This window comes from Miscanthus floridulus, chromosome 19, assembly GCF_019320115.1.
Source record: "Miscanthus floridulus cultivar M001 chromosome 19, ASM1932011v1, whole genome shotgun sequence".
Lineage (NCBI taxonomy): Eukaryota > Viridiplantae > Streptophyta > Magnoliopsida > Poales > Poaceae > Miscanthus > Miscanthus floridulus.
In genome coordinates, this window is record NC_089598.1 from 42,227,260 (window position 1) to 42,299,348 (window position 72,089).

Below are 72,089 nucleotides of genomic sequence, written 5' to 3' on the forward strand. Positions count from 1 at the left end.
CATTGCCTAGTTTTGTGTCCCTACAGCAAATATGGAAACAGGAGGAGGGTAAACAAGGTAGAAATGGGTAAACATCTTGTGAAGAATGGATTTACGTCGGACTACACCTGGTGGGTCCACCATGGTGAAGCCCATCGTATGAGAGAGGAGGTGGTGAGACTATGGGTGAAGGCTTTTGATGCTGATGCCAGGGTACCAAGGACAGTTCGATGAGGGACGTGAGAAGGAGGAGATGGAGGCAGCCGCACAGGCGTTCTATGACATGATGGACTCAGCACAGAAACCCCTTCACGATCGGTCAACGGTGTCTCAATTGGATGCCATTGGATGCTTAATGGGGTTGAAGTCCGAGTTAAACTTGAGTCGACCTGGCTTCGATAAGATGTTGGCCGTGATTGGCACCCTGCTTCTAGAGGGCCACATTCTGCCAAAGAGCATGTACGAGTCACAGAAACTCCTTCGAGCACTTAAGATGTCGTATGAGCATATACATGCTTGTCCGAAGGGGTGCGTCCTATTTAGGAAAGAACACAAGCATGCAAAGTTCTGTCCAAAGTGTAAATCCTCCAGGTACCTAGAGGTATACTCTGATGATGGCCAGAAGAGGCAACTTACGATCCCCGTGAAAATCCTACGGTACCTTCCGTTCCTACCGAGGATCCAACGGCTATACATGACCGAGGAATCCGCGAAACAGATGACATGGCACAAAAATGGCAAACGGTACAATCCTGACAAGATGGTACATCCATCCGATGGTGAAGCTTGGATCCGCTTTAATGACAAACATCATGACAAAGCAGATGAGGCTCGTAATGTACGTGTCGCGCTAGCAACAGATGGCTTTAATCCTTATGGAATGATGGCTACCCCATACACATGTTGGCCCATCTTCGTTATCCCCCTTAATCTCCCCCCGGTGTCTCCTTTCAACGACATAACGTATTTTTATCGTTGATAATTCTTGGACACCTAGGGAGTAATATGGGTGTGTTCATGGAGCCCATGTTTGATGAATTGGTCCGTGCTTGGGACAAAGGGGTATGGACATACGATCGAGCTACAAAGACAACCTTCAAAATGCACGTTTGGTACCACTACTCCCTGCATGACTTCCTGGCGTATGGGATATTCTACGCCTGGTGTGTTCACAGGAAGTTCCCATGCCCAATATGCAAGAAAGGTGTGAGGTTCATTTGGTTGCAGAAGGGTGGTAAGTATTCGTCGTTCGACAGACATCATCAATTCCTACCTCTTGACCATCCATTCAGACAAGACATCAAGAACTTTACGAAAGGTGTCAAAGTGACAAACCCTGCACCGCGGATGATGACTGGTGCCGAGGTTCATGCTCAAATAGATGCTCTCGTGCCTAATGAAGGTGGTTTTGTGGGATATGGTGAGCAACATATGTGGACTCATATCTCAGGCATGACGAGGCTCCCCTATTTCGATGACCTTCTTCTGCCACATAACATTGATGTAATGCACACTAAAAAGAATGTCGTCGAGGCACTTTGGGCAACACTCATGGACACTAAAAAGTCTAAGGACAACCCTAAGGCTAGAGTGGACCTGGCAACATTGTGCGATAGACCAAATCAAGAGATGCAGACTCCTAGTCGTGGTAAGACCTGGAGAAGGCCTAAGGCTGATTTCGTCTTGAAAAAGGACCAAAGGAGGGAAGTACTTGAATGGATCAAGACGCTAATGTTCCCTGATGGGTATGCAACGAATCTAAAGAGGGGAGTGAACTTAGGCACTCTACGAGTAAACGGGATGAAGAGTCATGACTACCACATATGGATTGAGCAGCTTCTTTCGATGATGGTTCGAGGCTATGTCCCGGAGCATGTCTGCCAAGTGCTGGTAGAGTTGAGCTACTTATTCCACCAGCTTTGTGCCAAGGAGCTCTGTCGGACTATCATTGATGACTTGGAAAAAGCGGCACCCGTGTTGCTTTGTAAGTTGGAGAAGATCTTTCCACCTGGCTTCTTCTTGTCGATGCAGCATTTGATTGTGCACCTCCCATATGAGGCACGGATGGGGGGCCTGTGCAGAACTATTGGTGCTATCCAATCGAGAGATGTCTAAAGACTCTTCGCAAAAAATGTAGAAATAAAGCCAAAATTGAGGCTTCCATTGCAGAGGCATACATTCTAGAGGAGGTGTCGAACTTCACAAAGAAATACTACACTAAGAAACTTCCTAGCGTTTATAATCCAGCCCCTCGTTACAATGCTGGCAAAAATGAATCGAACCTCAGCCTTTTCCAAGGGCAACTCGGAAGCGCAAGTGCATCGACCACTAAGCAATTGAAAAATGAAGAGTGGTGTAGTATCATGCTATATGTGTTGACCAACCTTGTCGAGGTGCAACCGTTCATTGGGTAAGTTCTGAACGAGCTTGTTTCATTTCGCCGTATGTCCTTGTTTCTTCGTCCAACCCCCTTGTTTCTCATTGGTACAGGGAATTTCTTAGTCAATCTTGGCATGGATCAAGGCAACCTACCCAGCAAGAAAATGATACCCTTCTTTCACGGGGTGCGGGACCAGGGAGCCCTGATTTCATTTGCTGGTTCAAACAGAAAGCCCAAACTAATGCGTCTATAAGTGATGAGCTGAGACAGGTTGCAAACGGCTGTGCCGTTAGGGTCAAGTCATTTACCGGTTATGATGTGAATGGATATCGTTTTCACACATCAAGCTATGAGCAGAGTCGGTCCAATCGAAAAACCACAAACAGCGGAGTTGTTACGTCAGGCACTGATGGACTCGACTATTATGGAAGAATTGAAGAAAGCTACAAACTATCATTCTATGGTTCCAAACCTCTTACTCCTGTCATATTCAAATGTCACTGGTTTCATCCTGGAGTAACGAGACGGACCCATAAGCTTGGGCTAGTCGAGATTCGACAGGATTCCGTTTATCTAGGAAAATATGTCTACATTGTGGCTCAACAGGCTGTCCAGGTTTATTATACGTCATATGCGTGCAAAGATGCCGAGCATCTTAAGGGTTGGTCTATTGTGCACAAGGTATCGCCACACGGTAAACTACCTGTCCCAAACGATGAAGATTACAACTTCATCCCAAACACATATGATGGAGAGTTCTATCAAGAAGAGGGACTACAAGGAAGGTTTGACATAGACTTAACCAAAGAGATAGGAATGGAAGTAGACAATGACAGGGATGATGATGAGGACGCTGGAGACGAGGTGCGAAATCTGAAGGACATACAAATGCTTGAGCGATTACGTTTAGGCAATGACAATGAAGACAACATTCCTCCTTCAGATAGTGTTGATGAGTTGGACAATGTTGATAGTGATGACGAGACCTATGATCCAGCTAATCTCAATCATGAAGATTATTTCTAATACATGTAATACTAAGATTTTTGTAATTATGTTTTGTTCATTTTTGCACCTATTTCTAATTACGTCTTGTTTTTCTTTTTTGTTACAAGTGATTGAACAAAGATGGCGGGCGACCGTCATAGGTCCATGAACTCGATATACCAAAGACCACGCCGGCTGCAGGAGGAGGCAGAGGGGGCGGCAGAGGGATCGGACAGGAGGAGGAGGAGGAGGACTGCCAGACGCAGGAGGGGGCCGTCTCTTCCCACGCCACGTGAGGAGGAGCCAGAGGAGGAGGTGGCGCCCGTGGATGAGTCGGACGATGAGCTGGTTCGACAGACGGACGAGGAGGAGGGGCCACACCCATGCCACATGAGGAGGAGCCGGAGGAGGAGGTGGCACCCATGGATGAGTCGGACAATGAGCTAGTTCGACAGACGGACGAGGAGGAGGGGCCGCACGACGACGACGAGTTGGAGGCGGAAGGCACAGGTTCCGCTTCCTCCGACTCCTCTTCGAGTGTCTACTTGCGAGGTCCCATGAGCCTTCCACATGTTCCGCTTCCTCACCAACGTCCTGTGATTCGCCCCGAAGGGCAAAAGTAAGTAACTTTATATGTTATCACCACTACTTCATATGATATGATGAAAAAAACTAATATTTTTTCTTAATCACTTGTGCAGGAACTGGGTGGTTGTGTTGGGTGGAAACACACGGCTAGTCAACGGCATCCTAGGTCTTCTATGCAGGCAACACTTCCCTGGCATTGTCACATATGCATCGAAGACAGAGCTGGCCTACTCGTTTGACCACTACGCCGTCGCCACCGATGCGGAGTACCCCAACAAGGCGGCGCAGGTGAAGGCAGAGCTTTGGGTAAGTCTCCCTCGCACAACATTGCTCAATACGTCGCATTCATTGGACTTTTCTTGAAATAATAAATGGATACATCGCTTTTGTATGCAGACTTATTACAGATGCGAGGAGGGATTTGAGGCCAGGGCGGAGCAGGTGACTACCAAAGCCTGTAAAAAACTCGTCTCCGACATGCATCATGAGGTGCGCATCCAGGCCATCGTAACCTACTACGGGTCGAAGCTTGGAGAGAGGAAAACCAAGAAAGACGCAAGAGAGATGCAGCTGACCCGGGAGCAGTACCTTGAGGTAAATGAAGAACAACAATATTGATTCGTTTTGAGATTAAGTTGGTTTAATTTGATCTTCTTATATGTCCAATACTTGATGACGTGTAGATGATTCCCTGGTGGTGCCAAGCGTATCCCGAGTGTTGGGCGATGATTGTGGACAGGTGGTTCACGAAGGACTACCTCAAGATGCACAGAGATGCCCGAGACCATCGTTTGCAGATGCAAGGTCCAGCACACCATCAAGGCAGCCGCAACCTCGCCGGATACAAACAAGCATGGGTACGCGAATTCATTTATCTATTATGACGCTCAGTTCTGCCTGATTTCTAATCATCGTGCTATCTTTCTTCCAGTCGACGTCACATAGTGGTCAGGCTTGCTCGGACTTCCAGGCATGGTGTATGGCCCACAAGGGCAAGGCGACGTCCGACGTCTCCTTCAACCTGGAGGACCCGCCCGAGGCATACACGAACCCGAGCATGCACTTCCGCATCAGTGAGTACACTGAGGTGGCGAGGTCGCTCCATGGGCCAGACCACGATCCGAGCACCCAGGACTTCGATGGAGAGGCCGTCATGAGGGCGGGGCAAGGCAAGAAGCATGGGCGGTTCTGGCTTGGCGACGGCGTCATCGACACGGCCTCTACTCCCTCTCTCTCCCAGATCCGAGCACGGAGCACGAGCGAGAGCCTGGCCATTCGCACACAGCCGACCGCTGCACAACACCGGGTCGACGCACTCGAGGTTATTCATGTTTTACTCGTCACACATTGATCTTTACACACATTAATTAGCTTTGCATTACTGAAACATTGGAGTGAAATATTGCAGGTCCGGCTGGAACAAGAAATGAGGCAACGTCTAGAGCTGGAGGCCGGGCACCAGAGGATGGTGGCCCAGCTGGAGGTCTAGCGGGCCGAGCGGCAGGCCCAGGCGCAGATTCTGACGAACATTACGGAGTTCCTACAAGGACTTGGGCAACGTGTGGGCTTCTCTCTGCCACTTGGGCTGTTGGTTCCACCTCCGCCTCCGCGTCCTGCAGCTACAGCTACTCGTGTGAGTATGAAAGTTTTTTACTTTCGCTTGTGCTTTGCTTGTATGGCCTCTACCTTCCTAGATTAGCTATCCAAATAATCTTGTCTCACATGCAATCTTTTCTCCTTTGTGCAGTCTCCATCTGACGGTGGCTCGAATAATCCACCTCATGCACCTCCGAATGATGGAGCTGGGCCTTCACCATAGTCGCCTTGGCCGAGATGAGTGCATGTTGTATTTTTTTCATTTGTTGTTCACTTTGTGATATACTTGTGATGCACTTGTGGACTTTGATGGACTTGTGAATTTATTTGGATGGACTTGAGCACTTATTATTATATATGTGATATATATTGTGATGGATGTGATATGTGCGGATGGATGTGTGGATGGATGAGATATATATGTGATGGATGAGATATATATATGTGATAGATGTTTGTATGAATTTATTTGTCATGATAGAATGTAAAAAAAATTAAAAATTACAGTTTTGGGTCACTTTGCCGAGTGCAATGGTCACAGCACTCGGCAAAGCTGGAAAAATGGGTGTCCAGAAACCTATTTTTCCAGCTTTGCTGAGTGTTGTGACCATGGCACTCGACAAAGAAATTTAAAAAAAAAAATCAAACTTTGCCGAGTGCCGGACAAAGGGCACTTGGCAAAGAAATTTTTTTAAAAAAAAATTCAAACTTTGCCGAGTGCTGGACAGATGGCACTTGGCAAAGAAATTTAAAAATAAAATAAAATTCTTTGCCAAGTGCTGTACAGAGGGCACTCGGCAAAGAAATTTTAAAAAAATAAATAAAAAACTTTGCCGAGTGCCGTACAGAGGGCACTCGTCAAAGAAATTTAAAAAAAATAAAAACTTTGCCGAGTGCCGTACAGAGGGCACTCGGCAAAGAAATTTTAAAAATAAAAAATAAAAATCTTTGCCGAGTGCCGTACAGAGGGCACTCGGCAAAGAATTTTTTTTTAAAAAAATAAAAATCTTTGCCGAGTGCCGTAAAGAGGGCACTCGGCAAAGAAATTTTGTAAAAAAAAATTAAAAATATTTGCCGAGTGCCCGAAGGGTGGGCACTCGGCAAAGAAATTAAAAAAATAAAAAATCTTTGCCGAGTGCCTGCAGGGTTGGCACTCGGCAAAGTGACCGTCAACGGGACCGGCGCCGTGACGGTCGCTTTTCTTTGCCGAGTGTCCCCAGGGCACTCGGCAAAGCCTTTGCCGAGTGCCCGATAAAAGACACTCGGCAAAGAGTGTTTTGTCGATCAATTTTTTGCCGTGTGTTCTTTGTCGAGTGCCGCACTAGGCAAAGGCTTTGCCGAGTGCAATCTGGCCTTTGCCGAGTGCCTCAGGCACTCGGCAAAGAACATGAATCCAGTAGTGGTGCCTCACGGGAAGGAGCACCGCGGGAAGGGCCGGCCACGCGGGATAGACGCCAGAGCAGATGCTTCATGCTAGGGGAGCGGGGAAGAGAGAGCGCCCCACTACGGGATCTTACGGCGGCGGGTCGGCCGGAGGTGCGGTGCGGTGAGGGGTTTGGAGCAGCTGAGGAGGATACCACAGCCCGAGCAAGGATTTTTTTTTTTTCTTTTAGGGGCTAGTCCACTCGCAGCGTAGAAGGGAGGCAGGACTGTGGCTGAGCTTTTCCGTACCTCAAAGCAGTCTACGCGAAAATAGTAGACAATTTCCTCCTGAGAATGCAGTGCCATTCGCCACGGCAGCTATCATCGTGGGAGTAAGCAGATCTGATGAGTTCACCACTATGCTTCATTCCGTCGGGAACACAGACGTGCTCTCTCAATTGGGTTCCTCTTGGGCACAGCAGTGATCGTACTCACCATGCGGCGGCCACGGGCGGTGTATCTCGTTGACTACGCTTTGCTTCCGTCCCCCAAATACCTACCGTGTTCCTTCCGCAGCCATCGAGCACGTCCACCACGTCAGCCAGTGGACTGAACGCAGTGTACGTTTCGTGACACGTCTTTACGAGCGTTCAGGCCTTGGTGAGGAAACATGCGTGCCTCTAGTAGGCCACTACTACATTGACCCGTACAAATACAGCAAGTTTGAGGACGGCCGCGAGGAGGCAGAGATGGCTGTTTTCTCGGCCATTGATGAACTGTTCTCGAAGACAAGCATTGCACCGCAAGCCGTCGATATTCTTGTCACAAACTGCAGCGAGTTCAATCCAACACCAAGAAGTTGCCAATGGGTGCTACACAGAATACTACTGTGGAACAGGGAGACGAAAGAGGGAAAACTACAGTGTTTTCTTCATTTAAAAAACTGAAGAATTCCCGGTAATGGCAGGATGCTAAAGATTATGACTTTCGCATGTTCGTTTCGGCTTATACGATCGTATATGATCGTGGATTATAAGCTGGAACAATGTTTTTCTCTCACACCAAACCAGCCAGCAGTATTTCTGGCTTATAATCCACGATCGTTTCAGCCGAAACGAACAGGCTGCATACCAGTTGCAAAATGTTTCCATCATTTCAAATGCTGTGCTCTCCAATCAACAGAAAAATCTGTGCTGTCATCGTCTTCGTCGCTCGATGAGTCAGTGCTGGACTCCATGTCCATACCGGTAGGTTTGCTATTTAATTTAGCACTACGGGCGGCTTTCGACTCTATAGCTGTTTCTTCAACATATCAACTTGCTGCCTGTACTCCCTGTGTAGAAATAAAAGGATGCCCACGGTAAAAACCTGCACTCTGGTACATATGTTTTTCAAAGTCTAACAGGATGTGGAGAAGTATCTTACTGTTGCTCTAGAGTCAAGTACTCCTCCCTCTCAGCAGCAGCATCAATCTACAGCAAAAAGGAAAAGCTTGCTCGTATCAGCAGTCTGGAACTAACATTGGCAATGGGTAGGTATATATCTTTTTCACTGTTAGCATATAATGTACAATATAAATTAACCTAACCTCCTCTTCTTCAAGGCGGTCATCAACTTCCTGCAAATCCTCGTGAATTTCCTTCTCGAATTCTTTGTACGCATCACTGCACAAGATTTTAATGAATTGACATGATAGTGTCAGTGTACAGGGAACAGATAACATTTTACTAACTGTAGATTACTGCAGATTTTGAACTTGACAGATGCACAAACACAAAATGGGCGTGGAAATGACAATAAAATGACCAGTTTAGAAATCAAACTCATTTATGCTGTTAAACTATGCTGACCAGCTGCTGCGAAGAGACATGATCATAATACACGAGTCATGACAACAGAATGTAAAATTGCCAAATGAACAGGACAATGCATGACAAATGGGTAGGTCTGGTAAAAATGGTTATGCATGAATGCTGAACATAATCCTGGCAAGAGATGGCCACTAAAACTTACTTCATGTCAACTTTTTGAGGTTGGATACCACGTGCACGGAGATCTGCATCTTTGTTATCAAAGAAACCTTCAGGCAACGATCCTTTTGCTTGAGCAGTTTCTGAACTCGGTTCATTGGGTTGCATGCCACTGCCAGTTTTGTTGTGATCAAAGAAGCCATCAGGGACACCTTTCACCTTTGTGTGAATGGAACTGGCAACATTTTGAGATGTACTAAGATCTTTTGGAACTGGAGTTGGAGCTTCATCTTCTTCTCCATAGTCAAAAAAATTCCCTGGAAGGATTCCTTTGACACTGGTATTGCTCTGACTCCCTTTCTTTGACACTTGATCCATCCTAACAGATGATTTATCAATGCTTGCTCCTATGGTCTTCGGTTGAATAACAGCAACTTCACGGCGCATAGACCTTCCCTTAGAACTAGTATCTAGAAATCAAAGATGTTATATCAGGGCATTGATATTCACAAAACTTTTGAGTTTACTAAGGGCCCTAACAAATAGCCATTTTACAGGTAGAAAGCTATACAGGAAACACATCTGCATAAGACATTGACATGACAAATGTATAGAAAAAAACAGAATAACTAACATTATACTTGTAGGTAAACATTCTAAACAACTTCATGGTGTATTAAAATCCTACACCATGTTTCATTTAACAGTTAACACAGTGGCAGACTGATAGGTTTAATGATTTATCAGGTACAGCTAGGAAGGACAATAGGACATTAGAGTTTATTGGTAGTGGTAGATTTAAATAAGAGAAGATGAAAATGAGAATTTAATACAGATGATTCATTTGAAAATACAATTGAAATAGTCTAGAATGCACAACTCTACAGAAATATGGTATCTGAGAGCAATGCCGTGGGGGCAATCTTTCCCCCCGCAAGCCGAGTTTTTTTTACATGGTATCTGAGCAAGTGTACATAGAGGTGACAAAAAAATAATGGAAGGCAAACACTGGACGAGTGGCAGAACAAAAGGAGGAATGAAATGTAATCTCAAAAGTAAAATAAGAAATGTTTATTTCCATGATAATGATAATCCATCAGATATACACAACAGCAACATGACATGTAAAATAATATACGCAAATGCCTCTAGAGCAATACTACAGACCCAGTTGATTTTACACTATTTGGAGCAAGGGAGGTCATTAGATATTCTCACAATCACTTTGCCTTTTAGTTCCCTGATTATCAAAAAAAATGGTAGGTAGTGTGGAAGATTTTTGTTTCTGAGACTCCAATGGTTGCTCTTGCTTGGCAATGCTGCCTCTAGATCCTGCACCTGTTGCAGCCTTAGCAGCGGCGGCTTTTGCCTGTAATCAGAATACAAGCTCAGTTCAGAAGTAATACAAAAAAGGCACCTTCAACTTCAAGAGCAAATATACTTTGAATGTATATCAATGTGATTTCATAAACCATAAGCCTATCCTTGGAGCAATTAAAGTATATTTACCTAATTATGTCAACATAGAAATCATGTGCATGCAGTTCTGATCAAATGTACGCTACCTGATAATAAACAGAAACTAAATGGTAGAAGTGTTTCAGATCGGACAAACAAAAATAATCATAACAACAAAAGCATCATATATGTTGTTACATAGTGCTTTGTCTAATCTTTTTAAAAATGAAGTAGTGGAGAAGACTTAGTTTTATATAGGATAAGATTGCACAGTTATGTATTGTGTATTGCTGCAGCAAAATATTCAGTTGGGTGGGTTTTTTAACAAGTAGCCAAAAACATCAACTCACAAGCGTAAATCAATTAACACAGGCGAAGCTTTGTTACCTCATGATGTTTCCGTGACACTTGGTGTGCAGGCCAAAGTGCTTCAGACTTTAGCGTAATATTGCATACTCTGCATATGGGCTGGTCAAATTCGTTATACCTGCACAAGATTATGAAGCTTTAAGATGTCAATTTGATGTCTCGTAGTTCATAGTAGTATTTCTTAACTAAGATCCTGATTCTCTCAGCAGTCCGAGTGCAATTTGAAACACATTTACTGTTTGTAGTTAAAACTAAGGGTGACTACTTGTGGTCTTTACATCTATGCTCTCAAGATCTATGACAGACTATGCAGAATAACTAAATGATGCACAGATGCAGGATACTGGTCACTGGAATCCACTCAAACTAAAATTTCGATATCACGTTGGGGAGAAAAACAATAGGGATAGCTACGTAATATGTAAGAGTCCAAACCTATGATAATGCTAAGCATTAATTCAGCGAACCAAGGGTCATACTGTAATTCAGGGGTAGTGTGTATTGGTTAGAGAAAAACAACAAAAAGAAAGGCTAGTTCTTGCACATGACTATCCAGAATTCGCACCGGCTGTTCGTCCAAATGCCTTATGGTTACACCTTGTACAGGTGCGGCAGGCATCTCAGACACTGAATGATCTTAGCGGCAGGACACCGAAAGATAATCGAGAACCAAATCGAAGACACAGATCGAGAGTGAGAGTCGGTGAAGGACCTAACGAGCGCGGGGTCAATGCACCGCTGCTGCTTCTCCTTGGTCTCGCGGAGCTTCGCGCGGAAGATGGCCTTCCTCTGGTCCATACCGGGCCAGCAAGGCCGCCCCTAGAACCCGAGCCTGCCTACTTCTCCTTCGCCAACGGATGCTGCGGCTGGCGGCCGGGTCCTTCGGTCCGCGTCTAGAAGGTTCTGAGGAAGGGAAGCTGTCGCCACAGGAGGAGGCGAGGGCGGGGGAAGAAACGAGCGGGTGGGAAGCGAGATGGGCAACTGACAATATAGCAAATAAAGCAGCAACAACCAACCAGATCACAGTGAGAAACCTGTTACAAATTTAAAGATAACACAAACTGCTCCAGTCAAACAAAATAAAAATTCCAATACAGCTAGTAATATAACACTAAAAGACATAATAACAAATTTCCTATACAGCTAGCACACCATAACCAGCGAATCACAGTGCAAAATAGAGCAGCTATAGCAAAATTAGTCACTGGAAATTTCTGTTGCCTAAATTTGTGCAAAATAGAGCAGCAAAATTCATTGACGGAATTATATGACAGGTGAATTAATCTGTATATATAGAGCAGCAAAAATGAAGGGCGGGCCTGGTGCAAGCGGTAGAGTCTTACCGCCTGTGACCGGAAGGTCCCGGGTTCGAGTCGCGGTCTCCTCGCATTGCACAAGCGAGGGTAAGGCTTGCCACTGACACCCTTCCCCAGACCCCGCACAGAGTGGAAGCTCTCTGCCCCTTTTATATAGAGCAGCAAAAATAGCCACTGGAAATCAATCAAAAGCACATCTAGATGCAAGCTTTGAAAGAATTGGAAGAGAAGTCCTCAGGTCACTACTATAACCAAGCTTCGATAGTGCAATATTGGTGCAGGGATCACAATAGCGAGCAGTTAATTCACTACAGAAAGTCTAGCACAGATCAAGAACATATATGCTACATACTGATTCGTGTAGGGGAAAAGGAAACCAGGACGGAGGGACGAGGCAATTTGAGGTCATGGTCTGACCTTGCTGACCGACTGTGGGAGCCCAATTGTTCTTCCAGACAGGGGCGCCAGAGTTGGTGGTCCAGAAACTAGAGTTGCTCCCGCTAGACGTCCGGTGCTGCAACAACAAAGAAGCCCCCAACCGCAGTTCAAATGCAACGGCGAATGAAATCAAGTCAGATGAGAGCATCAATCAACAAGGGCGGAAAGAGAAAATATAAGATGCAAAATTGATTGAGGATCTGAATAGGGCAAATCCATGGAAAAATAAATCGAAATCGTAAAAGAAAAAGAAAAGAAAAGAGGCAGCACCGTACGGCGGCGGAGGGGGGCTGCTGCCTGAAGGACGGCGCGCGACAGTGCTGTTGGCTGTTGCCTGGGGGATGGCCGGCGGCGGCGTAGTGGCGTTGTGTCTCGGGGTGGCGCTGCTGGCGGCTGGTGGCTGGTGGCTGGGTGCAGCAGTCGGCGATGTCAAAGTTGCTGGCGTGTGGTGGCTCGGGCCTCGGGGCGGTGCGGGTGGCGGCTGGTGGCTGATGGCTGCCGGCTCCGCGGCAGGCGGCGCGGCTTCCGGCTCCGCGCGGGCGGCGCTGGTGCCTGGACGCAGTGACGCGGCGGGATGGGCAACGCGAATCTGGTGGGTGTCGAGAACCAGGTGGGTGTCGGCTTTGAAAGTTTTTTTTTTTTTAATCGCAATTCCATTTAACATTCACCGTCAGGCAAATCGCCCAATACCAGAATTCTTACAAAGTCCGGTGGATGATCTAGCCATAAACTAGTGTCATCAACACCTAAAGATACACCAAGGAGTGATACAGTCGGCCACAAGATTACAAGACCTATGACATTTAGAGATGTTACAACAATTAAAATCAAAAGCTACTCTTGACTTATCTCTCTGAAGATGACTCCTAGCTTGGCCCGATCAAAGCCATTGGATTTTAGTGCCAATGGGCCTGTTCGCTGGTTGGTTTCTGGGCTGGTTTGGGCTGGTTGGTGCTGGTTTGTTGTGAGAGAAAAATACTGTTGGCTGGCTGGTTTGGGCTGGCTGAAACCAACAAGCGAACATGCTCATAGACTAAAATTTGGTCCATGTCATGCTAATTAGGAAGACTAAACGTGAGCTAATTATAAAACTAATTACACAAATAGAGACTAACTTACGAGATGAATTTATTAAGCCTAATTAATCCATCATTAGCACATTTTTACTATAGCACCATATTGTCAAATCATAGACTAATTAGGTTTAATAGATTAGTCTCACAAATTAGTCTCCATCTGTGTAATTAGTTTTATAATTAGTCTATTTTTAATATTTCTAATTAGTATTCAATATCCGATGTGACAGGGACTAAAATTTAGTCCAGGAAAACAAATTAACTGTTAGATCTTCTTCCAAATAAATTGCCTACACTAATCAGTATGACGCGTCCACATAAACATCCTGATTTTATTAGTGACAGCTAGCTGCCAGATCTTCTTCCATATCTAGTTGCCTTGCTGACTAGCTGAAGAGGAGGCATCAGATTTGTTGAGGGAGTCACGGCGTTTGATGGCCAGAGCATGGGCGCTCTTGACCGAGAACATACCTTTGGGATCAGGATGCCATGCCACCAGATCCTCCATATCTTCATGCAACGGAGTAGATAGAATATTATATGCATATGCATCTTCTTGGAAGAAAAGATCATCATTAATCAACTGTGCATTCCAAATTCCAGTAATTGGATTAATCAGATCGGCCACTTTCTGTATGATGGAACCATTCCTACGTGTGATTATTCCATATTTCACTAGTTCCACCCCCTTCAAATTGCTGCGCCACATGTATGATAGCCCCCTTCTGGATAGATATATATATATATATATATATATATATATATATATATATATATATATATATATATATATATATATATATATATATATATATGAAGAATGCTACCAGAGGGAAGCTTCTAATACTTGAGAGCACAGTGTATCAGGTTGTGTCCGAATACGCCACTCTGCATGGTCATGTTGAAAGCATGAATGTCTCTTAAGCCTAACCCACCCAAGGACTTAAATCTTGTCACTTTCTGCCATCCAATCCAATGGATTTGGTTAGTTTTGTCTTACCTCCCAATCATTGAGCTTACTTCATCACATAAGGGTTTCGTTAGATCAAAGCATGACATTGCAAAGGTAGGTGTAAGGAAAATGGACCTCTTGGGCTATTTAGTTTGGATTTTAGTGTTTGATGATCAACAAGACCATTTGAACTAACATTATTTGCTAGTGTTTTTTAATATATATAAATATATATATATATATATATATATATATATATATAGAGAGAGAGAGAGAGTATATTCAGTAGCCAGCTATAAAATAAGTTATTCTGTAGTCACCTCCATTTATGATAATTTTATATACTAATTTACGATAATGTCAATACATATATTACGATAGTTGGGTTACTATAACACATGGGGATATTTACTATAAAGTTATAGTAAACCACTTAGTAAGGAGTTACTATAATCTCGTAAATTAACATAGTAATTATCGTAACTCAAAGTGGCTACAGAATAAGTTATTTTGTAGCCAGCTACAAGGTAGTAATTCTATATATATATATATATATATATATATATATATATATATATATATTCAAAGGATCCAAAATTGGACTTGGACTTAGGCAACGTGGTAATCCGGGTGATCAACACCTCAATCAACACATTAGAAGCAATGTTGAAGACCTACAAGACATGCAAAAGTCCAAGACACAAGATGAAACCATGCAAGCTGGACGTGGAGATTACGAAGAAACAAATTGAAAGAGGAGCAGCAGGGCGTCGCACCGAGCAAGGGTGTTGGACCCCAAGGGCACCGAACCAAACGCCACAGCAAAACCTAGCCAGGGTGTCAACGGAAGCATCGGGCCGAGTGAGTAGGCAGGTGTCGGACCATACGCCACCATTGTTCAGAAATAAGCAGTCGCATCGAACAAAGGGAACAATGTTGCATCGAACCAAAGCATCACGGTCCGACGGCACCCAAAGAGGTTCAAGAGGGGGTTTCTGGGTATCAGACCATACGCCACAGATCCCAACAGTCGGTAACAATGGCTAGTTTTAACGGCTAGCTGAGGATAGGGCATCGAACTGGTCTGACGACCCAAACGGTCCGGTGACTGCACGTCAACATGTGCAGGGTCCAACGGCTATAATTGGAGTTGGGAGCTATGTATACCCCTTTGGCTGCATGCGTGCAGTTGCGCCTTGTTTCCCGCGTCAGCGTGCGGTAGTGGTGGGCCATGCCTAGGCCACATCTCGTCTAACCAGGCGCCATCTCTTCGGGCAGGGCACATCCCATCGGTCAGGACGCGTCCCACCGCATCCCATCTGCATTGAATGGGGGAAGGGAGAGGGGTTTTCACCCTAATCCTTTGCCTTTCCCCAACTACTGTGCCTCCTCCTTAAATAGGGGAAGGGAGAGGGTTTTCGTCCTGTTCCTTCGCCTATTCCCGAACCGCCGCCTCTCCTCCTTCTTCCTTCTCACCAAGAGCGTTCGTGTGCCGCGGCGGTTCCTAGGAGAAAAAGGGGAGAGCGAGGGAAAGGAGAACTCACAGATATGTTTGCGAGTCCAAAGCACAATGTCGAGCTAGAGGCAATCTAATGTTGATGAGACGGTGCTGCCCGCCTTCGCCGAGAAGGGGCTGCTTCCGCCAAAGGAGGTGGCGCACTAGGAGGGCTCCTACGTGGGAGGCTTTCCCACGACCTCGGGCCGGCGAGGTCGTCTCCTTCCTCACCTTCCACGAGCGTGGGCTAGGATACCCCGCGCACTTGTTCCTACGCGAGCTCCTCAATGAGTGGGGCCTAGAGCTGCAGCACCTCAATTTGACTGGGGTGCTGCACGTCGCCGGCTTCGTGACTGTCTGCGAGGCCTTCCTCGGGATGGAGCCTCACGTGGACTTCTTCCGGTGGATCTTCACCGAGTGGGCTTTGTCGGAGGGGAAGCCACCTAGGACCGCGCTGGTTGGGGGCTTCGCCCTGCCAAAGAAGCCTAGTGTGTCAGGCTCCTACCCCACGTACCCCCCCTATGACTCCAATCGGGGGTGGCATGGGGAATGGTTCTACATCAGGAACCCGACGGAGGCGCCATTCCCACCGTTCACTGGTAGAAGGCCAGAGTGGCTGGACAACTGGTCATGGGGCCCTTCTAGCCGGTAGAACAAGCTGGAGATCATCGGGGCGGAGCTCTAAAAGCTGTTGCAGCACGGCCTCAATTGGGTGCGGGTGTTCCATACCTTCTTCCACCATCGGGTCGCCTCGCTGGCAGAAAGGACACGGGCGATGTGGCTGTACTCTAGCCCGATAGACCCCGACCGCGTGTCATCGGTGGAGCTAGCAAAGGACAAAGTCTAGAGCTGACTCGACCGGGTGTTGCAACTGAAGGCCTAGGAGACCCTTGAAGGAAAGCCCGAACCTCTCCATGCTGGGAAGCTGCCCAATCTGGTATGTTCCCCTTTCCTTATTCCATGTCCCTTTCGATCTCGTTCTCCTGTAATTTGACTTCAACTCGTTCATTTTATAGGGACTCACCGGTTATAAATCCCGGCCACACCTTCCGAAGGGGCCGGAGGGCGTGGCTCGACAAGCCACCCTAAAGGAGGCGCCAGATGGCAGGAAGAAGAAGAGAGCTAAGAAGGCTCAGAGGAGGCACCAGAAGGAGCAAGAGGTCACCTGGCGCATGTGGGCCAGCGAGAATTAGAGCGACATCGAGGCAGAGCTCGAGTTGGAGGACCCCACAGAGGTGGGTGGCGACACGAGCTCTTCCAAGGATGGTGGAGGCCAGGACGTCGTTGCGACATCAGCGGAGCGTCACGAGCCTATGGCTGCGTTCGCCAACGGTGGGTGGGACGTAGAGAGGTGTGGCGATGTTCCTGTGCCAAGGAAGCGTACCGTGAGCTTGTACACCGTCGGCGAGCGGGAGGTGAAGCGAACGCGGTCGCCACGCCCTTTGGAGGCATCGCCGGCCTTGTCCCCACCTGCTCTGGGTGCGGCGGGGCAGGCCAGGCGGTCGGAGGAGCAGGGTCACACTCCCGCATCATTAGGGCCGCCGCTAGCACGTGACCCAGGGGATGCCCCGCCAGCTACTCCGGTCGGCGCCCCCCGAGCCAGATGTCGCGGTGACTCACGGGCCACTCAGGAGCTGGCCGGGTCGACTCCCCCCCAATCGAAGTGAGGGGGCATGGCTCGTGACCTATGAGTGGCCCTCATGTGGCAGGCCTGTAGCCAGCGGGTTAGGAGTTTAGAGCCATGTCGCTTACGACCCGGTATGTATTCTTTGTTTCTTTTCGATCTCATAGTTTGAGTTTTTTTAGCGTGACTTACCTATACTTGTTTGACAGTGGCCAGATATTGATGGGGTTGAGAATCGCCCTGCCTCCCATGTGGGAGGAGTGGAGGCCCACCTTGCAGCGCGTCGCGATGAGCGGTGGGTAGAGCAGGGTGGTGGAGGTGCGACCTTCCCATTCGGGGGTTGTGCCCTCTCGATCGGTCACTAGTATGGTGGCAACGATGATGCTGTTGGTGGTGATCCCAGTGGTGACGGCAGAGGCTTGGTCATAGGTGACCCTTGTGATCCCTCCTGCACTGGCTATGGTGGAAGAGGGGAGGGAGATCGGGCTCCCTGCCTCTCCCAGTGGAGGGACACACGGCTTGCCCTCCTGGTCGGAGCTGTTGGGGTCAGGAGGAGACACGGCCAGACCAGAGGCAGAACAACCGTCGGTGGGCCATGAGGTCGAGGTGGTGGAGATCCCCTGCCCCAGCGAGGTAGGCACCAGAGTGGAGCCACCGGCCATCACACCATCGTAGGAGCTGGCAATGGTCAGGTCATCGGCGGGGCCTTCCAGCGGGTTGGGGGTGACCACCGACCTTGTGTGGCCCTACCCCGGTGACCTGAGGAAGGTGAGGTTCATCCTTCAAGATGAGGAGGTGCAGCTCTAGGACGTTCTTGGGGGCAGAGGACTCACCATGGAGTCTGATCTCACCCAAACCAGGGTGATGCTTGAGGAGGCCTTGGAGCGGGTCAAGGTCATCCATCAGGCAGTTATGGTCGACCTGCCCCGCGTTGTAGAGGTAAGTTTTCTATGTTCGTCCTTGACTCCTTGGTCTCTCGCTAGTTGTTTCAGCACATTGGCTTCTTGCTTTGTAGGGCTTGGAGGAGATGTTGAGCCGCAAGTCCCATTTTCTCTAGGAGGTGCATGCTCGGGTGGAGTGGGAGGCCGCGGTGTCATGGTGGGTCGCCAAGCTCAAGCGCCATGAGTTTCAAGACTGAGCAGTCGAGGCGACGGAGGTGTGGGTGGCGAAACTACTCGTGGTAGAGCGAGCGACCGCTGCTGAGCTGGGACTTGATGCGGTGAAGGTCCGCCAGGTGGAGACTGAGGTGATGCTCTAGAATTCCCTAGAGGAGACCGATGCGGCACTCTAGAGTTCCCTGGAGGCCCTAGAGTCAGAGCGGAAGGCCCGGTCGGAGGTCAACCAGGAAGTGCTCATGCCTAGGGCTAGGTGCTTGGGACAGAGGAGGCGAACGCTCGGCTGCACGAGCAGGTGACTTGGCAGGAGGAGGGACTCTCCATCCTCGAGAACACCCGCCTTAGTATGTACCTGTTCCACTTTTGGTTGATGTTTTGTTTCTTCCTTTAACTTGCTTCTAAGCTTGTTATCCTTCTTCCAGAACTAGGCAGAAAGGTTGGTTCTCTAGAGCAGGACCTGGAGACGGCTAAGACGATGATCGGTCGGAGCGCGGAGGCACTGGCCAAGTCCCTTGAGGAGCGACATGCTCTCGAGGGGGAGCTTGATCAGCTCCGCAATATCGCCTAGGTCATCGTCTCGAAGGTGTTCGGGTCAGCGCCGAGCACCAGCACGCTCGCTATCTGACTGGCGGAGGTCCTAGATAAAGTTTGGGTGTTTATCTCTGATGGGATGTTCTATGGGACGTCAGGGGTGCTAACTTCGATGGCGATGCACCACCCAGACCTAGACTTTGCCGCCATCTATAGCGGGTACGCCGATGACTGGAGCCCAGATGCCATCCATGCGCTCGGGGAGAGCTTGTTGCCACATGCACAGTTGGTGGCAGAGCTAGTCTCCACGCAATGGGTGATGGAGGCTTGCCGTGCGAGCATGGCCGAAGGCACACGTCAAGAAGACATCGTCTAGCCTACGGATGGAGTGGAGCCTGAGTCGGAAGTGAACGTCATCCCGCCTCCGACTGAGCCGAACGTCGTCCAGCTGGAGAGCGAGAAGCCCCTACCTTCGCCGGTTGTGCCGTCAGCCGATGCCGCCAGGCAGCCACAGTAGGAATTAGAGTAGAAGTACTTATCATATGTAAAGGATAAGTTCATGGGGAAGCCCCCGTGTGAACAATGTATTGATGAATCCATCAATTTTCATTTTTGATGAATTACTTCATTCGGGGAAGCTTGTCCCATCTGTTCCTTACTTTTACCCTAGCATAGCTTTGTTTCTTATTCTTTCTTTTTCGCACCTGCCCATTTGAACCATAGGCTACAACCTTAAGAACCTAGGCATGGCCCATGAGGCTCAGCTGCTCGTAACCGTAGGTTGTGGCGGGGTGTGATCGGTCAGAATGTTTAAAGCAAAGTTACGTAAGGTAATCAAAGGAACGGACTACCCTTTCATTCGGGTAAAAAGGTATTTACCATATGATAGTAAAAAAGAGAGGTGGTATTGCACCCCCATGGAGCCCCCGAGTGACCCAGGCTGAAAGTGTTTGGGCCAGGGTGCTTGTAGGAGCAAGCATCGAATGAAAGAAAACGATAAGACCAAATTTTTTAGGGGAAGAAACGACGTAACTGTTCGATGTTCCAAGTGTTGGTGAGAACGTTGCCGTTGTCATCCTTCAGTCGGTAGGTGCCTGGTCAGATGACCTTGGTCACTGTATAGGGTCCTTCTCATGGCGGAGAGAGTTTGTGTTTCTCCATGGTTGATTGAGTCCTTTGAAGCACGAGGTCTCCAAACTCGAGGATTCTCCCTCAGATTTTTCTTTCGTGGTACCTATGGAGAGTTTGCTGGTAGCGAGTGGAGCGGATGACGGTCATTTCATGGGCCTCCTCGAGCAGGTCGACTACGTCTTACTGAGCCTCCATGGCTCGATCATGGTCAAAGGCCTTCACTCTTGGGGCACCGTGGTCAAGGTCAGTGGGCAGCACTGCTTCAGCTCTGTAGGCCAGGAAGAAGGGTGTGAACCCTATGGATTGGTTTGGGGTCGTTCTCAGGCTCTAGAGGATTGCTGGGACCTCTACACCCATCGCCCGGTGTACTTGTTGAACCGGTCGAAGATGCGTGGCTTGACTCCTTGGAGGACCATGCCATTGGCTCGCTCGAACTGACCGTTAGTACATGGATGTTCGACCGAGGCCCAGTCAATCCTGATGCCGTATCCATCATTGAAGTCCAGGAATTTCTTCCTAGTGAAGTTAGTTCTGTGGTTAGTGATGATACAATTAGGAACACCGAACCGATAGATGACGTCGAGGAAGAACTTGACTGCCTCTTCTGAGCGGATGTTGGTGATGGGCTTCACCTCTATCCACTTGATGAATTTGTCAACTGCTATGAGTAGGTGAGTGAAGTCGCCCGGGCCCTTTTTGAGGGGTTATACCATGTTGAGGCCCCAGACCGCCAATGGCCAGGTGATAGTGATGGTTTGGAGCTCCTGCACTGGCAAATGAGTTTGCTGAGCATAGAACTGGCATCCTTCACACCAGCAGACGACCTCCTCTGCATCTCATAGCGTGGTGGGCTAGTAAAAACCTTAGAAAAAGGCTTTTCTGACTAGCGACCTTAGTGCCACGTGATGTCTGTAGATTCCAACATGGACCTCGAGGAGGAGCTGCTTGCCTTGGTCAGTAGGGACGCACTTCATGAGTACTCCCGACCGTTTGTAGAGTTCGTTACCGATCATGATGAATGTCTTGGTGCATTGAGCGATCCATCGCGCTTTAGTCCTTTCTGGTGGGAGAACCTCCTCGAGGAGGTAGGCAAGTAGCAGCGCTCGCCAGTCAGCTTGATCGAGTGCTACCACAGCGACGTCAGCGGGCAACATCATCACGGAGGCAGTAGGGTCAGAGCCCCTGAGCACTGGGTCGGCATCAGGGTGTGTCTAGATTAGACCTTCTAGGATGCTGGCAGATGTTTCATGAAGGTCGTTGATGAAGAGCCCATCCGGAGACGGAACCCGCCCAGCAGCCAATTTTGTGAGAAAATCAGCGGCATCGTTGTCCTTTCAAGGGACATGGTGTAGCTCGATCCCTTGGAATTTGTCCTCGAGCTTACGCACCTCCTGGCAGTATGCTGCCATGAGGGGGGTTTTGTAAGAGGACTCCTTCATGACCTGGTCGACGACCAGCTCTGAGTCGCCGCGGACGTAGAGCCACGTAGTGCCAAGCTCGATGGCGATGCATAGTCCATTGATGAGGGCCTCATATTCCGCGACATTGTTTGAGGCTAAAAAGTGGAGGCGGATTGCTTAGCAGAGCCTACTCCCATCCGGGGAGATCAGAACCACCCCAGCCCCTGAGCCAGGCACCATTACAGACCCATCAAAGTACATCATCTAGTACTCGTGGGTGACATCTGAGGTCGGGAGCTGGACCTCCGTCCATTCAGCGACAAAGTCCACGAGAGTCTGAGACTTAATAGTGGTATTGAGGATATACCTGATGTCATGCCCATTGCTCGAGTGCCCACTTGTAGATTCATCCTGCGGCGTCACAGTTGCGGATGATGTCTCCGAGTGGGTATGAAGTAGATGAAGTAGTGCAAAAGCTTCCGGGTCGCCATCAACATGGCGTATAGGAGATTTTGCACTTGGGGGTACCAGACCTTAGGGTCAGTGAGTACCTCTCCAATGAAGTATATGGGTCATTGGACCTTAAGGTGGTGTCCTGGCTCCTCACTTTCGATGACTAGGGTGGCACTCACCACATGGTTGCTTGCCACGACATAGAGGAGGAGGGGTTCTCCCCATTCAGGAGCAACAAGGATTGGGGCCGACGTCAGTGACGCTTTGAGACTCTCCAAAGCCTGCTATGCTTCCTCAGTCCAAACGAAAGCATTCATCTTTCTGAGAAGCTTGTAGAGAGGCATCCCCCATTTGTCGAGCTAGGAGATGAATTGGCTTAGGGCGGCCAAACAACCAGTGAGCCTCTGTATGCCCTTGAAGTTGTGTATACGGCCCATGTTGGAGATGGCCATGATTTTTTTGGGGTTGGCCTCGATGCCGCTTTTGGACACGATGTATCCAAGCAGCTTCCCCTTCGGAACCTCAAAAACACATGTTTTGGGATTTAATTTGATGTTAAACCTTCAGAGGTTCGTGAATGTTGCGGCCAAGTTTGCGATCAGGTCGCAAGCTTGAGCCATTTTGACCACTATGTCATCAACATAGACGGTGATTGTTGGTTTTAGCCGCTTGACTTGATCAGGCTGATCGAGCGGGTCGATTTGATCGATGAAGCATTGCTGCATGCACCGTTGATTGGTGGCACCAGCGTTCTTTAGACCGAAAGGCATGGTTACATAACAGTACAAATCATATGAAGTGATGAATGAAGTTGCGAGCTGGTCAGACTCTTTCATCATGATCTGGTGATAGCCTGAGTAGGCATCCAGAAAGGAGAGGATTTCACATCCTGAGGTGGAGTCGACTATCTGGTCTATGCGTGGCAAAGGAAATGGTCCTTCAGACACACCTTGTTGAGGCCAGTATAATCAACGCACATTCTCCATTTCCTGGTCTTCTTTTGAACAAGAACAGGATTGGTGAGCCAGTCGGAGTGGTATACCTCTTTGATGAATCCGGCTGCCAGGAGTTTGGCAACCTCCTCACCGATGGCCCTGTGCCTCTCATCATTAAAGCAACGCAGGCATTGCTTGGTGGGCTTCAAGCCCGGGATGAGGTGTAGTGCGTGCTCGGTGACCTCTCATGGTATGCCTACATGTCAAAAGGTTTCCATGCAAAGACATCGTGATTGGCATGTAGAAAGTCGACAAGCTCACATTCCTATTTGGCTAGGAGCTGGGTCTTGACCCACACCGTCTTGGTAGGGTCAGTGGGGTCGATCCCCACCACCTTAGTTTCCTCGAGTAGGCAGAAGGCAGTCGTGGAGGTTGGCTTGTTGCAGTCTAGGACTGCTGGGGTCGACAGCTCCCTGAGCCGTGGGAGCTTGGACGAGTTGATGACGGTAGTGGTGAGCTTGTAATGCTCATGATCACACATGTAGGCTTGTGAAAAGGTGCTACCCATAGTGATGATGTCGTTCGGTCCCGGCATCTTTAACTTCTGGTAGGTGTAGTTGGGGACTACCATGAACTTGGCATAGCATGGCCGCCCTAAGATGGCATGGTAAGACCCCGGGAAGTCCACCACCTCGAAGGTAAGTACCTTCGAGAGGAAGTTGGCTCGGTCGCCAAACATGACAGGCAGGTCGATCTGCCCGAGCAGGTACTCCTACGTCCCCGGGATCACACCATGGAAGGGAGAGCTTGCCGGACAAAGCTCCGACCGGAGGATGCGCATGGCGTCTGAAGGGTTATGAGGATGCTACGCTAGCCGGAAAACAAAAATTTTGACCTCATAAACCAGGATCTACTGCTAGTTATAGATCACGGGATTACCACTAGACGCGCAGGTGCAACGAAAATGACTCAATGTAGTCGAACACGTTGTAGCAGTGCCGTGCAGTTGCTAGGTCGTCCGTCCGTCCGTCCCCTTCGTGCGGTTCGTCCTTGTGCTCCAGATGCAGCACCTCCGAGGTATCCACACGTACAGGGAGGAAGCATTGCACCTCCGGACTGCTAGGTCCGCGAGGAGAAGTAGGTGCAGGCGTGGGATGGGCGGCGACAGCTGCCAAAAGGCGTGGATTGATTTGCCCCGTTGCCCCACCCCACATATTTATAGACGTCCCTAATGAGCTCCCAAGTTAGAGGCCCATTAGTAACCCTAAGCCTTGCCTAATTCGGATCCAATCCAAACTAAGCTTCTAGCCCCTTAAGCGTATGACCCTATGGGTTCACGCACATATAGACATGGCCCGAGTACTCCTACTCGGCCATTAGTTGATAGCGGCCTCTAGCAAGGCATGCCAACTCCTATGCGTACGCAAAGATCATATCAGATGAACCACCATAAAACCACATACTTGTTATTCCATTGCCTCACGATATGTGGTCCAACTCATAGGTTAACACTTAACCCAAGCATGGCCATGCATTTCTTGATCTAATCATTAGAGTGATCCAGTGATATCTCTCTCATATATAGAGAGGGGCAAATTCCATCTTGACTGTCTATGTCTCATAGCATGTTTCCCGACAAACCCAAAAACCACCTTTATAACTACCCTGTTACGGAGTAGCGTTTGATAGTCTCTGAGTAGGTCACTTCACATTTTGAATACATACAACAATCTCAGGTCTAAGGACATAACATACATGATGTGAATAGAGATAACAATGATATCTCACGTTGGGTCAGTCCAGCCACATGTCATACATGTGCCCACATTATTAGTTTGACATCTCCATGTCTATGACTTGTGAAACATAGTTGTCGGTGTTTCGTACAAGCACCGGCAAGTAAATTTATAGTAATGCACGTTAGGCTCGGATGGTGCGCTAAAGGACACAGGATTTATACTGGTTCGGGCGGAACGTCCCTACGTCCAGTTTGCTGCTGCTTGTGTTATTAGCACCGTGAACGGTCTGTAGTAAGGGGTACAAACTGTCGAGAGAGGGACTGGTCCCAAGTCTCTGATGGAAGGATTGAAAGGTGGTCAAGAGCTTCGTAGCCGCTTGAATGTGTGTATATGAGTGCGTTCTATTGTTTTTGTCCCCCTTGATGGAGGGAGCGCATCCCCTTTTATAGATGAAGGGGCTGGCTTTACAAGGGTGAGGGCTCCAGGATGCGTACTCTACTTAGTCTTATGGCTCACGTCTACCTGGTCAGGTCCTCCATTCTGATGAGTGCGAAGGAAGATAAGTGCTTACAATGTTGTCGATGTCTCTGTAGGATGTCAGGTTAGTCACAGAATGCTGCCCTGCGCAGGGTATGGGCTATAGTATAGTGGTTTTGACTTATGAGCCTCCCCCAGCCTTGCTCTGCACGCCTTCTGGTTCCCATGATTCCTTGTTGGGAGAATGTGGGGTCGGGGTCTGGTGTAGCGCCGTGGCCAAGGCCTTCTGACTAGGAGGACCTGGGGGGTCGGGAAGCGGGCGCCGCTCCCCCGGGTCCACAGCGTGGTGACAGAATACCCGTCGTTCATGGAGATAGCAAATCCTTTCTTGGAGCATAGCGGTTGTCGTATATCTTCGTCGGGTTCCGTGTCTCAGAGCTGAAGGCGGCGCCTACAACTCTACAGGGCGAGGTGCACGCACCTGTAATGCCTTTTGGGTTCTGCGGGGCCCGGAAGGGTCTAAAGCATCAGTCCTATCGTTCCCTGGTAGTCCTTTTCCTACCAGGGCATAGGGTATGGTCCTTGGAGCCATGGTTGACCCGAACGTCTTGTCTCGTCCTGTACCCATCATTACGAGGGATAGATATCGATCAGGGTGAGGCTCGTTCTTGGCCATCGGGTGAGACGGAGACCAATCACCCCCCGAGCCTCTAGGTGATTCGAGTAAAACTGCCTGGAGGGTGTTCTTGATTTCATCAAAGTTACTTTGCCAGAGGGTGCGCGCGAGCGCACCCAATGGGTGTAGCCCCTGAGCCCCCGGGTGATTCGAGTAGAGTTGCCTGGGGGGTTGTATCGGCCCCTTCGTGGGTAAGGCTGAAGGACTTAGTTTTTTATCAATTGGATGCTTTTCCGAGTGGGCCGTGGCGTCCCGTTCGCTGGGAACTGATTCGGGGCTGTCCTAACTGGTGTTTCTGCCCTTGATTGCGGATCGTTTGTGGATCCCTTCTTAGTCGGGCCGGCCGGCGAGCTTCTGGGCCCTAGATGGGCCAAAGAGAAAAGAAAAGGCCTTTGTGGCTTGCGTTTCCCCGGTGGGTAGAGAGTCCGGATTCACTTAGGGAAGGCGAACCATCCGCCGAGATTTTTTGGGGTGAGAGGATAGGGACTGCGGGCGCGTGTCCCGCGACGTGACGCGGTGGCGCGCGTGGCTGGCCCGGAGATTGAGGCGGATGGTTGCCCTTCTTGCGTCCGTCGCCCCTTATAAAACCGCGGGGTTCGCCCCCAGGGTTCCATATTTCGCTCCCCTTCCTTTGCGTTCTGAAACCTCCATCGCCAATCTTTCTAGCCTCTTGCGCCCGCATTGCCATCGTCGACCGGCCTGCGTTCGTGTTCCAGCCACCGTCAAGCTCGCGCCTGCCCTCCCCCCCCACTGCTTTAATGGAGTTGTGGGGCAGATCAAGCATCACCTCCCGGCGTTTGGAGGGCCTCGTCTGCCATGGCCTTCTTGGCCCACTATCCGCCGTCCAGGAGTGGTTGCTTCCTGGCGATGAGGGTGAGCCGGTGCCGCCTGAAGGGTATGTTGTCTCTTTTGCCATCTTCCATGAGCGGGGATTCGGGGTACCCACACATAGATTCCTTCGAGGGCTATTAGATTACTATGAGGTAGAGCTGCAGCATCTAACTCCCAATGGGATTCAGCATATGGCAGCGTTTGTTGCCCTATGCGAGGGTTTCCTGGGGATCGATCCCCATTTTGATCTGTGGCGGTATTTCTTTAGCATTAGTCTATCGAAGAGGAAGATTGGGGGGAAAGAAGTGAACGCGCCGATGGGGTGTGCCAGCATTCATCTGCGCCATACCCGATCGAAGGGTTACCCATACATGCGTCTGGCGACATCCAACAAGGGATGGCATTTGCAGTGGTTTTATGTTAGGGATGACGTGAGTGCCACCCTACCGAAGTACACCGGACGTCTTATTGTGGATGCTCCGGAGTCGTGGGGCTGGGGCGTCCAGTCCAAAGATAAGAAACACATCACCGACCTTCTTTCCGCCCTCCAAGCCCTGAAGGGCCGGGGTGTAAAGGGGACAGGGATCATCGGTGCCTACCATGCTAGGAGGGTGGCACCCCTGATGGCGCGTGTGCTTCCCCTGCATCGGATGATGCCCGGGATATCGTACGAGGGGACGGTGCTTGTTGATGAGGCGCTCCCTTACTCAGAAGTGGCGCAGCGCATCAAGGAGGCGACGGAACCGACGAAGGATTCCACCGGCAGGGTCCTCGACATCGTGTATCCGGTGCCCGAGCATCCTCCAATGCAGCCGGAGCCTGGGTTCTTTGAATTCGTAAGCCCTCTTCTCCCGCACTCTTTTCCTTCTCCTAAATCTCCCTTTTTTAATACTTGCTTTTGTAATGTTGGGGCTAGCTGGGGGGGCTAGTCTTCAAGGATAGTCTAGCTCCGCTACCGAAGGACAAGGTTGTGGCGGTGGCGAATCGACTCGCGGCCGAGCAGGATAAGAAAGCAAAGGAGGAGATGAAGAAGGCGAAACGACTGAAGCAGGAGGCACGGGATCGGGGAGAGGATGTGAGTAGTGAGGATGACGATGACGATGATGATGATGATGACGACGACGAGGTAGCCGTCGATGTGGATTAGGGCGTCCTAGAGGATGAGGAAACGCTGACAAGTGGCCACCCACCCGTGCAGGGGCCCTTCCCTTTCCACGCAGAGGGAAGTGAATCGATGAGGTCAGTGGAGGCCGGCGAGTCCGCCGCTTCGCACGGCGTGCCGCCCGAGGATCGGTGGATGGGGGATGCCGGGCTTGCTGCCGCCGACCCTGAGGCGACCGTGGAGGGGGGTGGCACCGGAGCCACGCCCGGCTCTGATGCCGCGCCCGGCTCTGATGCCGCGCCCTGTGAGGTGATGGAGGGGAGCAGCTCTGATGCTGCGCCCCATGAGACGATGGAGGGGAGCAGCTCTGGTGCTGCACCCCGTGAGACGATGGAGGGGGACGGCTCCGGTGCCGCGCCCAACGAGATGATGGAGGGGAGCGACTCTGGCGCCGCACCTGACGAGATGAACCCCCTGCCCTAGAGCAGGGGGCAGGCATGAAATGGTCCCGTCCAGACAAGTCAGGGCAGGGATCTAGGGATCCGTCCCCAAAATGCTTCCGCCGGCCGAGGACGTCAACGTAAGCTCTTGACTCCTCTGTTTTCATCCTTTTTCCATTTTTATTTTGACTTAACGGTTATTACCTTTGTGTAGGTTCTTGCGGATGGGTCACCCCCTGGGGCTGGCGCCCAAGAAGAGTCTCGCCCTTCAAGTGGGACAGACGACGTCGCCTGGAGTCACCCCTATTTCAGGCAGGAGTGGTGCCGATGTTGGGGCCACGTTGGCCGAACCGACGGCGTCCATGGTGGCTCCCACGCCCGCAGAGGTTACTGAGCGAGCGGTCTCTTCCGTGGTGGGCGTGGAACAGCCGGCCGAGGACCACATACCGCCGGTGAAGGTGATCGTGACTGCGCCAAGCCAGGATCAGCCGGGTGCGGTCATGGTGGCACCCAAGGGCGTGGTGCAATCCGCGCCGCTAGGTGCCCAAACAGAGGAGGGTCTAGCTGGAGGGTCCTTGAGTGCGGCAGTGGTGCCGCATAGGGTTAGGAGGGAGCCGCCACTGGCCCCTTTGTCGGGAGGAAGCCGCTCCCCTGTGCGGGGGGAGTCACCGCTCCAGTGGATGGCCGCTCAGGACCCGTCGTTGGCTCTTTTCTCGCTCGATGATCATTCCAAGAGCATGGAGCGGGAGGGTCTTGACATCGGGATCTCGACCATGCTGAATGCCCTGGACCAGGCCAGAGGAGCCCTCCGTGAGATTGTTATCCCTACCACTCAGGTACTTTCTGGGCTTTCTTCTTTCTTCGTATGTTTTTGTGTTTTCGCATTTCTGATATCAGTCTTCTTCCTCCTCAGGTTCTTGTTGCTCGTAGCTAGAAAAAATCCCAATTCCTCCATGAGCAGAAGGCGGAGCGGGATCACCTCTCCGAGGAGGCCCGGCTGCGAGCAGACATGGCCGCCCAGCTTGCTACCGTCCAGGAGCGGGAGGCCCAGGCGCGTCAGGATGCAGAGGAGGTGCACGGGATGTTCGAGGACCTATCGGCGAGGTCTAAGCTGGATGGAGAGGAGATTACCAGACTCCAAAAAGAGCGAGACGAGCTGCTGCAGAGGAATGCCGCGGCCAATGAGAAGGTCGGCGAAGTCCTGAAGGAGCTGGAGATGGAGCGTGACCTCCGGCGGGAGGCCGAGAGTAGGGCCACGGCCCTCCAGCAGAAGGTGGACGAGGACATCGAGGTGGTCCGTTCTCTCCGGGCGGAGCTTGGTGACGTGGTGAAAGGAAGGTTGAGTGCTGAGAACGTCTCCACCAAGCTGGAGAAAGAGGCTGCCTATACGCGAAGGGCCCTCTAGGTTGAGAGCGATGAGCACGATCTTCTACAAGCTGCGGTCGGGGTGGTCCTTAACGCCCTGAATGTGACGGAGCCGGTGGAGACCAGCCCGCTCACGGCTCGTGTCAGAGGTATCACGGCTCGGGTGGGACAACTTGAGGAGAGTGCCTTTCACGCCGGGATTACCCAGGCCTTCACCGTCGCCCACGCCCATTACGAGAAGGAAATAAACCTGAAGGTGATGAGCGAAGGCTTTCCGTCCACCTACAAGGATGAAGAACTGGAGGAAATGGAGAAGATGGTCGCTCCCCTTGCGAAGAACCTAGCAGACAATCTGAAAGAGATGGTTCTCCCTCCGCGGGAGTAATTAATCGAACAATTTTGAGAACAACTTATATGTAAAATGTGGACAAGTGTCGGTACTTTTCGAGTCTGGATGCCTTTCGTGCTTTTGCGTCTTAATTTTGTTTTTTACGATCTTACCAATATGTTCCCCTGAATTATGCCGCTGATTATAATGCGAGGAGATCGTTCCGAAGGAAGGAGAGGAGGTAGCCGTACCTTAACAGCCCCCGAGTAAGGTCCGACCCCCGCACTTGCTGGGGTCGGGTGTTACTGGAGATCGGAATCATGGTTTTGGTGACAATGGATGTCATCACAATATTCCCCGCCCTGTCTTCCAACAGAAATCCCAACTGTGGACTCTATGGGCTCGGCAAGGTGGGGCCTTTGAACCTGTGACCCTGTATTGTTTGGCCCGAGCCCCCGAGCCTTGTCAGGGTCTGATAGGGGTCGGCCGTTATTTGCATGTTACCCTGTCCTCGGTTTTCGCAATCGGAGGGGCTGAGTGAACGACACTTGCCTCGACGGCTTGAGTACCGCGCTCAATGAGCTCGCTAACGGGTACGTTCTTATGGAATCCGAGTCCATCATTTGCTGATGGGGTCGGCAGAGCCCTCTGGTGGCACTCCACAACTTCTTAACCCGCCTCCCGGCAGATGCCTGAGTCGTTCGATAAGCTCAGGGGGCCCGGTGGCCTCTCCTCGATGGAGATTCTATGGGTTTGGCTCGAGGTTAGAATCGAACGAGAAAAGGTCGAGACGTCCCGGTTCGCTTCTGAGCGGGGTCGGGTAGGGCCGCTGGGGCTCATCTCGGTTATCTCTCCTTGGCTCTGTTCGGCGTGAGGCGGCCTCGAGCCCTTCGCGGGCCGACCTTCGAACCTCAGCCTGTGGTTGCCTATATCGAATGAGGCGACAGCCGTTTCGTGGTGCGGCACGAATCGTTGGGATGCAATGTTCTGCATATGTAATGTTTTGAATGCAAGATTTAATTGAAAATAAAGGCGGGGTCGGTAACGTTACCTTGGTGGTATGAGTGGCAAAAAAGCTCCTACCAGATGGGTCCGGGCCCTGACGTTTGCGACGAGGTTGGAATAACCTACGTAAGAATTGCTATTCTTTGTTTTCGTGTCTCGGTGATGATTCGAGCCGTTCAATTAACTTGGGCAACCTGATAGCTCTTCCTCTGGGGGAGACTCTGTAGGTGGACCCCTCCGATCCCTTCTTTGAGAAGGCAGACGTCGAAACTAGAGACGCGAGGGGCGTTGAGTATGATTTTTCTGGTGAACAGAAACACCGTAGCTATCGGGGCGTAGGGTTTGCTAGTTCGTCTAGTTTTACTCAAAGCTTTGTGCCTGTATGTCACGCCCTTAGTTTCAAGCGTATGGAGGGGTCGGGTGAAGAGGATGTCTAGACTGGTAGTCATCCTCGGCAAGCCCCTGAGTGATGTTTGCGTCCCCGCTGTTTGACGGGGTCGGAAACTTGCGAACGAATTTTAACGCATAAAGTGAGAAAGCTGAGAGGCTTATCTTTCTTTGGTCGTTCGTTCGTCGTGTCTTCTGGGCCGAACGGCCGACCCAGGAGATCTGAAAGGTCCCGTCATCGGGTCGTCCGTGGTCCTGCATGGGGAGGCGAAAAGTTGTCTGCCTATGTGGGTGCCTTAATCGCCGCGTCCGGAGCGGGTCAGTGGCGGGCCATACCCAGGCAGTGTTCAGTTTGACCAAAGAGGGATGCCTCGTAGACCGGGGTTCGTCCCATCAGTTCTGGCGCGTCCCCTCAGATATCAATCAGCATTGATTGCGTATTTAAAACAGGGGAAGGGAGAGGGTTTTTTGTCCAACCTTTCGCCTTTCCTTAGTTACAGCGCCTCCTCTTTAAGTAGGGAGGGGGAGAGGAGTTCTCATCCCACCTCCCCTTCTGCCTCCGAGCCGCTATCTCTCCTTCTTCTTCCTTTTCGCCGAACGCGTCCGTGCGTCGCGGCAGTTCCTGAGTGAGGAAGAGTAATGCCAGAGAGAGATAGAGAACTTACAAACTTGCTCGTGAGTCTAGTGCATGATGTCGAGCCGGAGGTTATCCAACGTAGGTGAGATGGTGCACGCGGCCCTTGCTGAGGAGTCGCTGCTGCTGAAGGAAAAAAGGCATCGGTGGGCGTCGTACGTCGTTGACTACGCTGTCGTTCGCTGTGCTCCTCCCTTGGCGGGAGGCGTTTCCTGCCTATACGCCGTTGTCAGGGTTATGGCTGGGGATGAAGGCGTAGTCCCTAGACGCCATGGTGGTGGCGTCGCTGCCGGGGTTGCGGCTGACGACGATGGCGTAGTCCCCGGACGCTCCGGCGGAGGCGTCGTAGATGGTGGCGCCTTCGAGGATCCAGCGAAGATGTCGCCGATGGAGAGTGTGGCACGGCGACCGCAGTAGACGAGCTAGCCCATGTACACGCCCCGGACGTCATCGATGGAGAGCGTGGCGCGGCGACCGTAGTAGCGCTTGGGGTAGAGCTGAGCCGAGACTGTAATGAAATAACATTGTGGGGAAGCCCCCAAGTAAACAGTCCTCTAAGTATATTGTTCCTTTTTGTAATGACATCGCTTTGTAAGTGGTGAATTTGTGCAAAAAATTACATCCTTTGCTTATGGCAAGCCATTTTTTATCTTTCTCCCTTCTGTAGGAACAATTTTAGCGCTTTCCAACTCTTCTCATGGTCTAAGTCATAGGAAGCTAGGAACGTGGGCGAACTAATTTTGATTGAACTGGTGAGCAAAGAGGTTGCAGCCGCTGGGGCGTGGGTGTCTCGCAGTCCTACCAGTTGTATTCAGAATTGGTTCCCAAGATCTTAGCCCTCGAGACTTGTTTATGAGGCGAATGGAAAACTTAGAGAATGTTTGTAAGTATAACACAGGGATTTTTTGCAAGCGTAATACTTGTATTACACATGACATAATACTTGTATTACACATGACATATGTTACGATCACATACCAGCCCCCGAGTGAGGTCTGACCCCTCGCGATTTGCAGGGGTCGGAAGTCACTAAGGATCGGGGTTCTGTTAAGACAAAAACTGATAAGGAAAAGTGTAAGCTTATTTTAAGGATAGAAACGACGTAGCTGCTCAATGTTCCAAGCGTTGGTGAAGACCTCGCCTTTGATGGTTTTCAACCGGTAGGCGCCTGGGCGAAGTATTTCCGCGACGATGTAGGGCCCTTCCCAGGGCGGGGAGAGTTTGTGGCGATCCTTGTTGCTCTGCACAAGACGGAGGACGAGGTCTCCGACGTTGAAGGCTCGACCCCGCACCCGTCGGCTGTGGTACCGCCGTAACGCTTGCTGGTACTTAGCTGAACGGAGGAGGGCGATGTCGCGGGCCTCATCCAGCTAGTCCATGGCGTCTTGGTGAGATGCCTCGGCTCCCTGTTCGTCATATGCTCTGATTCTTGGTGCTCCATCTCACCTATGTTGGATAACCTCCGGCTCGACATATATATAGCTCTAGACCTAGGCACAACACGAGAACACTAACTACATATATATAGCTCCGGCTATTTGCCATTATATAGACCGTTCGCTAGTTGATTTCTGGACTGATAAGTTTGGTTGGTGCTGATTTGTTATGAGAAGAAAATACTGTTGATGGGCTGATAAACCCTGGCTAAAATCAACAAACGAACAGGCTGATAAGCACTAACTCTAATTGTAATTATAGTGCTGAAAATAGGCACTTGCAGTAGTTTCAATTAATGACGTCGTGCGCGCGGCTGATGAGAAAACGGACCAGCCGTCTCGGTACGGAGTACAGTGCATGAAACGCGCTGCTGGAATTGTGCTCTGCTGCCGCCCAACCAGATTACTGTACCCCGCCTAGTTGGACGCCACGAAATTAGGGTTTGACATGACGCCATCGAAATTAATGGAATGAAAGACTCACAGACACATATCGTAGTCATCTCATCGGAGCAAGGTTATAATACTGCTGGCTGCGGGCTGTAATGCTTTTTGCGGCCTTCTCTCATATTACTCATATAATAGTTAGCATTTACTATTAATAAATGGTCTACTTGTAACTTTTATTAAATTTTTTTGTTTTTGTACATAAGCCAGCTGTAAGCTTATAGTCTGCATCTCTTCTCTACTTCAGCCTTTAGCCAGATTACAGCCTGCTATTATCCTTGCTCCTACGTGGACTTCTAACCACCAACTCCAATCTGTCCAGCGATTGATTGATACTCGATACGTCACTGGCCAACAGCCGCGACAGGCCACCGAACGTTTGCTTCTTCCAACGACTCGCACGCGCATGGCTGATCACCATCAGTACTTAATTTAAGTTGTTTCGTCTTAACTCTTAATCACAGTGCAACGCCCAACTGAAATTGTCATTAATGACCTCCACGTCCGTCTTCAAGAGGCACACAGCGCGCGCATACAGCTCGGCGGCTCTGACCAGAGGTGGAATTTGGGCAGTAACCGGTCTTCTTTGGTCTAGTGTACGACAAACCTTTTTCTTATAAGTCAAGCACGACCTATGTCAACATTACCCTCTTGTCGGATATATATATATATATATATATATATATATATATATATATATATATATATGTGTGTGTGTGTGTGTGTGTGTGTGTTTCATGACCATCTTAGAGGATGTGGTTGATGATTATATGCCCAAGAGATAATCATGATCCAAGAGCAACTTCAAAGGGACGCTATATATCCTTCTTAATTACTAAGAATAGAGATTTTGATAAAAAAAAAACACCCACCAACAACCTCGTTATATGACTATATATATATAGCCATCTTCTAATCCGGATTTCTCGCTAGCCAAAGATAAAAAACGAGAATGACTCTCTAGAATACAAAAAAGATATAAAAAACTATTGGAGACTAGAAACTTATAGAAAGCGATTTCTATGTAAATGACTTCCAAAATGATAATTTAGAGAATGAGGTGAAAGACATTTAGAGATGCTTTTAGAACGCTAATGGCTTTCCTGTTGGGGCGAATGAAGCGAGTCTCCATGGGATTTTCTGCTGGAACTGCTGCCGGGGGGTGGGTGGGGGGTGGGGGGGGGGGGGGGGGGGGGGGGTTGAGGGGAGTTAGGCAATTATGGAGAGGTGGCAGAGCGATTCGAGGAACCGTGTCCTCTGGTGATATGAGTGATACGGACGTCCCCGACATTGCTCGGATGAAGCACAAATGACAAGTGATTTGAGTGACAGTATGTTAAGCGGTGAATTTTTTAGGCGAATCACCATATCATACAATGATTGGCCACGACTAAGAACACTAGTCTAGCCTTTGATGGAAGTTAATGAAGACGAATGGTACGCTGAAAAAACAGAGAGGCAACCAAAACATTTTCTCCGTAGAAATAGATTGATGAAAAATTACACATAATCTTCAATACAAAGATTGATGAACATTAATTTCATTAATTTCAATACAAAGATTGATGAATCATTACAGCTAAATTAAACTAATCGGAATCCTTGCTGCCGGAGGATCCCTTAAGCCTCTTTGCTTGAGGCTTGTCATCGTCATCGTCATCCTCCTCCTCCTCCTCGCCTGCTGCCTCACCATAGAAGTGTTCGTCCTCTCTCATTCAGGGAGAACTCGATGGGCTGTCTTCGCTTGAGCTTGCGTCGCTATCGCCCTCCCTTACTTTTGGTGATCCTTCCTCACTTGTTGAACACCATTAAGGAGAACCAAGCTAGAAGCAATGCACTTGAAAGAGCTTGTGCCACACAGCCCACAAGAAAAGCCAAGAGCATGATGGGTTGACTGCCTTGATATACTAGAGTTCAAGTTTAATCCTCTCTATCACAAGTTAAAAAAAAGATTAAAATCAGCTCAAGAAAGTAGAAGCAATGTCCACTTGTGAAGACTGGCGAGCATGGACATGAAGGACAGAATGTCTAGAAACTTTGAAGGCACTCAGTGTTCATGAGCTATGTATATATGTTGATCATGTGTGTATTAGTTAACTCTGACTCAGTACTATGTATATGTGAAGTAAATTTGAATCAATCACAATCGGCTTTGAAATTTGTTGGGAAAACGCTATTTCAAATATGGCGGGAAATTTCAAATTCAAAAGTTTGAAACTGATTTTCAGAGGCGGTTTAGTAAATCGCACTTGCAAATACATTTTTAGAGGCGGTTGCGTTGCCGCGACCGTCCTTGAAAAAAACATTTTCAAGGACGGTTGCATTGCAGCAGCCGCCATTGAAAATGTTTTTACAGGGGCGGTTCTCGTATTTGAACCACCCCTGAAAATGCATTTTTAGAAGTTGTATTCTTACTGCAACCGCGCCTGAGAATACCATTTTCAGGGCCGCCCCTAAAAATACCATTTCAAGGGACAGGGTTCCTAACGGAACCCCCCCCCCCCCCTAGAAATGTATTTTCAGGGATGGTTAAAAGCCCGTCCCTAGAGACGCCCTATCTTTGCAATCGGTGGCATTGTATCGTTTTTTCTAACCGCTCCTGAAAACCCAATTTAGCCGCCCGTAAAGAAGTTTTTTTTTTACTAGTGGAGGTCTGGCAACTTCCAGTGCAGGAGTAGCAATCTAGAACACCATCCCTCCTAGACTTCAGCTCAAAGAATTATTATAAAAGATTAGGAGAAATTAAACAAGGAAGTCGACAACAAGATTAGAGTCCTCGATGGAGTAGTCGAGAAGATTGATGGAAAGCTTTTAGAGTTGGGAAGTCTAGATCAGCAGATGATTCAAATGCTTAATTAAGATGATGGATATTCATGTTGCACAACTCGTAGATGGTTTACGTAGGAATGATGGAAGGTTTCCTCGGTAGAGTCTAAAGCCTAATGAATAGTTGAAGGTCGTCAGATGCAACATTGCCACTTGAAAAATAGACTGAAGAACCTCCTCACACTGCTGGAGCAGGACAAAAGCAAGCAGCGTCCACATTGCTTGGCACCAGCCAACTCAAGGAGCGGGAGGATACCCTGTAACCTCCTCACCGAAGGAGAAGGCACACTAGAAGATGTAGACGACGTCTGTCACTTGGGTATATCGTTGGATGACACCAAAATTCTCCTACCTAGGAGTTGATTTCACTCATCCAGGGATGAGCAGTTCACCATGTTTATGGAGATGTTCAGGCACCTATACATTCATATCCCACTGACTGAAGCTATGCGGATCCCTATGAACTAATAACGGTTCTTTGATGACACCCACTACAACATGAGAACTTCCACATGAAGGAATGGTCAGGATGACAGAAGAAAATGCATCCTCCTCATCAATAATCACTACTACAGATTGGATGTTATACTTTCACCGCCGGTTGGACCGATAGCGAGGCCTCCTGCAGAAGGAAACCGGCAGTCGAAACTTCTACCACCGACGGGTTAACAATAGATGCGGCAGTGGTATTTTCTCAGTCGTATGAAAAGCCGAGCCGACTGGGATACGTGTTATGGCCGCCGGCCCTCCACGACTGTTTGGCCTTTCAGCGGTGAAGTCGGTGTGAGTTATTTTCTAACTACCCACAACACAGTTGCATCACCATTACTTTCACTTCTCCATCTTCAAGGTTGGCCTATTAAAAAGGGTCTGGATGCACCTCTTGGGCGTAATTCACACACACTTGAATCCACACACTCATGAACTACTGTATCTTTCCTTATCGCGAAGAAGTGCTTTGTCTTCATCCTTGCACCTCTCATGACATCTGGCTGTGAGAGGTGCAAGGTGGAGATAAAGCACCTCACCGGGTGTTTGGAGAAGGCCTTCAAGATTGGGTGCTTTAGATTCCATAACCTTGCTGCCCTTAGCATCGAGATGCAGATCTGCTTCCCTCGACGCTAAGAGGTAGCAACATTATAGAATATAAAGAACCTCACTGAGATGCAGGTGCAAGTTTTGCGAGGTGCTCCTTCTCCATCCTTGCCGAGGTGTTGCCGCTGAACAGGAGCTTGACCTGGATGATAGCAGATCTTCTTCCAGATGTTGTGTTAACAGAAGATCTGTAATCATCTGGTTCTCTCCTGTTCAGGGACTCCATACTCGATTGGGGGTGCTTCAAGTTTACGAGGTGCTCGTTCTTCAAGATTGGGTGCTTATATTCCATCTTGCAGCTCTCACGGTCAAGAAGCAGATCACATCCCTTAGCCATAAGGTACATCTTGCAGCTCTCACGGTCAAGAAGCAGATCACATCCCTTGACCATAAGGTACATCTTGCAACTCTCACGATCAAGAAGCAGATCACATCCCTTGACTGAGAGGGTTGCAAGATGGAAGGTAGAGCATATCACTGAGGGTGAAGTTTTGCGATGTGCTGCATCGTTCTTTAGATTCCATGATCTTTGTACCTCGGAGGATCAAGATGTAGATCTATTGGTTTGTATGTGCAAACCGCCATATAATACAGATCTATTATCTTGTAGACCTCAATGGAAAATACGTAAAGAAGTACTATATATACCTCAAACAGTAGATTCTTTACTTATAATACCCTAGATATAATCTATGGTCTAGAGAAAACATTTTTTACAACATCTTCTGCATGGATGATTACTGCTGAAAGGGGGACCGTGACGCCTAAGAGGGGCGGTGAATTAGGCAACTTAAAAGTCTAACTCTAAACTATGGCCTCTTTTTCTATTCTTAGTAAAACCTATGCAAAAGATAAACTATCTAAATGTGTAATTACGGTTTTGCTAGTGTGTTGCTATCTCTACCGCAAAAAGAGTTATGCAAACAATATAAATGCGGAAGCTAAAGAGTAAGGTAGAGATATGCAAACTCCCGTCGACGACTCCGGTATTTTTACCGAGGTATCGAGAAGCGCACAAGCTTTCCCCTAGTCCTCGTTGGAGCCCCTCTTAAGGAATCCCTCGCAAAGGCCAAGCTCCCGGTCAGGTAACTCCGTGGATAGCCCTGGGCCTTCCCCATGCGCAAGTGGGTCTCCGGTGTGCCTTCCGGCAAGCCTCTCCTAGACCACTCCCTGCCGTCTTTACTATCAAGCTTTCGGCCGAACCGCCGCGGGCCTTGTTCCCTTCGGTACACAGTGGTGGCCACACCACAAACGTGGTTGGTGTGATCTCACAAGACTACAAGGCCCTCCGATGTACAACAATGGTGTGCGCAAGCATCGAGTGGTAAGAGGTATGCAAACCTCACTAAACACTAGGCCTAAACCTAGAGCAAGCACATAAGCGGTGGTCTAATCAACCTAAGTACTTCGCAAAGCACCTACGCTAATCACCTAATGAATCACTAAGCACTATACAAGTGGCGATCACTAAAATGGTGTATTAACACCCTTGGTATGTTTCCTTAGCTCCACTACACTCAAATGGCCGGTTGGGAAAGTAGCCGTTGGGGACGAAACCCACTTTTCTGCTACTAACTGGACGCTGCTTTCGTCCTGACCGGACACGTTTGGTTGTCCCGACCGTTGGAGCACGTGCGTTGCTTGGACTCTAGGCCGAGTCCAGTCATCATCGATCGAACACGTTCGGTCGCGCTGGCGTCGCTCTAGAATCTCTCTGGAAACGATCGGACGTTGCACTTCGTTTGTCCGGTCGTCCAGTGCTGCTGCGTCCGGTCACACTGAAAACATTATTGTGACGATGAACATTGTGTCTAGTCATTGCTTCGCTCAATGTTCGGTCACTGCTGCCCAGCGTTTGGTCACAACTGCCGACGCCTGGTGTTGCCGAGCAACTGATCGGACACGTCCGGTCCTTGTTAGGGCCGTGTCCGGTCACCTCGACCGAGCTCATTTCTTCGTGATCTTGCGTCCGGCTTGGTTCCCATCTTGGTGCTTGGACTATGCTTGATATCTTGGGTCTTCTCTTGTGCTTCTAGGGTCTTGCTTATGGTGTTGATCGTGGGATCATCAAGTCGCCTTCGTCCAAGTCACGTCTTGCACCGTATTGTACTACAAAACAAATACTTATAAATTCATTAGTCCAATTTGGTTGTGTTAGTCATTAAACACCAAAATCCAAAGTAAATGGGCCTAGGGTCCATTTTCCTTACAATCTCTCCTTTTTTGTGATTGATGACAACACGACCAAAACAAGCAAATAATAAAAATTTTGGAATTTAAAAACTATTTACTTGCTAGGATGCAATGCAAAGGGCAAGGTTATATGATGCTAAAAGATACCACATGTAAACATCTTTGAAAACTTATCTTGCCCTTCCAAAATGTCCCCATGTGGCATTATGGATTTAAGCCTCCCCCTAACTCCATAATCCACTATCCTCCCTTTCTCGGAACATTACCACTTATAAATTATTATGATCGGTAAAAACTATTTACTTGCTAGGATGCAATGCAAAGGGCAAGGTTATATGATGCTAAAAGATACCACATGTAAACATCTTTGAAAACATATCTTGCCCTTGCAAAATGTCCCCATGTGGCATTATGGATTTAAGCCTCCCCCTAACTCCATAATCCACTATCCTTCCTTTCTCGGACCATTATCACTTGTAAATTATTATGATCGGGCTTGCTTTTGGTCCTACAAATTCTCCCCTTTTGGAATCAAACACCGAAAAGGAAGACATTAGTAGCACAAGGGAGGGTCAAACTTTGTGAGCCTTTGTATGTGGAGTGGAATAGGTCACAAAATTTGACTCTCACATTACATAGACTAAGCTCCCCCTAAATATATGCATACATATGATGGAGAGTGTAGTTTATGCATAATTGGCAAACTAATGCTCTAGGGAGTTTAATCTATATAATGCATAGAGAAAACATATAAATACCAAAGTGAAATCAACATGATGATATCGGTTTAGAAATACCACATGTGGAAACCAAATTGATTTATACCACTTGCAATAGGTGGTGGATATTTGAATTATGATGCTTAACTCCAGGGACTCTATTTTTCTTGCAATGAGACTACTACACACATGATAAGCTTGAAAAGGTGTTAGTCTCAAAGCATCCAACTTGTAGAGTAACCTCCCCCTAAATTTGTGCACACAAGTATGGAATACTTGTAGGAGACATGCACAATGATTTTAGAATAAAAAATAGCACTTGAAAGATGACATCATATGAATGTGAGAATCATTTTTGAAGGTGATATTCGGGAGTAATTATCTACAATTTGGACTTTGGCACATATTAGATGAGCAATTGTAAAACAAGCTATGTGCCATGCTCCTAAACAATTTAAACCATGTAGGCTTGCTCCAAGGGTTAAGAATGAAACCAAACAAGCCTACCATAAGATATACCTAGTGTATGCATGACAAAGGATTTAAGCATGCAAATGCAAACCTAGGCATGAAAAGGAACTAGATGCTAATTGAAATTGCAAGAATTTAAATCTAGTTACGTAACATGGGAAGGGGAATTTGGGTCCATAGTGTTCACTAACCCATTTGGCAATTACCTTGTCCATAATGATGCACCCCATGAAATGCACCCATACTTTGCCAAGTCTCCAAATTCCCTGATGTCCATCGAACTTCTCACTTCCCTTTTGGGATCCAAACCTTCTTGGTGCTCTTTCATGTTGGAAATGATATCCTTTGGCACCCAAATGCGTTTGGCCCCATTATTGGCTTGCTTGTTCACCTTGATGGCCACCACCTTGTCATTTTTCTTCTTCTTCAAGAGATAAGGAGTGAAGGCCTTTTGTCCACCTTGTTGGTGTAGGTGTTGGAGAACTTGCTTATTTGCTTTTTGTTTTTCTCTTTCTTCTTAGCTCCTCCCCCATTCTTCACCTTGCACTCATAGGACTTGTGACCTTCCTTGTGGCACACGTAGCAAACCATGGTTTGTCCTTCATCAAGCTTCTTCGCTCCCTTGATAGTGTTATCTTGATAAAGTTGAGCTTGCTCCGTCTTGCCTTTCACTTGAGTCAAGTCCTTGGTGAGGCAAGCCACTTCTTGCTTGAGTTGCTCATTCTCCATTGCAACCTCTTGTGTGCATGTACCTATAACAACTTTCTCAACATAAACTTGATTGCACAAGGGTGAGTCAAAACATAAATCATTGCAAGAAGTAGAGGCATCCTTTTTAGGCATGTCAAAGATAGAACTTTTCTTTTTAGGTGCCTCGGTGGGGGTTGCACCGACGGCTTCAAGATTAGCAACTTTATTAGTTAGCTCATCACAATTTTTGCACATGGTTTCCATTTTAGTTAGCAAACTTTTATAATCATCTTGTGAGCTAGCTAACTTTTCCTTTAATTTTTCATTTTTCTTTACAAGTTGCTCATTATTGATTGTGCAATTATTTGTGTTTGCACTAGTCTCAAGTTGCTCAATTTTAGTAGATAGCTCCATATTAAGATTGGCAAAAGTTTCATATTGTTCAAGTAAAGTAGCATAAGCTTGTTGTGAGCTATCTAGTTTTTCTTTTAATTTTTCAAGCTTCTTTTATTGACTAGTGCAAACTTTAGCAAAGTTAAGATTTTGTTGCACAATTTCATCATAAGAAGGTAGCTCATCGTCACTATCACTATCATTGTCACTATCACTAGGTGTGGGGGTATTAACCCCTATACCCTTACGGCTAGGCTTGGGCCGGCCCGGATCAGGGGGTCTGGCCCACTAGAAGACGACGCGTGGCCTGGCCAATCTGTTTGGAATCCCGCGCAAGGAATCAAGGCAGATTTGGAGGTCAAGCAAGATCCTGGACGGTTGGAATAGGAATCCTTATCCGGCCACTTATGGCAATTGTAACTAGCTAGGATTAGTTTCCAGATCTGTAACCCTACCCCCCGGACTATATAAGGCGGGCAGGGGACCCCTCTAAAAAACATCTCTCATTGACATACAGCAATACAATCAGACGCAGGACGTAGGTCTTACGCCTTTACGGCGGCTGAACCTGGATAAAACCTCGTGTCTATCTTGCGTCACCATCTTGTTTGTAGCTTGCGCATCTGTCTGCCGACAATCTACTACCTTGGGCATACCCATAGGTAGACTGCCGACCATATTTCATCGACAGTGGCGCGCTAGGTAGGGGGTGTGCGTACTGCTCTCCAGGCGAACAAGATGGTCATCATCCTCGGTTCCATGGCTACGCCGAATGGCCTCACATTCACCATTGGCCAGATCACCTGGACCACCGGCTCCGACGACTTCACCACCATGACCCCGGAGGAGGCGTGGGTTCAATCTGCGCCGACCACTACTTCACCTGCATCAGCTACGGCTCCAACCACGGTGGATCTGGCTCCGGCCATGCCAGCATCGTCTTCAGCCACACTGACAACCCATCGTCTGCTTCCTCGCTACAAAGGGAGGCAGATCGACAACACCGACCTGCTCGACTCCATCGATCGGGTCGGCACCAAACTTGTTGAAACCCTAGCTCTGGTAAGTTCGATTCAAAGTCAACCTAATGAGCAGGTAACCACTACCCCAACAGATCTACCCGACCAGCTCGGGCCGGTCGTCCTGCACGACTCGGTACGGATCTCGTGGTCACATCTACTCCTGAAGGGCGCTCCGTTCATCACCGGCCAGCCCCCGCGACAGGTCTCCCACTCTCCAGGTACGAAGCGTCGATGGAAAACCACCAGGCCCAGCCCTATGGCCTGCGCAACTTCGTCAACATGGTCCGGATCGAGGACTATCAAGAAGGATCCGTCCACATAGTTCAAGAGGGTGGCTCAAGCTCCTCGTCTGGCATCGCGTCTAATGCCTCTGTCCACACTGAGCTCCAGCATCATGACGATGAAGGCATTGAATACGATCTAGATATCCCAGACCACGCCCCGGGGTTCCCACGATTCCCATCTTTCCCACCAAGGCGAGGGGATTTGATCAATGTTGTTAGTAATGACGAACCACCGACAGTTGGCAAAATAGAACAAGAAAGGCTAGCACGCGAAGCACGCAATATTGACCGGTTCAATCGCCGACAAATTGAAGCCAAGGCAGAAGAGGAAGCACGACGCATAAGGGTCCAGCCACATGACCTTAACAATGCCTTCGATAGGGTGGGGGACAAGCAGGTCTTCAGGACTCCAAGCGCCAACGTAGTTGTTGCTATGGCGACAATGCAACGACTACCCAATACCCTAGAAACCCAGGTAGTTCGTGATGATATACAAGCTTACCTAATGGCTTCTATGGCCCAGACCACAGAGATTGTAAATCAAGCCCAGGCCCATCCGTCTCAATCGAATCAAGCCATAGTCGCCAGTACTCAAGTCGCTCACAGCCACCCAACCAACGTGGCTCGCACAACAATGACCCATCAGACAACCGTCAAGGCGGAAACGGTGGCTATGATGGTGGTCGGGACGACAACCGCCGCAACTACCAGGACGACAACCACCGAGACAACCACGATAATCGCCGCGATAACCGCGGTCGCAGGGTTAACCAGGGTGGCAACTGGGATCACCGTGATGGCAATAACGATCTCCGCCGTTACCTCAAAGAACGTGATCTGCGCGATCGCATTAACCAAAGAGCCAATGATCATGCATCCCATGAAAGCTATTGCCATATGGAATATGATACTGCCCACAGCCCTCCGGGTTTGAAGCAGTTTACTCCACACCTTCGCCAAGTCATATGGCCCAAGAATTTCAAGCTCGAGAAACTTTAGAAGTACGACGGCAAGGAGAACCCTGAATTATGGGTCATGCTTTACGAAACTGCATGCAGATCAACCATGGCTGACCAGCACATCATGTCCAATTACTTCCCAGTCGCCGTCGGCCACGCAGGCCACCAATGGCTGGTCAGCTTGCTGGCGAACTACTTCGATTCTTGGCAGGAGCTCAAGCAAGCATTCATCAACAACTTCATTGCTACTTGCGAGCAACCCAACAACAAATATGATCTGCAGTGGATCCGAGATCGCAAAGATGAGCCACTACGTGAGTACGTCCGATGCTTTTCGAAGATGCGCATCAAGGTACCGTCAATCTCTGATAATGAGGCAATTGAGGCTTTTATCACTGGTCTCCGTTTCCATGATGCCCTACGGGACAAGCTCCTCCACAAGAGACCTGAATCAGTCACAACGCTCCTGGCCACTGCCAAGAAATATGCAGATGCCGATGATGCTAAAAAGATAATTATCGAAGAAGCAGCAAGGGTTCCACGCTCCGACCACCCCCCACACCGCGACGACTACCGCGGCAACCATGGTCGAAACGATAATTTTGACCGCTGTAACCAGCGCAATGACTCTCACGACCACCGCGACCAGCGTAATCAGCGGCGTAACTGCCGTGACGATTACAGGGGCAAGCGTGCTCGGGAAGACAACGGCGAGGTCAACATCGTTAAAAAAGGTGGCGGATGTCGCAACTATGAAGAAGACAATGCCAAAGCATTGAAAGGACCCTGCCAGCTCCACCCCAAGTCAAACCATACCATGGAGAATTGCCGCATTCTCAAGTCCATCTACACGCATCAATAGGCTCTGGAACCGTCCGACAAGCCTAACGACGCAGGGGAACATCGCAACGAGGACAATGATGATGAAGACGCAAATCCCCATCACAAGTACGTCAATCTAACAGACCATGTCCACACCATCATTGGGGGCAAAGTGTCCATCAAGACCAAACGAGAACGCAAGCTGCTCGCCCGCGCCTACTTGAACGTGGCCAACACCGACAACCTCATCGCCGATCCACGGCTCCCTCCTTGGTCTCATCATGAGATCTCCTTCAGCAGAAAGGACCAATGGGCTGCAATACCTGAGCTAGGACATTTTCCTCTGGTCCTCGATCCTTGTATCAATAAGGTTTAGTTCGACAGAGTGCTGATTGACGGCGGTAGTTCCATCAATATACTGTTCAAGAACAGTCTGCCAGCCCTGAAGATAACCCAGGCGGATCTCAAGCCATACGAGGCACAGTTCTGGGGTGTCCTCCCCGGACAAAGCTCTACACCTCTCGGGCAGATCACGCTACCTGTGCAATTTGGTACCCCAGACCACTTCCGCACTGACTACGTCAACTTCGTGGTCGCTGACTTCGACGGCACCTACCATGCTATCCTTGATCGACCATCGCTCACCAAATTCATGGCCATACCTCACTATAGGTATTTGGTGCTCAAGATGCCTACCGAGAAAGGGGTTCTAACTCTTAGGGGCAACGTATACGCAGCTTATACCTATGAGGACGACAGCTTCAAAATAGCAGAGGCTCATGACCTCTCTATTCGCATGGCTGAGACCATGCTCGACGCTAAGAAGACCTCAGCCGACCACCTGGAGATCCTAGAGCTCGAGGCTCCACGCAAGAACATCAAGTCCAAAGAACACAAGGCGATCCAGCTGGTCGACGGTGATCCCAGCAAAACGGCCCTTATCGGGGCCAACCTGGATCCTAAATAGGAAGACGCGCTCGTCAGATTCTTGAGGAGCAACGTGAGTGTGTTCGCATAGAAACCCGCTGACATGCCCGGTGTACCTCGAAACTTGATCAAGCACTCCTTAAATGTCGACGGCAAGGCCAAACCTATCAAGCAGAAGCTACGATGGTTCGCTCGCGACAAAAAGGAGGCTATTAGGGTAGAAGTTACATGGCTTTTAGCAGCCAAATTTATCAAAGAAGTGTATCATCCGGAGTAGTTAGCCAACCCGGTTCTTGTACGCAAAAAGAATAATGAATGGAGAATGTGCGTTGATTACACTGATCTCAACAAACACTGCCCTAAAGACCCCTTTGGCTTACCTCGCATAGATGAGGTCATAGATTCAACTGCCGGTTGCGAGCTGCTTTCCTTTCTCGATTGCTACTCTGGTTATCACCAGATCGCTCTAAAAAAGGATGACCAGATCAAGACATCCTTCATCACGCCTTTCGGCGCCTACTGCTACACGACCATGTCGTTCGGGCTCAAGAACGCCGGGGCTACCTACCAACGTGCCATACAGGCCTGCCTCAAAGATGAGATAAAAGACGACCTCGTTGAGGCTTACGTTGATGATGTAGTTGTCAAAACCAAGGAAGCATATACCCTTGTTGACCACCTAGAACGCACCTTTGTAGCCCTTAACACATTCCAATGGAAATTAAACCCAAAGAAGTGCATCTTTGGTGTTCCTTTTGGTATACTGGTTGGCAACGTCGTCAGTCACGACGGCATACACCCTAACCCGGAGAAAGTCAAAGCTGTCTTGGACATGAAGCCGCCCAAAAAGGTGAAGGATGTTCAGAAGCTTACCGGATGCATGGCTGCCCTCAGTCGTTTCATATCAAGATTAGGCGAAAAAGGACCATCATTTTTGAAGCTGCTCAAAGCAACTGAGAAATTTGAGTGGTCGGAGGAAGCAGACGCTGCCTTCACACAACTAAAACAATTCCTTACATCACCTCCGGTCCTCACTGCTCCCAGAGAAGACGAAACCCTCCTACTTTACATTGCAGCAACTAATCGAGTGGTCTCCACTGCCATGGTGGTCGAGCGCAACAAGCCTGGCCACGTCTACAAGGTACAACAACCAATCTATTTCATCAGTGAGGTACTCAATGAATCCAAGACTAGGTACCCACAGATTCAAAAACTAATCTACGCCATACTGATAACATCTCGAAAGTTGAAACATTACTTTGACGGATATCGTGTGGTGGTCATGACCGAGTACCCTCTAGGAGACATCATTCGCAACAAGGATGTGAACGGGCACATCATCAAATGGGCAATGGAGCTATGCCCTTTCTCCTTGGAATTTGCAAGCCGTACTACAATCAAGTCTCAGGCACTTGTCGATTTCATCGTCGAGTGGACAGACTTAAGCACACCTGCCTCTCAGGGGCTCGATGAGTATTGGAAGATGTACTTCGATGGTTCTCTCAACATCAACGGCACAGGAGCAGGAGTCCTTTTCATATCTCCATCCAAGGAGCAGCTTCGATACGTCCTTAGGATTTATTTCCCGGCGTCTAATAACGCCGCCGAGTACAAAGCATGCCTACATGGTCTGCGCATTGCGGTCGAGCTTGGTGTCAAACGTCTCTATGTCTATGGAGACTCGGCTCTAGTCATCAACCAACTCAACAAGGACTAGGATACAACTAGCGAAAAGATGGATGCATACTACAAATCGATCAGAAAGCTGGAAGGCAAGTTCTATGGCATCGAGTACTCACTTGTGGCCCAGGACAAAAATCAAGCAACAGATGCGCTGTCAAAGTTAGGATCATCCCGAGCTAAAGTCCCACATGGCGTATTTTTTCAAGACCTGCTCACGCCTTCCATCGAAGAGGAAGATCCCACGGTTGACAAGTCTCCAGACCAGCTTTTGGTGGCTACGGTTCTGGCATCAAACACCATCGAACCACCTCCGACCACTAAGGAGCCTGACTGGAGAGTACCTTTCATCAAGTACCTAACAGATGGTAGCAGCTACACCGATCAGATAGAAAATGAACGCCTGATGCATCGTAGTAAGCAGTATCTGCTCATCGATGGCAAATTGTGGCGCAAGAACGCAAAGGAGGAAATCTTGATGAAGTGTATAACCTAGGAGGATGGCCAACATCTCCTGGACCAAATCCACTCTGGCTCTTGCGGCAACCACACGGCCTCGAGAACGCTGGTTAGCAAGGCTTTCCGAGCAGGGTTCTATTGGCCGTCAGCCATAGCCGATGCAGAGAAGCTAGTCCGCCATTGTGAGGGTGGTCAGTTCTTTCCCAAGAGAATCCACGTACCAGCACACAAGATTCAGACAATACTAGCCTCTTGGCCCTTCGCATGCTGGGGACTAGATATGATCGGGCCCTTCAAACCTGCTCCTGGGAAATTTACATGTGTCTTTGTGCTGATCGACAAATTTTCTAAGTGGATAGAGTACATGCCTCTAGTACATGCATCTTCAAAAAAAGCTATCACGTTCATCGACTAGGTCATCCACCGCTTCGGCATACCCAATAGCATCATCACTGATCTGGGTACTCAGTTCACCGGGAACGCTTTTTGGGACTTCTACGATGAAAGGAGCATAGTAGTAAAATACATCTCGGTGGCGCACCCTAGAGCTAATGGACAGGTCGAACGGGCAAATGGTATGATCTTGGATGCACTTAAGAAGAGGATGTACAGAGAAAATGACAAAGCTCCAGGAAGATGGCTCAAAGAGTTACCAGCCATGGTCTGGGGCCTCAGAACCCAGCCCAGTCGCAATACCGGCGTATCACCATACTTTATGGTTTACGGCGCTGAGGCAGTGCTCCCAGCAGATATAGCCTTCAGATCAGCATGGGTAGAGAACTTTGATGAAGACAAGGCCAATGAAGTGCAGGAGCTAGAAGTGAATAGTGCAGAAGAGAAGCGGCTCGATTCTTGCATACGTATAGCCAAATACCTTGCTGTTTTGCGTAGGTACTACAACAAGAACGTTAAGGAGCGGTTCTTCGTGGTTGGGGACCTAGTCCTAAAGTGGAAGATGAATCAGGCTGGTGTTCACAAACTCGCAACTCCATGGGAAGGGCCCTTCATGATCAAGGAGGTTACACAACCAACGTCTTACAGGTTAGCTCACCTGGATGGTACAAATGTACCTAATTCATGGCACATCGACAAGCTTAGGCGTTTCTATGCTTAAACTGCTAAGATATGTACTCCTCTTATACTTTCGATTTAATTCAATAAAGCTATTATGATTTCTCTAACCACTCTAATGTGTCACTTCAAAGTCTATTGTTATTCTAACTCAACCAGTCAAAACCGACCACCATTCCTTCCTGGGTTTTCGGAGCAGGCCCTGTCTCTGGTTCCTCCAAACATGTGCATGGGATCTGCTCTCTACGCTATGGGTGATCAGCAGGTCTCCTCTAGTTTGACTTGTGTGCGTCTACGTGTGCACAGGCTACGTACCTCACACTCTGACCACAGGACAAACTAGGGCCATACAAACCTATCAGGATGACGTGTCGACTAAACTAGTACAACTAAACAGAACGCTAACATGTTCTCACTTAGTTACACCAACACGAGATCCAAGCTTAAATATGTTTTCTATAAAACAAACAAGCTTATACTGATATACAGTTGCGTTATTACAAGCTTGCTTGAAAAGGTTCAAGTTTACAATAACACAACTACATCTTCTTCTACAGCTATAGCCTATACTATTGGCTGGTTGGAGCACGTGGCACCTGCTACTCGTTGGGCCTGACATCGTGCTTGAGCCTCGAGGACTCTTGTACTGGTCGAGCTGAAGAAGATGGCCCCACCGATGCCTGGCTGGTTGAGACCACAGGCTTCGCCGGTTGGCTTAAAAATGACGGCGCTTCCAGCTGACTTGTTGATGGCGTACCCTATACAGGTGCTGTCCCACCTCCACATAGGTTAATGTCGCCAATTATTTTTGCCAACAAGTCCAGCTGGGTCATTCGAAGCTCCTCAGCCTTGTCTGGATCTACCGCCTTTGGGTATCCAGCCTCCAGGTGCTTGAGATCGATCAAGGGGTAGTGAGCACGCACCATGCTTAGCACATGTGCGCATGTGTACACACCTGCCTCCTTCATGAACTCCTGGAACCATCCCATGCCTTTCGGCATCTATCAACCAGTCCCAGCTGTGGCGTCCTTGGCACGTCCTCTGTAAGCGCTGGATCGATAAGGTTAAGGACCGACAAAATGCCCGTTGCCACCTCCTAGCACCGGTTTTTCCATGTGTCCCAATCCTTGGTGATCTCTTGGCACTGTGCCTTCCAGCCGTCATGGTCTTTTATCACGGCCTCCAGATGCTTCTTGGCATTGACTTTTAAAACTGCAAACTGCACAAGCTATTAAAATGTCATACCACGACAAGATAAGGCGGGCAACAAAAGTGAGCAAAGGGGTTTGGAAAACTTACTTTTCAGTTCCTCTTTCATCTTGGTCGTGTGGTCCCAGAGCTGCGACTGGTCGTGCGCTAGTTTTCTATTGTCCTCCTTCAGGCGCTCACACTCCATGACCGCATGACTATTCTCCTCTCGGAGACGGACCACTTCGACTTCTAAGCCTGCACTACAGCTGTTACTACCAACAACGCAACAACACTTGTCATGCACTCATTGTAATAAAGTGACTACTTACTTGTTCTTTCCTTCTCTTTGTTACTGAGCTAGACGACCAGGTTCTAGTTCTGGGACTCTTGCTTTGTCCTCTCATGGTTGGCGGCTTCAAGTTGGTGGCGCAAGCATTCCACTTCTGCCGTCAGCTCTTTATTGCTTGCAGTGATCCCCTCGATCTGGTCGAAGCATTTCTTATGGTACCTTGTGGTCTTCATTAAGTCCTATGTGTAAAAAGCTAAGTAAGAAAGTTTGACTAGACAACAAGATCAGGTGGTGAAGCAAAGCATACCTAGACCTTTGTCACCAGTCGTTTCACCACTCGTTCAACTTTCTTGGTCTCTTCGACCTCTGGGATTTCCTCATGAACAACCCATTGGTTGTTCCGCCAACGCGACACATATACATATTGTCGCTTGTCCTATGGATGGCCCAGGACCTCCTCTACTTTGTCCTCTTCGGCCTCTTCTTCGGGTATCGGTGCTGGTCCGGAGTTAGCAGCTTCTGCGATCACTATGGCCTTCCCATAGGCTGCAGCATCGACAAACGTGCTCTGTGCTCTCACCTTCGGCCACTGCTCCTCAGTCTGTTCCATTACTCTTGGTGCTGAGGTGTTGCCCTCAGCAGGGTTAGTGCTCAGAGCACTTGTGCTTGGCTCGGCTCTTCCCTTGACCCCTACTCAGGGACTGTTATCTGACTGCTTGTGTGCTGAGGCTCCGACGGACCTTCTGCTATGGGTTCCTCCATGTCCGGCTGCTGGGCAGTCTTCTCTAAAATTCCTGGCGGAGCCACCCCACTCCCAGCTAGTTGGTCTGGATTTTCGGTGGACGCCGAACTAGTACATCCGAGATAAGTTTGGAAGGCAACCATACTCAATACAAATTGCAAGCTTACATCATGGTTACAAAAACTTACATGTTGGAAGCGCGGAATGATGTGGCGAAGGCGCGTCTCTTTGGCTGTGCTTGCTCCACGTGCTGTGCGGGTGACACCTGGTCTCCCTCTACATCCAGCACTGATGCTGGGCCTTGGTGCTCGACCCCTTTGCCGCTTGTCCTTCACGCTGCAGTGGTCGGCGATGTGGGTCCCACCGGCACGGAGGAGCCACCTTGCTCCATCGACTCCAGTTGCCTCCTCCTCTTTCGAGGGACGAGTCGAAAGATGTCTGCATCCCCTCCCTCCTCTGTGTCATCATCCGACAGAGTAAAGATCACCTGATAACGCTTGCTGGCTGCTGGCCGCTTACCAGTAGCTTTGGCCGCTGCCTCCTCTCCAACTCTGAGCATGGCCTAGTCGAAGTCTTCGACCCCGACGCTGGTCTGGGTAGTTGGGTCGGCAACTTGTGGCTAATCTACACTAGGGGGTGGCGAGACAAACACTATCGCTCTATCCCGACCATTAATCTGGGAAACAAATAGGAGATAACACAGTAAGTTTCTACTACAATATAAGACTACGGGTACAATACAAGATGAGTTACCTTTGGGGGAGGTCGAGCGAGCTTGAAAGCGTGCTCGATGTCACTCAATCTGACATAATTTGGATCAGCTAAGTTAAATAGCTCTCCAATTCTGGCCCTGACTTTGATCTTGTCAAGCGCCTCCTGCCTCGTCCTCGTCGAGTCTGCGCTACCTTGGTACTCATAGCCAGGATGTACCCTCCTTTGGTAGGGCTGGATCCGTCGACTGATGAAGCTTCTGACCATGCTCGGACCATCTAGTTTCTTCCACGAGATCATCCCAAATATTTCTGGAATCTGTTCCAGGTGCTCGGGCTTCTTTGACCAGCTTGTCCTCTTCTGTAGAATGAACCCCATGTCACACAGTGTGATCATGTTCGGCTCTTCATGGATGTAGAACCATTTCTTGTACCAGTCGTCAAGCGACGTGTTCCATGGGCAGTGCAGGTACTGGGCCTTCATCCCGTCACGGAGGTTGAGGTACACACCTCTGGCTATCTTCGAGCCACCGCTTCCTTTCTTTCGCAGACAGAAAAGATGGCAAAAAAGTTGAAATGGGGCTGGAAGCCGCCATATGCTTCACAAAGATGAATGAAGGTGGTGACAAGGAGGATCGAGTTGGGATGCAGATTGCAAATCCCAATCTCGTAGTACAGACAGAGACCCTGAAGGAAAGGATGTACTGGAACCCCAAAACCCTACTTAAAGAAGTCTTCAAACACCACGATCTCACCTAGTTGTGGATCGGGGTACCCCTCGCCCTCCGACGCATGCCATCCTGTGAGTTCCTTGTTGTAGAGTACTCCCATGGTGATGAGGTCTTCAATGGTCTGCTCGTTGCTTCTCGATTTCCACCACTCCTTCGCCATGACTCCTGCTTTCTTTTGTGCGTCACTTTTCGCCATGAATCTGGCCTTGCTGATGAATGAGGCAACGGTGGAGGATTGATTGGTGGTGATTTTGGAGGTATTAGGGTTGGCAAGAGGAAGAAGAAGGCTACGGCTGCGAATGGTAATGGGGTTCAGTAAAAAGTAACTTACCAATTCTATACTATATTTAACCAAGAGTTCTGCTGTTTCGTCTGCCCGAGATTCTTGGGAGACATGCGCATGCGCTGCAGACGGTTGTTTTCATAGCCTCGAGATCTATGCCAATATATGCACCTCTTCGTTATCAGTGTATGCGCCTCTTCGTTACCAGTGTGAGAGGGCCCATGCTGACGCACCTACTTATAGGTGCCACGTAACTGTTTGCTTGAAAGGACAAGAAGGCAGTATGATGTGCTATACCCATCTACTTTTTTGACCAGACATGTCAGATTGGACTTGATAGAGCAAGTAAATTAATAAATACACAAAATAATAGTACAAGTGGCATTTGGTTTTTCGCCGCACCTCTCGTGCTCAGGGACTGTCCAGACCACCATCGTGCTCGGGGACTGTCCAGACCACCATCGTGCTCTTGGACTGTCTAGACCACTATCGTGCTCGGGGACTGTTCCGACCACTATCGTGCTCAGGGACTATTCCAACCACTATCGTGCTCAGGAGCTGTTCCGACCACTGCTCGGAGACCGCTCTTCTCGGCTACATGTGATTTGTACTCACATACAGTCGAGAGGCATTTATTTAGACCTTGCTACAAGGCTTATACTTCACCTTCCAACAAGCTTGGGGACTACATCGGTATGATGCACCTGCCGGTGCATCTCATATTGCTTGTACGACGATTGGATTCTTAACTTCAGTGGAAATTCTTTTTAGACCCTGGCACCACGTGCCTACGTCACCTACTACCAGGCTCGTGGACTAAGTGGGCACACTTCACCTTGCGGTGAATGTGCTTATTTTATCAACCCCTATGCTTTGACTGTTTGCCAGAACTACTATTGTCCAAGGGTCACTTACATTTCTTTTCAGAAATACAAGTGGACACACTTGATAAGGAAAGAAATCTTTTTCTTCTTTCTTTAGAGCACCATGCATTCTTCGGACAACCAGAATCTTCGGCTATAATCGTGGTCTACTGCTCTCTGTTCTGATCAGAATGCTGGCACATTCGATTGGTCAATGTTTCAACCAGTTGGAGATGACATGAAGACGGATCGCATTAGTCGAAGGAGATCGAACGGCGTGTCGCAGCATAATACATGGTGCTCGGGGACTAGCTATGGGGGTATTAACCCCTATACCCTTACCGCTAGGCTTGGGCTGGCCCAGATCAGGGGGTTTGGCCCACTAGAAGACGACGCGCGGCCCGGCCAATCTATTCGGAATCCTACGCAAGGAATCAAGGCAGATTTGGAGGTCAAGCAAGATCCTGGACGGTTGGAATAGGAATCCTTATCCGGCCACTTATGGCAATTGTAACTGGCTAGGATTAGTTTCCAGATCTGTAACCCTGCCCCCCGGACTATATAAGGTGGGCAGGGGACCCCTCTAAAAACATCTCTCATTGACATACAACAATACAATCAGACGCAGGACGTAGGTATTACGCCTTTACGGCGGCCGAACCTGGATAAAACCTCGTGTCTGTCTTGCGTCACCATCTTGTTTGTAGCTTGCGCATCTGTCTGCCAACAATCTACTACCTTGGGCATACCCCTAGGTAGACTGCCAACCATATTTCGTCGACACTAGGGATAGGCTTTATGTTACCTCATGCCATAAGGCACACACGCGAGGTGCTTGATGATGAGTGCTTGTGCCCGCGCCTTTGTGGTGGTCTCCTTCTTCACTTGAAGAATTGTCCCATGACCTTATTGATGTGAGGGCTTTGTCCTTGCATGCCTTCTTCTTTTGTCTTGGGTGTGGGCTTGTTTGGACAAACTTCCACAAAGTGCCCAACTCGCCGCATCCATAGCATCCTTTCTTTCTTTGCTCATTTCTTTGTTTGGTGAAGATGAAATCTTGAATTTGGATGGGCACACCCATGACATTGAGCCTTTGGATCATCTTCTCCACCTTGTTGATAAGTTTGATAGATTCTTCATCAAGGTCAGAGGTGGAGGAGGAAGATTGATCATCATCACTCAAATCTTCATCATCACCATCATCACCATCCTCATCTTCTTCTTCATCTTCACTTGAGGTGCTTGAGCTTGAGCTTGTCTCAACTTGCTTGCCCTTCATATTCTTTTTCTCACTACATGTGAGAGCTTTGCCTTTGCTTGATGAAAAGGCTTCTTCTTGACTCATCTTGCGTGACATTTCAAATGCCACTATCTTGCCAATGACTATAGCTAGGGTCATGGTGCTCAAGTCCTCCATGTTGTGAAGGATGGTGATGATGCTTGCATATTTCTTTTGTGGTAGCACGGAGATGATCTTCCTCACGATGTCCGCATAATCTAGCTTTAATAATCCTATTGAATGAAGCTCATTGATAATTAGATTCAAACTAGAATACATATCATGAACAAGCTCATCATTATTCATTTTAAAGGAATCATAATTTTGTTTAACTAGACAATGTTTTTGCTCACGAACATTAGTTGTGCCGTCATGGAGTTCTTGGAGTTTTAACCAAATTTCATGTGCGGTATTTAAAGTGAACACTTGGTTAAACACATCCATGCTAAAAGATTCAAACAAGCAATTTTTAGCTCTAGCATTGAAATGAATTTCTTTTTCTTCACTCTTTATGGGTTTATCGGGATTCTTAATGGGTTTCTTCCCATCACGAGTGACTCTCCAAACACCCAAATCTACTACCTCAAGGTGACAAGCCATTTTAGCTTTATAGTAGGGGAAGTTAGTGCCGTCAAAGTGCAGAGGCCTAGAGGTATCCATCCTAGCCACTCTAAATAGCGTCGGCTCAACGGCGGTGAAGTCAAAGGTCCAAATTGAGCCAATCGGCTTTGATACCAAATGAAAGGGGGACCGTGACACCTAAGAGGGGGTGGTGAATTAGGCAACTTAAAAGTCTAACTCTAAACTATGGCCTCTTTTTCTATTCTTAGCAAAACCTATGCAAAAGATAAACTATCTAAATGTGCAACTATGGTTTTACTAGTGTGTTGTTATCTCTACCGCAAAAAGAGTTATGCAAACAATGTAAATGCGGAAGCTAAAGAGTAAGGTAGAGATATGCAAACTCCCGTCGATGACTCCGATATTTTTACCGAGCTATCGAGAAGTGCGCAAGCTTCCCCCTAGTCCTCGTTGGAGCCCCTCGTAAGGAATCCCTCGCCAGGGCCAAGCTCCTAGTCAGGTAACTCCGTGGATAGCCCTAGGCCTTCCCCACGCGCAAGTGGGTCTCCAGTATGCCTTCCGACAAGCCTCTCCTGGACCGCTCCCCACCGTCTTCACTATCAAGCTTCTAGCCAAACCGCCACAGGCCTTGTTCCCTTCGGTACACGGTGGTGGCCACACCACAAACGCGTACTATGGGAGACGCGCTCTTTACCGAGTGCTCGGAGCTTTGCCGAGTGTCAAAACACGGGCACTCGGCAAAGAGGCAGTTTGCCGAGTGCTGCACTCGGCAAAGCCAGCCCTCGGCAAAGGCCGTCTTTGCATTGTGCCAAACACTCGGCAAAGAGGGACACTCGGCAAACGTCCTCTTGGCTGAGTGTTAGGCTCTCGGCAAAGAAGAACCCTCGGCAAAATACCTCAGCCGACGTCGGTGGCCCCTCCGTCATCCTTTGCCGAGTGCTGGCCGTAAGCACTCGGCAAATGTTCTGTCTTCGCCGAGTGCTGCAAGCCAGGCACTCGGCAAAGAGGTTCCTTTGCCGAGTGCTAGTTCCGACACTCGGCAAAGTATTTTTATTTTTTTAATTTTTGTTTTCAATTTTTTTCTGTGGCATTTATACAGTACCTTGAAGCACATGTTCCAATTTGGAACTTTTCTATGAATTTTTGGTATATTTTTTAAATTTTTTATGTTTACTTGAAATTTTCTCGAAAAAGTAAATTTGAACTGCAGGTGCATGAAATATTGGAATTTAGCGATTCAAAAAATGGTATTCATGTTTTTGAGTGTATTTTGAGGCCGTGTGTAGGGACATTCATGAAATTTCGAACATCTGTTTCACGAAACACACGACCACCAACTTGTTAGAAAAGTGTTTTTTAATTATATAAAATGCAAATGAAGTCCAAAAATCACGAAACTTGTTGAGGTGTCGTGTCATCGCATGTAGAGGCTGTGGTAAAAAAAAATAGAAGTTTTCGAGCAAGTTGTGACGTACGATGCCTCTACATGCGATGACACGACACCTCGACAAGTTTCGTGATTTTTGGACTTCGTTTGCATTTTATATAATTAAAAAACACTTTTCTAACAAGTTGGTGGTCATGTTTCGTGAAGCAGATGTTTGAAATTTGACTAATGTCCCTGCACACGGCATCAAAATACACTCAAAAACATGAATACCATTTTTTGAATCGCTAAATTCGAATATTTCATGCACCTGCAGTTCAAATTTACTTTTTCGAGAAAAATTCAAGTAAACATAAAAAATTTAAAAAATATACCAAAAAAGTCATAGAAAAGTTCCAAATTGGAACATGTGCTTCAAGGTACTGTATAAATGCCACAGAAAAAATTTGAAAACAAAAATAAAAAAAAAATACTTTGTCGAGTGTCGGAACTAGCACTCGGCAAAGGAACCTCTTTGCCGAGTGTCAGGCTTGCAACACTCGGCAAAGACAGCTCAGATTTTTTTTATTCTTTTGGATTAAAAGTAACCCTGAATTTCTTTGCCGAGTGCCCGCATCTCGGCACTCGGCAGAGCTGCCCCACTTAACCCTAGCAGGCCGGCTAGCCCGCTCCCACTCTCCCAGCCGCGCGCCGTAGCCAGCCCTGCCCCGCCACCACCCGACCGCTCCACCACGCGCAGCCGTCCCTGCCCTGGCCCTACTCCGCCGCGCCCTGTCCCTGCCCTAGCCCTGCTCCACCGCGGCCATCCCCGCCCTGGCCCTGCTCCGCCACGGCCGTCCCCACCACCAGACTGGTGCCCTACCCCCTGAACCGCCGGATTGGAGGAGAGGAGGAGCAAGGTAGTAGAGGAGAGAAGGGAGAAGGAAGAAGGAGAAGGGAGGAGAAGGAGAAGGGAGAAGGAAGAAGGAGAAGGGAGGACGAAGGAGAAGGGAGGAGGAGGAGCCTCGGCCGCCGGCCATGCCCCTTGCCGTCCGTCCCCACCGTCATCCCCGCCCCTCGCTGCAGACGAAGGTGACCCTGGCACCGCGTCACCCGACTCCACCGCCACCCAACGTATAAAGCCCCCTGGTTGTCGGCCTTCATGCCTTGTATGTCATTGACGGCCTTCGTGCCATATATGGATGTGTGGGCCTTCGTGCCATACGTGGATGTGTGGGCCTTCGTGCCGTATATATGCTGTTGGCCATCGTGTCGGCTTTTTTCTTCCAGGTTTTGGAAACCTCCCATACAGGGGAGGTTCTGCCGAAATTTTTAACTTATAGTATTATAATTCTTCTTTTGCAGAGCAGGACACGTCGGAGGGGACCCGGAGTACGTAGGCGACCTGATCGTCTTCGTCAGCACTGCGGTCCTGCCTGCATAGCGTCACGTCGCCACTGCCCCGCTAGCCTGACTCCACCGCCATCCCTAGGTATAAATAACCTCTCTTCCTTATGGTTGTCGTAGATCGGTGTAACCCAATTAGGCGTCTCCCATTTGAAACAGATACGGTTGGAGGTATGCGGTCTTCGCATGTCTAAGACCGTATCTGTTTCAAATTTTCCACTTTTTTGGGCAGCCCGCGGATGCGTAGATGGGGTAGTTTCCATGTTCTGCTTCGATCTGAGACAGAGTTTTGGCACCACCTCCCTGTTGTTCTCCAGATGCACACTCTCCCTTCCAGGACATGTATCGGGAGAACAGCGAGGAGGTGCTGCTGAAATTCTGTCTCGGATCAGTGTAGAGCATGTAAACTAACCTCATCTACACATCTGCGGGTGGGATTAGGACATATCCTCACCCATTAGACAGTAGGCACGCCGTTCAGATGCAATTGGTGGTTATATTACTCGCTCATATATATGCTAGAGGATGGATAACCGTGAGTGGATGTACACGGGCCGCCCAAGTTAGGCCGAAATCACCCCTGAATGGATGGACAAGACCGAGGGTTTCTTGAACCAAGCATTTGGCAAGGCAGCTAATGGAGCAAGAGACACATTCTATCCCTGTAGCGAATGCGGAAATAGGAAAAGAAAAATAAGGAAGATCATGGGGGAACATCTTTGCAAGTATGGATTTATGCCAAACTATACCCAGTGGGTGTTCCATGGTGAAGCCCATTGTACTAGAGAGGAGGTGGTGAGACCATGCTTGGAGGCGTTTGATGCTAATGGCGGGGTAGCAGGATGGTTAGGTGACTTTCACAAAGCAACATTCGCTGAAAGACCTATGGAGGAGGAGGAGGAGAAGGAGGATGAGGAGGAGGAGCTAGAGCCAACTAGAAAGGTGTTCTACCAAATGTTGTCTTCGGCATAGAAGCTCCTACACGAGAAGGCAACGGTTTCTCAACTGGATGCCATTGGATGCCTAATGGGGTTGAAGTCCTAGTACAACATGAGTTGAGCCTACTTCGATGGTATGTTGGCAGTTATTGGTGGGCTGCTTCCGGAGGGTCATATTCTACGGAGCAGCTTCTACGAGTCACAGAGACTCCTTCGTGCACTTAAGATGCCGTATGAGCAGATACATTGTTGTCCGAAGGGATGCGTCCTATTTAGGAAAGACACAAGGATGCAAAGTACTATCCAAAGTGTAAATCCTCTAGGTATGTGGAGGTAGACAAAGGTGATGGCTAGAAGGAGCAGCTTGAGATCCCCATGAAAGTCCTACGGCACCTTCCGATCATACCGAGGCTCCAACGGCTATTCATGATCAAGGAGTCCGCGAAACAGATGACATGGCACAAGAATGGCATTCGATACAATCCTGACAAGATGGTACATCTAGCTGATGGTGAAGCATGGAAAAGCTTTAATCGCAAGCATCGTGACAATGATCTTGAGGCCCGTAATGTACGTGTTGCGCTAGCAACGGATGTGTTCAATCCTTATGGAATGATGTTGGCCCCATACACTTGTTGGCCTGTGTTCGCTATCCCCCTCAATCTCCCCCCGGGGTCCTCCTTCAACAGCAAAACATATTCTTGACGTTGATAATTCCTGGACACCCGGGAAACAAAATGGGTGTGTACATGGAGCCTGTTTATGATGAATTGATTAGTGCTTGGAATGAAGGGGTATGGACTTCAAAATGTATGTTTGGTACCAGTACTCCATGCATGACTTCCTGGCGTATGGGATATTCAGCGCCTGGTGTGTCCATAGGAAGTTCCCATGCCTGGTATGCAAGACAACTCTGGAGTTCATTTGGTTGAAGAAGGGTGGCAAGTTTTCGTCGTTCGACAAGCATCGACAGTTCCTCCCTCTTAACCATGCATTCAGACAAGACACCAAGAACTTCACGAAAGGTGTCAAGGTGACCGACCCTAAACCTCAGAAGATGACTGGTGCCTAGGTTCATGCTCAGATAGATGATCTCATGGTCACTCCATAGAAAGATAGTCGAAAGAAAGATAATCCAAAGAAAGATTGCTTTGTGGGATATGGTGTCGAACATATGTGGACTCATAAGTCAGGCTTGGAGAGGCTTCCCTATTTTGATGACCTTCTCCTTCCACATAATATAGATGTAATGCACACTGAGAAGAATGTCGCCGAAGCACTTTGGGCAACACTCATGGACATTCCTGACAAGACAAAGGACAACCCTAAGGCCAAAGTGGACCTGGCAATGCTATGCGATAGACCAAGGCTAGAGATGCTACCTCCAAGAGATGGCAAGCCATGGGAAAGGCCTAAGGCTGATTATGTCTTAGAAAAGAAGCACAGGACGGAAGTGATACAATGGATGCAGACGTTAAAGTTTCTGGATGGGTATGCAACGAATCTGAGGAGGGGAGCGAACCCAGAGACTGGTCAAGTCTTAGGGATGAAGAGTCCTGACTACCACATATGGATTGAGCGGCTTCTTCCGTCGATGGTTCGAGGCTATGTCCCTGAGAATGTCTGGAAGGTTCTGGCAGAGTTGAGCTTTTTCTTCCACCAGCTTTGTGCCAAGGAGGTATCTGTGAAAGTGGTTGAGGCGTTGGAAAAAGTGGCACCTCTATTGCTCTATAAGTTGGAGAAGATCTTTCCACCTGGCTTTTTCTTGTCGATGCAGCATTTGATTTTGCACCTCCTGTCCGAGGCATGAATGGGGGGGGGGGGGGGCGTGCAGAACTGTTGGTGCTATCCAATCGAGAGATGTCTAAAGACTATTTGCAAGAAATGTGGAAACAAAGGCAGGATTGAGGCTTCCATTGCTGAGGCATTCATTCATGAGGAGGTGTCAAACTTAACAACAACATACTATAATGAGAACCTTCCTAGCATGCATAATCCACCCAATCGGTACAATGAGGACGAAAATGAATCGACCCTTAGCCTTTTCAAAGGGCCACGCGGGAGAGCAAGTGGAGCGACCACAAAGACCTTGAGCTATGAAGAGTGGCGCAAGATCATGCTCTACGTGTTGACCAACCTTGACGAAGTGGAAACGTATCTAGGGTAAGTTCTCAATGAACTTGTTACATACTTCGTAACTTTTGTACATCCAACAACATTGTTCCTTGTCGGTGCAGGGAATTTTTTGATGAATCCTGGCATCATTCAAGGCCACCTTCTGACCATGAACGAGAGACCCTTCTTCAACATGGTTCGCCTGATTTCATTGCATGGTTCCAAAAAAGGTACCGGCCAACTTAGCTCTTACTAAGTTTGACATTCCAAGTTGCCTGATTTCATTTCTCTCCTGCTTGAACTTGTAGTGCCAAAGGGATGTGTCTATAAGTGCTGAATTATGACAGGTGGCCAATGGCTTTGACTATAAGGTCTTGTCATTTAACGCTTATGACATGAATGGATATCGCTTCCACACAACATGGTACGAGCATAGTCGTCCTAATCCAAGGACCACAAATACTGGAGTATTTAGGCCCAGTACTGATTAGGTGGAGTATTATGGGATAGTTGACGAAATATACGAGCTCGACTACTGTGGTTCCAAAGCACTTAATCCTGTCATATTCAAATGCCAGTGGTTTGATCCTGCAGTATCGAGAAAGTCCCATCAGCTTGGGATAGTCGAAACTCGACAGGATTCCTTCTATCCAGGAGAAGATGTCTATATTGTGGCTCAACAAGCCACACAAGTTTATTATTGTCCATATGCTTGCAAAACCGACCCACGTCTTTAGGGTTGGTATATTTTGCACAAGGTATCACCACATGGTAGATTACCTCGCCCAAACCCTGATGATTACAACTTGAACCCAAACATGCATGACGGAGAGTTCTATCAACAAGAAGAGGGGCTACCAGGGATGCTTGAGATAGACTTAACCGGAGAGATCGAAATGGAAGCAGACAAGGAATGGGTTGTTGACGAGGACGCTGCAAATGAGGTGCATGATCCGAAGGACTTGGAAATGCTTGATGGACTACGACTAGGCAATGACAACGATGAGGATGAGGCTGTTGAGGATTTGGACAATCTTGATAGTGATGACGATACCTATCGTCCAGATAATCCCGATCATGAAGAATATTAGAAATACATGTAATACTATGTTATTTTGTAATTACATTTTCTTTATTTTGCATCTCTTACTAAGTACATCTCATTTATCTGTACTTACTGGTTTACTCTTTTGAATTGCAGGTGATGGGGCTCACTAGGAGGAGTTGCCCCTCGGTTTACGCCAACCGGAGGGACATGGCGAAGGTGTCAGAGAGGCCAAGGAGGCTGAGAGGCAGGCCTAGGTGGGAGCCGTTGACTGACCACGGGCGTAGCTCCTCACGCGACTCTGTGCACGACGACGACCTTCAGCACACGGTGGACAGGGACGGGGGTCCATGGACGGAGGACAAGGAGGCGGTTCTAGCGATGGAGGACGAGGAGGCGACGACGGTAGGGGGTTCCACTTCCTCTGGTATGTCGAAGCCCTACCAGCGAGGTCCCGCAAAGCTCCCGAAGCGACCGATACCTGTTGAGAGGCGCCCACTGATTGCACCCGAGGGCGATAAGTAAGTAACTTCATAAGTTCTTCATTTGATATGTTAAAAAATCATAATAACAACTAATAACTATTGTGGACCACTTGTGCAGGAACTGGGTGCTTGTGGACCAGGCGGCCCCGGCACGCAATGTGAATGGCATCCTAGGACTTCTGTGCAAGGAACACTTTCCTAGCCTAGTTAGGAAAGGAGATCAGGATTGGGAGCTGGCCTAGACGTTCAACCACTATGCCCTCGTGCAGGATGCTCCAGATCATAATGGCATCCGCTGCAGAAACAAGGCAGATTAGGTGATTAGGGAGTTGTGGGTAAGTCTTTCTTGCACTACATTCCTCAATTCCTCGCATTCATTGGACATTCTTGAAATAAAATAATGGATACCTCGTGTCTTTATGCAGGACTTCTTTAGAATCCAGGAGGGACAGGAGGAAAGTGCGTATCAGGTGGCTTACGCTTCCTGTAAAAAGCGTGTCATGGACTTGCACTACGAGTCCTGCATCTAGGCCCACATAGATTACAACGCCAAGTTCCTACTCAGGCATGTCAACAAAGAGGAGGCAAGACGGATGACGCTGACAAGGGAGCAGTACATACAGGTAAATACAAAACATGAATATTCATTTCTTTTGAGATTAAGTATGCCTAATTTGATCTTCGGATATGTCGTCTACTTGATGTCCTATAGGCGATTCCAAGCTGGTGCGCCACCCACCCCGATTGCTGGGAATATATTGTGGACACCTGGTTGGACGGGGACTGGTAGAAGAAGCACAAGGAGGCCCACGATAGGCATTTGTAGATGCCAGGTGTACCTCACCATCAGGGCAGCCGCAGCCTCAGCAAATATGCAAAGGCATTTGTAAGTCTCTGCCATTGCTCTAATCTAGCCGTGCTCAATTCCGCATCATTTCTAACCACCTGTTGTTGTCATTCTCATAGTCAGATGCACACGGTGGCCAGCCAGTTGGTCAACTCAAGGCATATGCTCTGGCTCACATGGGCAAGGCGATGGCCGACATCAAGTATGACCCAGATGCCCCGCTTGAGGCATACACCAACTCCAGCGTCCACACCCGCCTCTCTTCATACATGGAGGCGACATGGTCAGTCCATGGGCCAGGCTATGATCTGAGAACCGAGGAACACCTTGATCCTGAGCTCGTGATGAGGGTGGGGCAAGGCAAGAAGCATGGACGGTTCTAGATTGGCGATGGCGTCCTCGACACGGCCTCTACTCCTCCTCTCCACCAGCTCTGAGCAGCGAGCATGAGCTCAAGCGTGCCCATACGCCAACGGCCAACCGCGGTGTCGACACTCTAGGTAAGCATTCCTGTTTCATTCATCATTCTTTGACTTTTACATACCTTACCTATGCATTATTGAAACATTGGTGTCAAATGCTGCAGGCCTAGGTCCAGGAACTGCAGGCCGAGCGGGAGGCTGAGTGACAGAGGCTACAGACTTTGGAGGCCCAGCGGGAGCAAGATCAGCGATAGATGGCCATGATGATCAAGTTCATGCAGCAAATTGGCCAGCAACAAGGTTGGGCAATCCCACAGACGCTGCTTGCTCTAGATCCACCTCCACAATGTCCTGATTCTACCCCGGTGAGTATAAGTATGAAGTTTTACTTTCTATGCTGAAACTTAGAGAAACCTAGTGAAACCTAGTGGTGGTGGTGGTGTGGTGGTCATGGTGGTGGTGGTGGTCATGGTGGTGATGTGGTGGTGGTGAAGTGTTGGTGATGGCGGTGATGTGGTGGTGGTGGTGGTAGTGGCGGATATTTATCTTGCATATTTATCTCTTCTCTTGCCGCTCACGTGCAATCTCTTCTATTTTGTGCAGCATCAATCGGGGGCAGCATCGAACCACCTCGGAGGGTCGCCGGGATCGCACTTTGGGCCATCCCAACTCGGACCATCGCCGTGAGCTTCAAATGGCACCCATTGTGATATAATGCACTTGTGAACTATGCTTGTGTGTTTGGACTTTGGACTTGGGAGTCGAGATTGTGATACTTGTATGCTATGTTTGTGTTTGTGGTGGATTGTGATATACATTTGTATTATATACATATTTGTGTGAGATATAGTTGTGTTATATATATATATATGATGTATATCTTGTTTGCAACGATGGAAGACTAAAAACCAAAAAAATTGAATTTTTTCACTTCTTTGCCGAGTGTCATGACCATGACACTCGGCAAAGCTAGGAATCTAGGACACCTAGTTTCCCAGCTTTGCCGAGTGCCATGGTCAAGGCACTCGGCAAAGAAAATGCAAAAAAAAAAGAAAACAAGATTTGCCGAGTGCCAGATTCAGGCACTCGGTAAAGAAGTTTTTAAAAAAAATAAAAACACATTTCTTTGCCGAGTGCCAACCCATGGCACTCGGCAAAGGGGCTGTCACCGTGACCTGGCAGTCACGGCGGCTTTTCTTTGCCGAGAGCCGTTGTGGCACTCGGTAAATCCTTTGCCGGGAAGGGATATGCCGACAGCTCATTGCCGAGTGCAGCACTCGGCAAAGGCTTTGCCAAGTGCAAAGCCTTCTTTGCCGAGTGCAATTGCACTCGGGAAAGGATGCGTCTCCTGTAGTGGCGGTTGGTGTAATTTCGCATGACTACAAGCCCCTCCGATGTACAACAATGGTGCGCACAAGCACCGAGTGGTAAGAGGTATGCAAACCTCACTAAACACTAGGCCTAAACCTAGAGCAAGCGCATAAGCGATGGTCTAATCAACCTAAGCACTTCGCAAAGCACCTACGCTAATCACCTAATGAATCACTAAGCACTATGCAAGTGGCGATCACTAAAATGGTGTATTAACACCCTTGGTATGTTTCCTCAGCTCCACTACACTTAAATGGCCATTTTTGAGAAAGTAGCCATTGGGGACGAAACCCACTTTTCTGCTACTGACCGAATGCTGCTTTCGTCCTGACCAGACGCGTTCGGTCGTCCCGACCGTTGGAGCGCACGCATTGATCGAACTCTAGGCCAAGTCTGGTTATCATCAATCGGACGTGTCTGGTCATGCTGACGCCGCTCTAGAACCTCTCTAGAAACGATTGAACGCTGCACTTCGTGCATCCAGTCATCCAGTGCCGCTGCGTCCGGTCACACTAAAAACATTGCCGTTATTATGAACAGTGTCACCGTTGTGTCCGGTCACTGCTTCGCTCAGCGTCCGGTCACTACTACTCAGCGTTCAGTCACAACTACCGACGCCAAGTGTTGCCGAGCAACTAATCGGAAGCGTCCGGTCCTTGTTAGGGCCGCGTCCGGTCACCTCTGCTGAGCTCATTTCTTCATGATCTTGCGTCCGGCTTGGTTCCCATCATGGTGCTTGGAATATGCTTGATATCTTGGGTCTTCTCTTGTGCTTCTAGGGTCTTGCTTATGGTGTTGATCATGGGATCATCATGTCGCCTTTGTCCAAGTCATGTCTTGCAACCTATTGAACTACAAAACAATTACTTGCAAATTCATTAGTCCAATTTAGTTGTGTTAGTCATCAAACACCAAAATCCAAAGTAAATGGGCCTAGGGTCCATTTTCCTTACAACTACGATAGCCTCAGCAGCATCAGTAAAGTCTCCAATCAGGTTCTCTTGATCTTCCAGCCGATTAGTGTCTAGAAAACTAGGTTCCAGGTGACAGAGCCCGTGCCTTGAACGTAGTTGCACTGCAGCTAGAGCGGCACCGGCACTATAGTGGACCCCATGAGTTGCCACTTCTTGGCACAAACTGGGATATCCTGTAGACGATCTTCAAGAGAAACTCCCCTAATGTTGACTGCTACAACTACGCCATGTGTTGCTCATTGAAGGATCTCATGGTGACTCTCTAGGTTAATCTCCCAACGACGAGCTGCCTCAATCTTGCAATGAGAAGCAGCCAATTGTTCCTCAAGATCTAATAAAAATGAAGGGTTATCAGATAAAGTCGTGAATATAAAAGGAAAGACTCTTCAAAGAAATTTTACTTGCTGCCCTAGCATGAGCTTCATCAGCCCTTATCTGAGCAACATTGGTCTCTTCTTTATATGCAGAGAGGGTTGTTTTAACGGCATCGAGACATTGCTCGAGCCAACCTACCTCAAGCGTGGCTTCAGAATACAGGTTTCTGGCCTCCCTCCTTTCACGGATAAGATTCTAAATATCCTAACCTGACTCGGAGGATGAAGATGAAGATCAAGATCAAGATACCATTGACCTAGCAAGATGTACAATCCATTGTTGTCCAACCTTCACTGGAGTTGGTCGATGTACCGCAACATGAGAGACAGCCTTGCATCTTTAGAGGATTAATGCGAGGTAGCCATAGAGATAAGAAATTATTCCCTCTCACCCTTGGCAACGAAGAGGGACACGAAGGCACGAAGGTAGATTCGTGGCTTCTAGAGTTTCCTCCCTTGGACGCTTGCCGTGAGCCATTGTTCAGAAGAAGACTAGAAGGAGAAAACGAAGAAGAAAAGATATGTGTCATAGCACAACAAATGAACACAAGCAGTATTCCTTCTGCTTCACCTTGCCTCCAAATTTATAGCCCTAGGGGACCACTATAGTGGGTTCATCAAGTTATGTGCAAGATTGGGGACATGTGTTGACACCAAAATTTGTTAAGATGCACAGGAAGCCCAAAACTCAGGGAAGCATGCGTGAGTGTTGAATGTCGTCCCAACTTCCAACAACCGTCCCCACCACTTGTTACACCGAAAACCATCGTATTCCTCATCTTCCATGATGCGTGCTCCCTAGATCACGCATCTTAACTACATTGAGTCTAGGTGCATCTTCAAGGTGAGTGTTGAATGTCCCAACTTCCAACACCGTCCCCACCACTTGTTACACTGGGAACTGTTGTATGCCTTATCTTCCCTGATACGTGCTCCCTAGATCATGCATCTTAATTGCATTGAGTCTAGGTGCATCTTCAAGGTTGGCCTATTTAAGCAGGGTCTAGGTGCACTGAGTCTCTTGCCCTTCCCTCCCCTCCCTCCAAATCCCTTAGCATTAGACTAAGGAAGAGAGTAGCAACTCCTTTTGTCCACCATGGTTCATGGCATACTTCAGTGGCTCCACCGTTGCTGCTAGAAGGCTTTCAAGATTGGGTTCTGCAGCGGCCTAGTGGTGGCTGTTCGTCTTGGGTGTTAGAGGAAGTTCCGCAAAGAGATGGGGAAGAACAATACCATCTTCTGTGGCCTGGGTCACCGGTGACACGGCAGCTAGGCTCGTTGATGGTTGGCGTGCGGGAGACTTCTAGGTCAGAATATCTATAGGAAATCCTAGAGGGCGGAGGGTACCTTACTATTATCGAGAAACCTTTTGAGCCCACAGATCTCGACCTGGGATCACTTGACACCATGCCATACATTCCTCCCCGGCGATGAAGAAGACGACGTGGGCAAGGCTCCTCGCGAGGCTCCTCATCCTCTAGGATGTTAGAGGGAGTTCCGCTAGGTGGTTCTTACGTAGGCTTCTTCGAGGCATCATCCGTGCTCATGGCAAAGATTTGGAGGCATGGTGAAGGTTTAGTTATGCCTTCATCTGGGTTCTACACTTCACGGATGTCCATCGCTAAGTGCGGACATAAACCTATGCTCATCGCTGAAATTTGGCTTATGCTGATGCTTATGTTGATTTGTTGTGAGGGGAAAACATTGTTCGTTAGCTAAAAAGTATTGCTAAAGAATAGGGCCTTGGTTTTTGTCATCATAACTGTAGTTGCTGATAGATCCTTGTTATTGTACGCCTGGTGAATGAAAAGTGTAATAGAGTTACTCGAAAAAGAATGTCTTTTGTTGATTTTGAACGTTGTTACCTCACCGAGATGCTGGTGGAGTGTTGCTTTGTATGTGCAAACCGCCATATGCTACGGTTTTGTTATTGCATCCATTGTTATTGTAGAGATTAGTACCTTTATTCTATCACCATTGGATATAAGCGTCGTTGAAAAAGTTGTATCACCTCCGTTATTCGCCTTTAGGTGCTAACATCTTCTTGCTATAACCTGCAAAACTAATGTTCATAATATTTTGTTCCTTTCCAACGTTCCATTTCCATATGACACGCCCGTCATTACATACTACATACCATCTTCTTTAAGACCCAATCACCACCGCTGGTAGCCTTCACCGTCGATATTGTCAAAATTTACAAGCCAGCGCGAGACTCCACGCATTTTTAGAAAATTTGGCGGAACTGTCTGTTCTCACAAGTCCTATTTTGTAGTTAGCTTACAAAGACCGTTACCCACCCAGCCAACCTGTCTGTCTCCTCCTCAAGTGCTGCTATTCCTCTTCTACTCATCGGCATGCAAGCCGGCACTCACCGTCGACAAGCTAGTGATCCACGCTAGTTTGCCTCACCAGCACACCTGCATAGATCCACCATTGACCAGGCCGGTACTCATCACCGCCATGGTCGCTCGAGCTCTCTGCCATAAGATCCAAAGGCAAGGGTAATGCTTTCTTGCACTTCCCTTATCCATGTTAATTTCATGGCTTTTTATTCCCCTCTTATCTCATCTGAGTACGAATCAAGTTTCCATCTGATCATTAAGGAACTCATGAGCACATCCCCATAGGTGCTCCTACTTTGATTTAGGTGACAGCGTCGCTGCTTCCATCGCCAGCCCTGCTCCACCAGATCCTAGTCAAGGTGGAGGAGGAGGCCACTAACAAGAGGAATGAAGTAGACATCCTCACAGATGAAGTCTTGGTCCTTATCCTCTACCACCTCACCATCCGCACCTTGTGCAGCTGCAAGTATGTGTGTCGTTCCTAGTACCATCTCATCTCCAAATCTGAGTACCGTAAGGAGCTGGCCCAGTTTGTCGCTGGATTCATATATGGCAACTAGAAAGGCAAATGATGATTCGCTAGCTTTACTAGTGAATACCCCTCCTTTTCCTTCTTGCCCTTCCCCATTTAGGATTTAGTCATCTTAGATTGTTGCAGAGGCCTCTTCCTCTGCTGGTGTGTTGGGCTCCGCTATATTGTCTACAATCCAGTGACTAGCAAATCAGTGGTACTACCATATAGCAACCTTTGTTATGGTTCAGCTCGCTTGGGGTTCTATCCCACAATCTCCTCGCACTTCCATGTTGTAGAATTGTGGGTAAGGTCGCCTAGGGTGTTAGTTGTTAGCATCTACTCATCCAAAACTGGAGCATGGATGTGTAAAGAATCTAAATGGGGAGAGGATATTCTGGTATGCAAATTTTTAGGAACTATGTTTCTTAATGCTTTTATGCACATGTTGGAGGTGTCCTAGATAGTTGATGTTGATATAGAGGGATAGACATGGAGAAAAATTCTTAGGCCACTAGGTCCTGCAATGTCCATCCATGGAGATTAGGGTCAGTTGTGTCTATGTATTACTGATATTTTTAATATTTCTGACCTTTCAATCTAGATCCTTGAAGACTATGGCACTAGTAAATGGACATTGAAGCATACGGTGAACACGCTATAGCTATTTGGACTAAACAATATTTGACTCGGTTTGAACGCTGCCAATGCGGACTACAAAGTGATTGCAGTTCACCTAGAATGGAATTTGTTTTTCATTGCTAGGGAGGACAAAACACTGATTGCATATGACATGAGCCATAGAAAAGTTCATGTCCTCCCTGTTCGGGTCGTCCGCTATCCAAGAAGTACCTAGAGTATTTATTTGAACGGACCTCATAGTCTACCTTATGTTCCCTTATTCATGGAGTCATTAGCAGAGCAATGAAGGTGCATATGCTATATTTTGTTGTTAGTACATGTCTTTGTTTAGGTAGGGAGTTGTTTTCAGTCTATATATATAGTCCAATTTTGTTTAGAGTAGTAAAGCTTTGCATTGTGTAGGTTTTGGAGTGTCAGTGCTTTTGAATGATTTTCCTACAATGGCTATGGGAGGAAGAAGTGGGGTTCTATGCTGCTTGGCTGCCAAGCTAATCAAGAATTGCCAATCTGAAGGAGCGGAGCACATCTACCTTGTTTTAGTAACATAAGTCTATAGGGAGCAAAACCTTTATTATGCTATCTATGTACCGCTTGTGTTAATTCATCAGTTGACATATTTGTTATGTTAGTGTCAAGCATTGTTATTATAACAAGTACTATTTGTGGACATGATGAATCATGTGTAATGATTAAATCTATATGGTGTGTGTTCAGTAAGTTATTAAGGCCCAGCTGAATTAATAAATACATTGTGAAAACCATTGGTGAAGCAGGTGGCCATCACCACCGTTATTCATCTGATGTGGCAGAGGTCAATAGTGTATCATTGCTGAATTGTTTAGTAACCTGACACAGACACCAGGATCATCATGGGCAGATCGTACTACAACGCGACAGAGACTATGCCCTATGACCAGACGATTCATACGCTGAAGCGACGGTGA

At 48.4% G+C, this 72,089-nt stretch overlaps 1 pseudogene; it reads right to left on the reverse strand.

Annotated features, from left to right (window-relative positions):
• Positions 1–7,797: 7,797 nt before the first annotated feature.
• Positions 7,798–13,054, reverse strand: LOC136528447 (protein ABA AND ROS SENSITIVE 1-like; annotated as a pseudogene).
• Between the last annotated feature and the right edge of the window lie 59,035 nt (positions 13,055–72,089).